Source organism: Phyllostomus discolor, chromosome 11 (assembly GCF_004126475.2).
Source record: "Phyllostomus discolor isolate MPI-MPIP mPhyDis1 chromosome 11, mPhyDis1.pri.v3, whole genome shotgun sequence".
NCBI lineage: Eukaryota > Metazoa > Chordata > Mammalia > Chiroptera > Phyllostomidae > Phyllostomus > Phyllostomus discolor.
This window is the reverse complement of record NC_040913.2, coordinates 47112605-47184693: the sequence shown is the minus strand read 5'-3', so window position 1 is coordinate 47184693 and position 72089 is coordinate 47112605. Positions and strand designations below refer to the sequence as shown.

Sequence of the window (72089 nt, the reverse complement as noted above, 5' to 3'; positions counted from 1 at the left end):
AGAAGGAAAGAAAGGAAAAAGGAATTGAAAAATAAAAAATAACCCTGGCTGGTGTAGCTCAGTGGATTGAGCTCGGGATGCAAACCAAAGTATCACAGGTTCGATTCCCAGTCAGGGCACATGCCTGGGTTGCAGGCCACAGCCCCCAGGAACTACACATTGATGTTTCTCTCTCTCTCTCTCTCCCCCTCCCTTCCCTCTCTAAAAATAAATAAATAAAATGTTAAAAAAAAGAAAAGAAAAGAAAAATAAAAAATAATAAAAATTAAAAAATAAAAATCACTTAAAAAAAACCTTCTTGTTGTTTTCAAACTGGCCAAACTGGTTTTTCTGTTCTTGCTGGCTGCAGCAGGCTTAGGGGCAGTTGGTATGGCTTTTCTCCCTTCCCGATCTGCACTCAGTTAGACTGGCCACTCAGTCAGCCTTGTGCAAGCACTCTCCCCAGAGCTAGCCTGGCGCCTCTCCCCAGTGCCTTGGGTGTGGGATCCAGGCCTTCCTCAGAGGGCATTTTCCCCAGGGTTACCACTGTGGGCTGGGGTGTGGGTATGTGAGCGATCAGCCAGTTTGCCTCAGTCCCACAGGTTCAGGCACGCACCCTTCCCAGTGCTATGGAGGCACGCAGGGCCTTCTGCACTACCCTGGGTCGCTGCCTGGACCCGTGGGGAGGAGGCCAGAGTGACTTCTGCAGGAGAATTTCACAATTAGTGTCTCCCTTTTCACTTTTTCTTCCTGAGAAATTCCTCCCACTCACTCTGTACAGCGGGCTGGCCTCTTGCACAGCCCAATTCTCCTGCCAGACCAGGGACTATCAGGGTCAGGGCCCTCCACGGAGTGACTCTCAACTGTCCTGAGCCAGCATCCACAGACTCTGTGGGTGCTCACATTCCATGTGTCCTTATGTGTGCCACTTAGTCCTTATTCCCCTCTCTGCAACTTCAAGCAACCAGGTCTCTCCAGGTGCTGCTCAAACCTTGTTTGGCTGGGGAGGGAGCAGTTGACCCAGCTCTCTTCCAAGGACCCTGTGACAGACCTGACAGGCACCGGGCCTGGGGCTGCAGCCACCCTTGTTCCCAAGCTGGTCCCTGGGACCTTATTGTCCTGAAGCACTTTCCTTACCATCTGGTTTTTCAATGTCTGCTACAATTTTTGGTCTCCTATTTTCATATCTGCTGGGGTACTGTTGGCTGTTTTCTCTGTTCCTCTGTAGATTGGCTAGGTTTTTCTCCCATGTGTAGAGAGAAGTGGAATGTGCTTCCTCCTACCTCACCGCCATCTTCCTCCTCCTGTGTATTCATTTTTATTGTGGATACAAGTTGTTACCTCCAACAATCACTCAGGAGAGAGGGTTCCTCTTTGCTAACTCTGCCCCCAGTCTGGGGAACCAAAAGCATGTCTAATGCCCTCTGGCCACAGGGATGGTGGGCCATTTTCCTTCAACCCTGCAGCCACATCAATGCTGGGCCTGTTTTCTGGATGGACAGTGGTGGGCTGGAACTTGCCTCTGCTTTAAAATAAGACCAGAATGCCCTGAGATCCTAGAGTCTCAGGGGCACTTGGGCAGAAGACATCATGGCAATTTAGAAATAATCCCAAGTTTCTGTGAGCCACTGGGAAGAATGCTTCAGGAAAGAATGTTTGGGTGTCTTTATCTTGAGTAACAGAATATTGTTGAATGCCTACTCTATGTTGGGGTTGCTGAAAAATAGAAAGGGGAGAGAAGATCTGATTCCTCCCCCTAAGGAACTTCTCAGTGTACTCAAGGAGACAAAAGAAATGTACTTACATGTGCACTGAGCAACTGTCAAAACACCAGCAGTTCCTAAGCAGCAGCCCAGTAGCTGAGGTTGGACTTGGCCAGTAAGGAGACAATGAGCCCAAATGTACTTGGCTTATCAGTTACAGCAGAAAGAAAATTTTGGTGCAGGTTCCCTGACCTCTAATTCCAATAGGATGATGGAGTGAAGGCCAGGCATTGCTTGAGCACAGAGCGGGGGCTGCATTGCAGGAGAGGAATCCCGAGATTAGGAGACTCTGATCTTATATGGATTCCTAGGAAAACTGCTTATCCTCCCCTCTGGGGAAAGTTTCTTTTTTTTTTTTTTTTATCCTGGAATGTAAGCCAATCTTTTCTGAAAAGGGAGTACTTCTACCTTAACTATCCAGGAATGTAAATAAATTTTTTCTAAAAAGAGTCACTGTTCCCATGCTTATATTAACATTCCTGAAAAGATAGTTCTAAAGCAAATCGGTTGTTCATGCCTATATGTATAGAAACATGAGAAATTCATGAACAATTGTTGACCAACAGCAATCCTGATGTCCATGACATCAGGATTAAGGCTTATATAATACAGAGTTAAAGAAATGATTAACTGACATGCTTTGACGAGGAGCTTGATGGCAGCTGATATAGTTAAAGAATTCTTCATAGAAAAAGAACTTTAGATTGTCCCTGAAGAATTTGTAAATAATATCCAAGATTACCAGCCCATTTTATCTTCTAGAATATGGGTTGACAAACTCTTTCTATAAATAAATATTAATAAATAAACAGTAAATATTTTAGGTTTTGCAGACCACATGTCCTCTATTCAGTTCTGCCTGAATAGTGTGAAAATTTTCATGTAATGTGAAAACAGCCATAGATAATACCTAAATGAAAGTGACTGTTTCAGTAAAACTTTATTTACAAAAACAGGCAGCAGACAGGATTTGTGCCACAGGCTATGGTTTGTTGACTCATGCACTAGAACATACAACTATTAACATTCACACGGATGCAATGGAATGATCAAATGTTGGAAATGGTAGAAGGGATTCATTCAAGGGGAAGAGAGTTGGATGGAGAAGCAGCAAACAATGAAGAGTAAAAAATATCTAAACTATATAATTCCTAGGGTTTGTCATAACTGAAATGCCATAATCGTTTAGGGACTTGGCAGAATAAGAATAAAATATACAGGTATTTTGAGCTTTTCCTAAGTATAAGAATAAAGTTAGAGTCCTATTAGACTCTTAATCTATGTACTGTATTTAGCTGTGCATACTGCGCCTCTGTGTATAATGCATATCCATGTTTTTGTGCACATTACCCACAGGTTTTTATATTCAGGGTATGTAGTCAGTATAACCACGTATAATGTGCATCTTTATTTTTCCCTCAGAAGTTTGGGCAAAAAAGTGTGCATTATAGACAGAAAAAAAATGGTATTCACCTCCAAGATCCTAGAATAACTAGAGATTCTACAAGGCCACAGAGAGCCTTATTTGTGATAGTTCCTGTGTTGTCTGAACTAAATGACAAAAGGAACTTTTGGACTGAGAGGCAGTGATCTGTCCGTAACATCAAGATGAAGGCTTCGGTACAGCATTTAGGAGGAATCCGTTGATAGAGAATTCTGTAACTAACTTCCCTGAAGCAGGAGACAATCAAAATACAAGGGTTCTGTCTTAGGAAATCCAGTCCATCACAAGAGAAAAAGACTTCAGAATATGATACTATGTGATGCTGCTCAAATATCTGCTTTCCCAGTGTTTTAACATGTATCCAGAATTTTATTTAATCAGGAGCAGTAAGAAGAGACACAAAGACAACTGCTTTAAAAAAAAAAGTTTATTACTTACAATTCCCAAGAGGAGGGAGGGTAAGCCATGCCACAGGGTCACACAGGATGCAGGAGGAGTGAAGGGAAAGCATCAAGGGCAAAAGATTTTATTGTGGTGGTTTTCATGGGAAAGAATGGGGGTACCAAAGTAAGGAGCTGAGCAGGTTTCATATTGGGTATTTGAATCATTTCAGTGGGCTCTAGGCCACAAGGATGGTTTCCAGTTTGTCTCATACTTGACCCTGGGGTGATTTAGGGCAGGGGATAGTATCCTAGACTTCAGGACCCTGATAAAAGGATGAGAGTTGGAATGTAAATTCAGAATTTGTTGGTTTGCATATCAAAGGCATGCTCACAGCAAATTTGCTGTCTCTAGGAATTAGTTAGCTAACCTTGAAAGAGACAGTTCCTCCGGAACCCAAGATGTCAAAACATCATAAAATATAGAAAATAGTACACATGATTAAAACACATAGCTCCTGGAGATTTTTTTCTAAGTGTCTAGATAGAATAAAATATAGCCTAAGAGTGTTTTAATCTCTTGGAGAAAGTCATGTGGGCTAAAGATTTGTTATCTTTATAGAAAATTATCTCTTCATACTTGGGTGGCTACTGCATACATAAGCTGTAGAATGAGGCCCAGACTAAGTCAGTGGAAGCAGCAGATCTTAGGGACAGAAAGCAGCTTTCAAAAGGACAGCAATTCATAAACAATTGTCCAATCTGTGTGAATGGTCCCCTCTTGCAGTTGTGTGGGTCACAGTCTGCATAGCTGTACACTGCAGCCCTGAGTGTGAACCACCTAGGACGCACAAGAAGGGGGAGAATATTAGTCAAGACTTCTAGTTGTGGACAATAAAATCTGCTTGTTACTTTAAACAGAAAATAAATTAGGAAGTTCACAGGAGGGGCAGAGAGTCACAGCCAAGACACAGCATCCAGAGAGAATATCCAGCTACAACACAGAACTCTTCTAGCAGAAATAGCATAGCTGTTGCTTTCTGCTGCTCAATACCTTAATGCTAGGGACCAGATACTATAGTCAGAAACTCTGCCCCAGCTGCCTGAGAAGAAATAAAGGTAGGAGGGCATATCACCCCAAAATGTGTCACACTGGTATACTATACTGTTTATGTTGAGCTATAGGCACTTAAAAATCAACAAATGCTGGCAGAGGTTTTCTCTGAACTCCCCTTATCTACCTAAAGACAGATCTTCCAAAAGAAACTCAACTGTTATGGATCCCCTCCCTGGCAATTTCATCAACCAGGGAAGATTGACCTGTCACGGGAGGATACTACAAGTCACCACCACGCTCAGACAAACTTTGTCACAAAGTACCCTATTTCTCATCTTTTCTCCTGAAGACCCATCAGTTTTTCCTCAAAATCATTTATTCTCCCCTCAGAGGCCTATATCCCCTGTCCTCTTTTATTTAACCCTGGATTCTAAGCCACCTTGGAGAATTACTCATTTTTCCTGGACATTTACCATGTATGCATAAAGTATACAAGTTAATAAGCTTCTGTTTGCTTTTCTCTTGTTAATGTGTCTTTCACTACAGGAGTTTTAGCTAAGAACTCACAAGGGTAGAAGGAACAGTATGTTTGCTCCCTTCACTGTGCTTTCTAGAAGATCAAATCCCTAAATCATATGAAGAGAATGCCAGGGAAAATTGAAATACAGGTCTTAGATTTCAGGCTCTTTGATCAGGAAGGCAAACTCAAAGGAGATCAGAGTAAGAGCTAAGCAAGCCAAGTTATGCTATTGTCCCAGTAAATAATAAGAGGTCTAGAGTTCCAGGAACAACACTGGGGATTAGAAGCAGGTACCACTGAGGTTATTGTTACAGAACAAACAAGGGGGGCCTGGGACAATATACTATTATTGAAAGAAACCCCCAGGTCCGTTATGTCCATCATCTGTAGGAAAGATGTCTCTCAATGCCAGAGATTCATGAAAAGGAAAGGAAATGTTTATTTAATGCTGTACAGACTTAAAGCAGTGACCTAATGTCTTCATCAAAATCCTAAAGTTCCTTAAAATACCCACAAACAGACACAGTCCTTCCTTCCCCCTTTGCCCAGTCCAGAGTACCGTATCTCAGGAAAGGAAATAGAAGTCCATGGCTCAGGCAGTCCCTGGTTATTCCCAGTACTCCGTCTTGACTGGTAGACCTCCCTGGGTTCCTGGGACCCTCAGCTGTGTTGCTGGGATCTCTGCTAAAGCCAGTGGTGGTTCCCCCTTCTAAAGCTGCGGTCCCCACTCTGGCAAAGGCACGTGGTCCTCTCTCCACTGCTCCAGCTGCGTGGTCCTCTCTCCCAGGGCCATGAGAGTCCTCACTCAGCCAAAACTGTGTGCTTCTCTCCACAGATCTGCAAGGAGCGGGGAGTCGCCACTCTGGCAAAGCCACATGGTTCTCCCCAATGGCTGCCAGGTCTGGGTTTAAATCTCCATGCCAATCTTCCTCTTCAGCCCCATTTCTGATTCCTCCCAACATCGGCCTCACATGCCAGAACTCATGTCCTTCCAGCTTTACTGGACTGCCATCATGATGAGTCGGGGCAGGCATGGTCCCATGTCATGGAGCCAATCATCTTCAAGCTCCTATGCGGATGCCGTAACTCGTGGGACCTGCCCCCCAGTTACGTCTTAGTGGGGAAGTTACTTCCATTCCCCTGGCTCAGAGCATGGCCACAGCTATTTAACATATCTATGAAATCAGTCAAAGGTTATAAATATTTGAAATGACCACACCAGAGGTTAGCTGCAAGGCTGTTGCTATGCTAAACAGCTCTCAAGGGCCCTGCTCCATTTGTCCCTTCTCCCAACCCACACCTGGGGTGGAGGGTGGACATCCTAAAATCTTCTGGACACCTTGAGTTCTGCACCCCATTCCAAATCCTTATTTGGGTCCCCCCTCTTGGCTGCACCCTGTAACATTATCATCTGAATTCTGGATTATACCCATGCTGGTATGTTCTGGGAAATAAGGGGTGAATGTTCTGAAGAAGCATCAATACCCTTTAAGTAGACTGCATTTGCCCATAGACCTATTCCTGAAAAAATGAACTAAATCACATGCCAAATCTCACACTTATTACTTTAAGAACCCTTTTGTAAATCTTTTTGTAAGGTGAATAATTTTCCTTCTATATTTCTTTCACATGTAGCTGGATTTAATAGATTGAGCTTTCTTTTTTACCCTCAATTCAAGGTATGCCACCCCCTTGGAGCCTTTAAAAGAACAGAACATCACAAATCTCATAAAAGGAGACCATAAAATGTCACAGTTTTGACATAACAGGCATGACATAACTGCAAATGGAAAGTGGCAACTGTCAGTGTCAAACTCTGCCAAATTGAGAGCTGGAACTCATCAGCTTGGACATGGAGGGAAAGACCTGTGTGATCCTAATACTGGGATGTGCCCACTTATTAGCTGAAATTCTCAGAGTATGAGCTCAAATGTACATTGTGAGCTCCGCGTCCAATGTGTGCTATAAATACTCACCAAGGTGCTGGATGGCAAGCATAGGTACTTAATGCTGTCATAAAAATCAGCAAGCAGATGGCAATTAATGCTTCACACTGTCCCCAAGGTACAAAGCAGACTTGCTATGATGGCAGCAACACTGATGTTTTGTTTCTTTTAAAAATTTTTTCCCTAAGAGTTGGAAGCCAAAAGCTTCACATTATGAAAGACTTCTCTGCCAACTCACTCAAATCTCAGCTTATAATAAAGATTAGCTTTCGTTAATAGATTTGAGGCAGGAGATAGTCAGGAAGGAAGCTCCAGAGGCCCCCCAGAGGGCTGAGGTAGAAAACCTCTATACATGACAAAGACCCCCTAAGACAGGTTGTTCCTGTTTACTGGGATAACTCTGAATCATAGAATGCGCCTGCGCACTACCCCTGATTCATTATAATATCATTATAATGAAATAACATCGTGGGACTCCCTTCTCCAGTAGCCAATCAAGAAAATCATAGGAAACCACACATGCGCAGTAGCTTTGAAATCCAACTCCTTGTACCTGCGCAGGAAAACCCGCCAAAGATGAGCAAGGGGGCTTCTGCCCTATAAGAATAGAATCCCCCAGCCCACGTGCCCTTTTTTTCTCTGCTCAGAGCTGGCCCACTCCCGTGTCCTGTGGAGTGTACTATCACTTAATAAATCTTCCCTCTTTCTTTATGCTATAAACTTTGTGTGTTCGGTTCAATTCTTTGTCCTCGATCACTAAGAACCTGGTTACCTGTGCACACCTGTGACAGTTTTTGGCGAGCCAGCCAGGAGAAGACACCGGAGTGGTAAGCCTTCTTTGCTGCTCTGACACCTGGGATGCCCTTTTCCATTATCACCTATTCTGTTTCGGTGACTCTGATGTTCCGTGATGGAAGGTCGGCTGCTAATTTGCGGGCACAGGTCGGGCAGTTAAAAGCCACAAGGGCGCCCGCCGCTTGAAGACTCCTGTGATAGGATAACTTGGATGCGGAACGGGGTTAGCCTTAGTCCCCGCCAGGTACAAGAAAATGTCCGCACAACGGTTAGGCACACTGTGGAAAGCACAAAACACTGCCCCACCCCGCGGCCACTCCCCCAATAGGCATAGTCGGACCTTCCATGTGGGATATCAGTCACCACCTCACCTGCGCTATGGCTTCCTTTTGCAGTCTCCTCATCAGGCCCACAGATAGTCTTTTATGCTTTTCCTCCCCAACTGACTTCTGGTCTTTATGCCTTCACTCATACCCCACTTGCCTTTTATGTATGAAGGGCTCCTGCTGTCTTTGTACTAGGATATCTACCTTGGGGTCATTGACAGGCTAGCGCTAAGTACAGTTGCAGGAATGAGCCACTCCCATCTTTGCCACGTGTATACTCTCATTGTAAGCAGCAACATCGCTCAGAACCACACAACAGGTGCCTGCTGGTCGCTGGTTACTAAATGGCTGCGTAGAGCCACTCTTACCTAATTAATTGAATTTGGGAATCTAAGGTGGTTTACTTGTTCCTATAAGGGTATTTTAATTTCCCCTCTCAGTCCATTGTCCCTCTATGAGATCCGCCTCCAGTATAAAGGGTGGTATTTTAGACATCTCTTGAGGTCCCTTCTGCGAGACTTCAGACGCAGGTACAATTTCTTAAAGCTCTGGAAAATTACATAGGATATTTAAGGGTCTTCTTTGTGATCTAGAAAAGAGTCATTTTATAATAAGATCATCTTGGTGCTTCTTGAATGGTTTACAAGGCCAGAAATTATTTTTCTAGTAACACACTTCCTTTGCCCCAGATCTTAAAGCTTACAGGAAAATGAGGGTCCCCATAGATAAAGAATACAGAAATGCAAATGTACTAGGGACACAAGGGTAGAGTCTGGGATTGTTGGGATTATAGGCAATTGCTCAAGAATGCAGGACTGGTTCCTTCCCAATAGTTAGAGACAAAAGTAGACTGTGGTGATTCTCTCGAGTCTTTTAGATTTCTGTCGGCCGACACTCACTAGAATCTCTTTTGCCAGAGACGTCTGGTAGTTCGGTGGGATCCCAGGGGACGCCCATGGCCCACTAGGAATCTCCTAAGGGCAGCAAAGAGAGGGACGCCTCTAGTCTGCAAAGGAGTATCTTTGTGTTTCTTTTCCTTCTCTCTTAGGATCACCGCAGTCGAGATGGGAACTACATCTTCCATCCCTTCCAAATCACCATTGGGTTGCATTCTTAGCAACTGGGATAAATTTGACCCCGAAAATTTAAAAAAGAAGAGATTAGTTTTCTTTTGTAACACAGTTTGGCCCCAGTATAAATTAGGGGATGGAGAAATATGGCCTGAGAATGGGAGCAAAAATTATAATACTATCCTACAGCTAGATCTATTCTGCCGGAGGGAAGGCAAATGGTCTGAAGTTCCTTACGTGCAGGCATTTATGGCTCTGTACCGAGATCCCTCGTTTGGCTCCAGCCCCACCCTGACAAAACCTATAGGCCCAAGTGTTGATCAATTAGAAGATACTCTCCTTAGCTCCCCACCTGTCTCTCAAGGGAGATTAAGGGAACCCCAGAGTTCTGGAGTCTCTGCCCCTACCTTAGAGGAAGCGACCTCTCCACCACCCTATGCTATAAACAACCTAAAGCCACCAGCTGAGGAAAAACCCAGCCCTGCAGGACATACTAGAAGTGGCGCTTCTTATCTCCCTACCACTCCTGCACTCCTACCCTTGAGGGAGGTAGCAGGCCCTGAAGGTGCTATAAGGGTACAAGTGCCATTCTCTATAACTGATTTACAACAATGTAAAGACAGGCTTGGGAGTTTTTCAGAGGATCCTTCATGTTTCACTAGTAATTTCCAGACTCTTACTCTAGCAGTTAGTATGTCGTGGAGGGATTTGTACATAATTCTGACCACCTGCTGTTCCCCAGATGAGAAACAGCGGATCTGGGAGGAGGCCCGTAAGTATGCAGATCAGCTGCATACCCAGAACCCTGGCACTAACCAGCCAGCTGCCCAAGCTGTCCCGGACCAGGAACCTGACTGGGGATACAATACTCAGGCAGGGATCCGGAGTAGGGATGCAATGATAGATTGCTTACTGGCAGGAATGAGAAACTGCATCAAGAAACCTGTGAATTACGAAAAGGTTAGGGAAATCTTTCAGGGCAAGGAAGAGAACCCAGCTCTCTTCAGAAACAGACTAGTGGAAGCCTTCCAAAAATATACAAACTTGGACCCTTCATCCCCAGAGGGTCGAATCTTGATAGGACAGCATTTTATAAGTCAATCTGCCCCTGATATTCGCAGGAAGCTTCAGAAATTACAAATGGGCCCGCAGACCCCCTTAGATCAGCTCATGGATACAGCCTTTTCAGTCTTTAACAATAGGGATTTGGAGGAAAGAAAACAGGGAAAGAAAGAAAGAGAGAAGCAAGCAGAGCTCCTTGCACTAGCCTTTAGTAGTGCCACTGGCAGAAACCAGCCCCATCAGGGGAGCTCGGGGAGGCCTCAAAAGAATCGGGCAAAAGGATCAGACCTGTTATAAGTGCAAGCGCCCTGGACACTGGTCAAAGAACTGCACTCAGCCACCTCCGAGGCCCTGTCCTCTATGCAAGAACTTCAGTTCTGATCCCTGGCACTGGAAGGTAGACTGCCCCCGTTCCCATAGTGGAAAGGGGTCATCTCCCAAGGCCATGGCTACTCTTGAGGACTGAAGGTGCCCGGGGAACAGGTCGGCCCCAGGGAATACTCATATTCCCATCTCTACCGAGGAGCCCCGGGTAACTCTAGATGTGGCAGGTAAGAAAATCAACTTTCTTGTTGATACAGGGGCCACTTACTCTGTCCTTAACTCTTACTCTGGACCTCTTTCCTCCAAATCAACTAAAGTAATGGGGGTCGAAGGAAATCCTAAGGCATATTTCTATACATTCCCTATCACTTGCCAATTTGAGAGTCGAATATTCAAACACTCCTTTTTAATTGTTCCTCAGTGCCCTATTCCTCTGTTAGGCCGGGACCTTTTAGCTCGGATGGGAACTATCTTGTTGTTCCCTGAAGTGCCATTTGAGTTAAGTAAGGTGATGATAATCAGTAGTATTCAAAATCAGGAAGAAATCCCAAGTTCAGTTCTGGATGCAGTAAACCCACTAGTTTGGGAGTCAGGAATTCCTGGAAGAGCAAAGACTGCATTACCGGTTAAAATCCAGTTAAAACCCAGGTCAGATTACCCTCACAGGAAGCAGTATCCTATTAAACAAGAAGCTTTGGAGGGCTTACAGCCCATCATAACTAAATTTATACAACATGGGCTCATAGTCCCTTGTCAGTCTCCTTGCAACACTCCCATCTTACCAGTGATGAAACCTACAGGAGAATACAGGCTAGTCCAGGATCTAAGGTTAGTCAATGAAGCAGTAGTCCCTTTACATCCAATAGTAGCTAACCCTTACACCTTGCTCTCGCAGATACCAGATGATGCTCGGTGGTATTCAGTATTAGATTTGAAAGATGCCTTCTTCTGCATCCCTTTGCATCCTGACTCTCAGTATTTATTTGCTTTTGAGTGGACTGATCCAAAGACGATGATACATCAGCAATATACTTGGACTGTATTGCCACAAGTGTTTAGGGACAGTCCCCATCTCTTTGCTAGGGTATTAGAAAAGGATCTTAGAGATTTACAGCTAGAAGGAGGGGCCATTTTACAATATGTAGACGACATACTAATCTGCAGCCCCTCAGAGGAGGCTTCTGATCAAAATACCATCCAGACTCTGAATTTCCTAGCTGAAAGAGGATATCGGGTATCAAAGAAAAAGGCTCAGATTACCAAACAAAAAGTAAATTACTTAGGGTATATTTTGACTCCTGGATGTAGGCAATTATCACAGGAGAGAATTAAAGCGATTACTGAATTAACTCCACCTGCTACTAAACGGCAGCTTCACTCCTTCTTAGGAATGGCAGGATTCTGTAGGATTTGGATCCCCAACTTTGGGCTAATCGCCAAACCTCTGTATGAAGCCATTAAGGGGCCAGACACTGAACCCATTATATGGGAAAAAGAATGTGATCAGGCTTTTAATAAAATCAAGCAGGCTCTAATCGAAGCCCCAGCCTTAGGCATCCCCAACTTAAGTAAGCCTTTCTCTCTATACATAGCAGAGAAGCAAGGGATAGCTTTAGGGGTCTTAGTCCAACGACTAGGGAATGAACCTCAACCAGTTGCATATTTCTCAAAAAAACTGGACACTGTAGCAGCTGGGTGGCCTCCGTGCCTAAGAGCAGTTGCAGCCACAGCCATGCTAACCGAGGAAGCTAGTAAACTAACTCTCGGGCAGAAGTTAGAAGTCTTAACTCCACATCAGGTACAAGGGGTGTTAGAAATGAAAGGGCACCTCTGGCTAACAGGAAATAGACTGACCAAATATCAGGCCCTTCTTCTAGACAATCCTGAAGTAACTATAAAGACCTGTAACACCCTAAACCCAGCCTCCTTAATGCCTACAGAATCGTCCCCAGATTTGATCCATTCCTGCTCAGACATTATTAGTCTTACTCAATCGAGCAGGACTGACTTATTAGACCAGCCCTTAGAAAACCCTGATGATGAGTGGTTCACTGATGGGAGCAGCTTTGTACAGAATGGGCAGAGAAAAGCAGGATATGCAGTAGTTAGTTTATATAACACCATTGAGGCACAGCCCCTTCCATCCTCAACCTCGGCCCAAAAGGCTGAAATTATAGCCCTTACCCGAGCTCTCATCCTAGGACAAGGAAGAAGGGTCAATATCTATACAGACTCCAAATATGCCTTCCTTGTTCTGCATGCTCATGCCGCCATATGGAAAGAAAGAGGGCTCCTCACCGCTAAGAATTCCCCTATTAAACATGGACCAGAAATCTTAAATTTATTAGAAGCAGTTAGGCTCCCTAAGCGAGTGGCAGTTATGCATTGCAAAGGCCACCAAAAAGATATGTCCCATATCTCTCAGGGAAATAGGAGAGCAGACCAGGAAGCAAAGAAAGCAGCTCTAGGGACTGATAGACAAATGGCTTTATTCCCCCCTGTAAATGTCTCAGATATCAAGCCCAACTATACATCTGAGGAAATATCTTGGGCTTTGGAACAAGAAGGTGTCCATGAAGGACCCTGGATAATATATCGGCCAGAGGCTCTTCCTTCCTCAAGCCTCCCAGTGGAAGTTCTTAAAGGCTTTGCATGACTCCTTCCACCTTGGAAGGGATGCTACAATGACAATGGTTAACAAATTATTCATAGGTAGGGGAATAGCTACTACCATAAAGAATATTTGCCAGGCTTGTACTCTTTGTGCCTATAACAATCCTGGGCAAAAGCCATCCCTGCCCCCACTGATAGAACCTATTCAGCGAAGAGGGACCTATCCTGGAGAGGACTGGCAGATTGATTTTACCAAAATACCTCCTTGTAAAGGATACAAATACTTACTAGTCCTGGTAGATACCTTTACTGGATGGATTGAGGCCTTTCCGACAAGTACAGAGAAGGCCACAGAAGTAGTAAAGGCTCTCCTAAAGGAAATAATACCCAGGTTTGGTCTTCCACGATCCCTACAAAGTGATAATGGGCCATCCTTCACTTCTAAGATCACTCAAGCAGTTTCTGAAGCTCTAGGCATAAAATATTATCTTCACTCTGCTTGGAGACCACAGTCCTCTGGAAAGGTAGAACGAGCAAATCAAACTTTAAAAAGGACATTAGCAAAACTTTGCCAAGAAACTTCTGAAAACTGGGCTAAGTTACTACCTATAGCCCTCATGAGAATTAGGGGCTCCCCTAAGGCCAATACTAAACTCAGTCCATTTGAAATGTTGTATGCCTGGCCCTTTTTAACTCTAGATCTGATATTCGATACAGAAACCCATCAAGCAATTAAGTATATAATAAACTTAGGACAAGTGCAGAAAGCTTTACAGGAATATGGAAATAAAGTTTTACCAGCTCCGAAAGGGAATTTTCAAACTGCCATATCTCCGGGAGACTGGGTACTCCTTAAAACCTGGAAGGAGGGATCACCAGCAGACCAACTCAACCCTAAATGGAAAGGGCCTTACCAGGTAGCCCTGAGTACCCCTATGGCTGTGAAACTCTTAGGGGTCGATAGTTGGGTTCATATTTCCAGGGTAAAACTAGCCCCCACGGATCCCAATCTGACTCAGGACCAGCTGGAGACCCAAAGCCCAGACTATACCTGCGAGCCACTGGAGGACCTCAGGTTCCTGTTCAAAAAGAAGAAGCCCTAAAAAGATAAGTAATAACCAATAACAGTGCACTGAAATCACCATTATTCTGGATAGTTGCACTTCTTGAAAATTTCCTATTCGTACCGGTCCTCTGCTTCATATAAAGGCTTGCTCACTTCCTTCTGGGTGGAATCATATCTGGGTGGATTGTCTAAAATGAAAATGTCTTTGTTATTTCTATTAACCATTCTCTACTTGCCTGCACCCTGTATAACGGAATGGGATGAAAATTTTCTAGTGAATGCTTCTCGGACCTTAGCAGCAGGAGAAAACCTGGCCCAATGTTGGATATGTCATCCTAACCTGGAAACTCCTTCCAGATACAATACTCATATAAAAGCCTACCCAATAGCTAATGAATCCTTAATCAGTGCTTTGAATTCCTCTGCCAATTACACACGTTCCTCTTTTTCTTTAAGAATCAGATGGGAGCGAAATCCTCCTTTGTGTTTCCGTATGACCCCACTAGAATTGAAGCCATTTAATTACTCCAGCACCTCTCTTAAGTGCAACAGTACAATGGGATGTACCCCATGTTATAATAATACTCATACAAGAGCCATCGACCCATTTCAAGCCCTGGCTTCTCTTTCAAGTTCCAGCTTTCTAGAGAATCTTTCTGAGGAAGAAATTTTCAAACCATTAAATTGGTCACATATAGTATGCTACCCAAATTATGGTTCTAACTGTATTCCTAATAGTACCCATTGTTGCTTTGACAAAACTCACAATGCAGATACAAACGATACTTCTAAATGTATTACTTGGAAATTAAACCAATCTCTTCAAGGAATATTAGCAAAATTTCTACCACCTCCTGCAGGTGGGAAAGATCAGAGAAATAACTTAGGCCCTTTTAAGGACTGCCTTTCCCCCTTGCCATATGCCCTCCTTAACAAATATAACTCCACTAATGCCACAGTTATTGCAGCACCCCCGGGGCTCGTCTGGCTATGTGGGACTCCCAATAACTGGCTAACGGATCATTCAGAATTTCAAGAAGCTATTGCTTATACTCATCTCAGCAACTCTAAACATGGGGGTGACTGCACCTTAGGGACCTTGGCACCCCAAGACCTAACCATTATAAATATAACCATGGGTCCTGGGAGTCCATCTCTCAGCAGAAAAAAACGAGCTTTTGGTCTAGTAGTGACTGGAGCTGCTGCCACTATAGCCGCTGCAGCCCCCTGGGGAGGCTTCGCCTATCATGAGGCCACTCTAAGGGAACTCACTAAGATTATAGAAGAAGTCTCCAAAGATACTGCTGGTACTCTAGCTGGACTCTCAAGATCAGTAGACTCATTGGCAAATGTAGTCATGGATAACCGCCTTGCCCTTGACTATCTTCTAGCAGAACAAGGAGGGGTATGTGCTGTTATCAATAAAACCTGCTGCACCTATGTAAATAACTCTGGAATGATCGAAACTAACATAAAGAAAATTTATGAACAGGCAGAATGGCTACATAAGTATAATCAACAGGGCCAAGGGATTAAAAAAGCCCTGACCTCATGGTTCCCTGGCTTAACATGGTTATTACCCTTCTTAGGGCCCTTAATAACACTGCTGGTTTTACTACTTTTAGGGCCTTGCTTATTTAATTTACTTGTTAAATTTATTTCTTCTAGACTTAAGCAGTTCCACGTCAAACTGATGACGCTCCAAGGTTTCCAACCAATCCCTGAGAACGATGTCGAAGCTGACCAACATACAGCATCCGCGGTGGCCTCAGGAATTCCTCTTCAACCTCTAGATAGAATAGGGCGAGAGTTCCGTGGTTCTCAATAGGCAGGGTCTACTGTCCAATCTAAGCCTGAAGCAGCTATGGAAGACGGATCTTCATCCTTCAACAACCCCAAAAAGATTTTTGAGAACCATGTCTCTCAGGGGGAAGTTGAGGCAGGAGATAGTCAGGAAGGAAGCTCCAGAGGCCCCCCGCAGGGCTGAGGTAGAAAACCTCTATACATGACAAAGACCCCCTAAGACAGGTTGTTCCTGTTTACTGGGATAACTCTGAATCATAGAATGCGCCTGCGCACTACCCCTGATTCATTATAATATCATTATAATGAAATAACATCGTGGGACTCCCTTCTCCAGTAGCCAATCAAGAAAATCATAGGAAACCACACATGCGCAGTAGCTTTGAAATCCAACTCCTTGTACCTGCGCAGGAAAACCCGCCAAAGATGAGCAAGGGGGCTTCTGCCCTATAAGAATAGAATCCCCCAGCCCACGTGCCCTTTTTTTCTCTGCTCAGAGCTGGCCCACTCCCGTGTCCTGTGGAGTGTACTATCACTTAATAAATCTTCCCTCTTTCTTTATGCTATAAACTTTGTGTGTTCGGTTCAATTCTTTGTCCTCGATCACTAAGAACCTGGTTACCTGTGCACACCTGTGACAGATTCATGCATTCCTTCCCCAGTGTCTTGTCAAACAATAGCACTCTCAAAGCAATACGAAAGGTATCCACACTAACACACACCTCACAAGTCCAACTGTGGAGAGGGGACTTGTTTATTACCATCTCTGGAGCAGAATCCAATTATTTATGTACCATTTAAATGCAAATGAATCCTTCATTTAGCATACATGCTGCATATTCAGACATTTTAACTAAACAATGGATCTGATCTGTAAGGACATCCTTACACTAATCTTCAAATATGCCTTCTGTGCCTTCTCAAAGGGGATTTGGATTTTCTCTGAATTGATCAATCTTGACAAGTAATTTCTACCTAATATTCAGCCTAGCCTCTTCTCTCTTCACCATCTGTAGGTGAGAAATCCTATTTTCTGCTAGTGATTAGCTAATGGAAAAGGCTACAGACACAGGTTAAGGAAGAGGAGGAGATTGTGTGCCCATGACTGGATCACCACAGAAAATAAAACCATTCTGAAGGATCTATTTTGTTTGGATGCCTTGAAACAAAACAGTTTCATTCAACACACATCCCATCCCCCAACCCATTTACACTTCCTGAGCTATTACAAGAGAGGAAGCTGTGAACAATCTAAGCTGCCTCTGTATGAAAAGAGTGTTCTCAGTCCCTGCCTGGGAACTGTAAAAAGAACCTCCGCTGTTCCACCAACTCTAGGAATCAATGAAAACCAGATTAGGGAAAACCATACCAAATTTAAAAACTGACCCCATCCTGGAGTCTATTATCAAAATGTCAGCTTGATTCAGTTGTACTAAACAATTGGGTAAATGGGAGAAAATCAAGGTAATAAGCCCAGCAGGTCAGAGATGTAAAATAGAATTAGATGAATTTCTCCATAGCAGGCTCAGAGGAAGGGGCTCAGGGACTGTGGTGCCTTTGAATGTGTTTTGACATCAACCTCTAAGTATTTTAATCTCACAACTCAACTCTACATGGGTTTCCATCCTGGTGCCATGCAGATGATCTTTAAAAAAAATCACATTTTTCTTTGTCTATGTCTAAATGAAGGTGTAACCGGAAAAGACACCAGCATTCGGGCTGTCTGTCACTACCAAATCCAATAAGCAATGACAGCGATTGAATCTTTTATGGGCATTTTATTTAGATGGCCGGCGATCCAAGAAGATGGTGGGTTTATACCCTAACAAACCATCTTCCCTTCTCTTTCCTGGCCAGATCTTTTATAAGGGGGTGTGGAGGAGGACAAGCAAGGTGCAGTGACGGCTTTGAAATTCAAGGAGGATTAGGTGAGTGAAGCTGCAGCATTCCTGTTTTCCACAGTTAGCTGTTCCCAAGTGCGGGGGGGGGGGGGGGGGGGGGCGGCAGTGGATGCTCCAACATGTCCCCAGGTGGTAATCTCTAGCCAGTGCCCCAGGAGGTCAGCTGCTTTTTCTTGGAGCCAGGATGGGCCTTATCTGTAGTTTATGAAACAAATGCTTAACATACACATTACTTGCTAGACTTACAGCTTTTTACCTTAAGCTAAAATTTTCCAAGTTTTGAGTCCCCTATCAAAGGGATGATATCTGCAATCTGTCTACTGCTTCCTCAAGGAGGTTTAGCCCAACAGCCACCTCCTCTGACTCAGATCCTTTGGTCTCATCATTGGAACACAATAATTAAATTGCCAGTGCATCCTATAACTAGGTTACATTTGTTTTACTGGAAGGCCAACCAATGCCTAGATTCAACTGATTGTGATAAAGTGCCAAATATGTGTACATAATACACTGGGCTAGATGTCTTTTAAATTTCTTAAGGAGAAAAATCTTAATATTGTTTTTATTAATTCAACAAATTTTATAATGTGTTAACTAGGGTATAACTCTCTAAGTTCTAAAACAGAACTCATACCAAATAAATTGTAATTCACTATCTCTACCTCTATTTCCCCATCTACCTCTACACACACACACACACACACACACACACACACCCCTTCTGTATTCACACTCATTTTCTACTCCTTGCAACAATCCAGCTGCTTAAAATATGCTATTCCTACTTCATTAACTTCTAATGTCTTCCTTTTCTGTGTTCTATTTCATCCCTCACAACTCTACTACCTTGACCCTCTCAAGTCACATATTGCCAAATTCAGTGGCCTCTTCTTATTCTTTGTTTTACTCAAACTCTCTGCCACATTTGATGCTGTGTATGGTCAAGGATTTCCAGGAAATTCCTGAACACTATATGGAGAGGTCCACTAGGCACCTCAAACTCAGTTTACCCAAAGTCAACATTAAACTGCATCCTCTACCTACATGGAGTTATCTCCACCAAACTTCCATTCTTCTCAAGTTCCCTGCATTTGATGAAGTAGTACTCTCCTCTCTGCCACCTGGACTATAAATTCCAGAGGTGTCTTAAGCTGTTCCCTTTTCCTCACTAGCTTTTCCAGTCAATTTTTGCATCCTCTATTCTTACCCTATATCACTGGTTCTCTAAGACTAGTGCAGGTTTCAGAAAATCACATCACAACTGGCGGAATCACTCAAGGTATTCAAATTGCCACATGAAATTCTCTCCACTATACAGTGTTGAATGTGCAGTTGTCATCCTTCACAATCATCTCAGTACAGGTAAAAGTAGTTTTACTCCTCCTTTCAAGTCTTCAATGTCTCCCCACTGTCTTGAAAGGCAATTTTGACTTTAGAGTGTGACATGTAAAGCCATGACAATGAGATCACTCCTGCTCCCTTTCAAATGTGTCCTCCACATATCTCACTACACACCCTATACTGCAGTACCTAGGGTGTGTTTATTTCTGTAGACTTTTGCTTATGCTGTTCCCTCCTATTGAATTGCCTTTCCCTTCCATCAGGCCTCCAAGTTTCAGTACATGGGTCATCCTTCAGCAAAGCCTTTCCTTTCCCCCGATCCCCCACTTTTCAGAAGCCCCATTATAGCAGCCAGTTCACTCCTTCTTATATCATTATTTAGTTGTTTACATATCTCTTTCCTTATGCATGTCTCCCCTGAGCCAAGACTTCCCCCATTGGTCTTTATAGCCCCCTGAGTACCTAGCACTTTGACATAGTATGTGCTCAAGAAGTATTTATTGATGGTGTCAGATGGGTTCTAAAGTTATTGGGATGATCACTTTGTAAGTTATGTAAATGTCTAACCACAATAATGTACACCTGAAACTAACATAATATTGTCAATTGTAATTTTTAAAATGCTATTGAGCTCTGGTCAGTGTGGCTCAGTTGGTTGGAGCAGCACCCTGTAGACCAAAAAGCCATGGGTTCGATTCCTGGTCAGGGCACATACCCAGGTTGTGGGTTCTATTTCTGGTTGGGGCACTTACGAGAAGGCAGCCAGTTGATGTTTCTGTCTCATGTTGATGTTTCTCTCATGTTATATTTCTCTCAGTGACTCTCTCTCTCCCTCCTTCTCTCCCTGAAAAACAATGAAAAAAAGTCCCCAGGTGAGTATTTAAAAAATAATAACAGCAAAAATGCTATTGAGTTGAGTTGAAATAGCAAATCCTGCTAGAACTTAAAATATTTCTGGAGAAAGACCAGTTGGCTGAGACTGAAGGAAGGAAAGTCTTGATAGCCTTGTTAATGGAGCTAAATGAAGGCTTACATTTCCCCCAGGCACTTTCCTTCTGCTATTTTAATTGAAATTAAAAGCATATATCAGACCTCTGGTCAAGATGGTGGCATAGAAAAACATGGCTCACCTCCTTGCTTACTGCATCAAAATTACAACTAAAATATAGAGCAACCATCACTCAGAACTGTCAGAAACAGAGTTGAATGGAAGTCTGACAACTACAAATTAAAGAAACTACATCCATCCAGACTGATAGGAGTGGCTGAGATGCGAAATGGACTGGTCCCACATCCATGTGTTGTAGATAAAGATTCAGGAATGATATCATGAGAGTGAAAAGTCCCACTCCCTCACCAGGTCCCTTAGCCCAGGGTTCTAGTGCCAGGAAGATAAGTCTCCAAACTTCTGGCTGCAAAAACTAGTGGGAATTAAATCAGAGTAAGAAACTTCTGGAGTCCCAGGCATTTCCTCTTAAAAAATCCGTACATGAATTTACTCAGATCCACTCCCTCTGAGCTCTAGCACCAGGGTAGCAGCTTGAAAGACACCAGTGGCATACAAGGAGGAACTGAATTGTCTGACATCAAGGCAGGAGCTGGGGGACAGCCTCTCCCTGAAAGGTAGACAGGAGCCATTGAGCTTTTTCTGAACCCTCCTCCCACAGAGTCACAGAATCGACAGCAGGTGCCATATCTGAGACTCCATCAACCTGCCTAACACTGTTTGGCTCATCCAGAGATTTCTAAGACTCCAAATCACCCAACTTATGGGCCCACCAAAGATATGAATGGCTGCTCTTGGCTCATGTTTCACAACTTCCTCAAACCTATCAAACATGCAACAGAAAGCCTCAATAAGTCCTCAACCTCTGTATCTCTTGCTAAGTGTCCTCAGGCCCGGCACTAGCAGCAGTCAGCCCAGATTCACAATTTGGCTTTTTCTGGGAATCTCCAAGCCCAGCACAAGTAGCAGCCATCTCAGGTTGCTTTATAACTCATGCAGGGTGGCCCCAAGCAGAATACAGGAGGGAGCTGACCTTAGTCTGTACCACCAAAAAACCCCAGAGCTTGTGCACTCAGTGGACAGCTATAGACCACATTGGAGCACCACCACCGTGCTCCTATACAACTGATCCTCCACAGAAGGCAGAGGTTGGTGGCCAGTGGTCACAGCCAGTCCTTGCAGCTGACTACCTAGGTAAATCCCTCCCATTGACTTGCCAAGAGCAATCAAGACTCAACTACAAGAGAAGGGTGTACAGAGTCCACATGAAGGGTACTCCTTGAGTACCCAGCTTGGGTAATAGGGGAATAGGGGAGGTTGTGCCACTAGACCCTACAGGACACCTAATGTGTTAAGCCACATTATCAAGACAGGGAGTCAAAACATCTTAACCTAATACATAGAAACAAACACAGGGAGACTGCCAAAATAAGGAGACAAACATGGCCCAAATGAAAGAACAGAACCATACTCCAGAAAAAGAACTAAGTAAAATGGAGATAAGCAATCTACCAGATGCAGAGCTAAAAAACACTGGTTATAAGGATGCTCAAAGAATTTAGTGAGGACCTCAAAAGCATAAAAAAGATCCAGTTAGAAATGAAGGATACACTAATTGAAATAAAGAACAATTTATAAGGAAACAACAGTAGAATAAATGAAGCTGAGAATGAAATCAATAATTTGGAACATAGCAAAGCAAAAAACAACCAATCAGAACTGCAAAAAGAAGAAAAAAATCCAAAAAAAACCCCACAAGGTTATTGAGGAGCATGTGGGACAATTTCAAGCATACCAACATTTCCATCATAAAGATGCCAAAAGGAGAAGAGAAAGAGCAAGAAATTGGAAATCTATTTTTTAAAATAATGAAAGGAAACTTCCTTAATTTGCTGAAGGAGATAGACATGCAAGTCTCAGAAACACAAAGAGTCCCAAATGAGATAGATGCAAAGAGGCTCACTTCAAGATACACATCATAATTAAAATGCCAAGGGTTAAAGATAAAGAGAATCTTAAAAGCAGCAAGAGAAAAGCAGAGAATTACCTACATGCAAGTTCCCATAAGACTATTAGCTGATTCCTCAAAAGAAACTTTGCATGCTAGAAAGGATTGGCAAGAAATATTCCAAGTCATGAAAAGCAAGGACCTACGGCCAAGATTGCTCTACCCAGCAAAGCTATCATTTAAAATTGAAGGGCAGATGCACAGCTTCCCAGACAAGAAAAAAACTAAAGTAGTTCATCATAACCAAATCATTATTGTATAAAATGGTAAAGGGACCTATTTAAGAAAAAGAAGATCAAAACTAAGAACAATAAAATGGCAAAAGTACATATCCATCAACATTTGAATCTAAACAACAAACTAAGCAAACAAGCAGAACAGAGACAGTTTCATAAATACAGAGAGCATTTTGATGGTTGCCAAATGGGAGGGGAGTTTGGGAAATGGGTAAAGAGGTAAGGGGATTAAGGCATACAAATATATAGTTATGGAATAGCTATTGGGATATAAAGTACAGATAGGAAGTGGAGTAGCCAGAAAACCTATATGCATGACCCATGGCCATGAACAAAGGTGTGGGAATTGCCTGAGGGAGTGGAGGTTGCTGAGTGAAGGGGGGCAAAGGGGTAAAACTGGAACAATTGTAGTAGCATAATCAATAAAATATAATTAAAAATAAAATAAAATGAAAGCATAGATCAATGAAACAATGAGGAATAAGTGGGGCTATTTCTTAAAAGGCCATACTGCAATACCAATTTGACTTCCAAAGCTCTGCTCTATAACGATCCCCACTGTCACCATTCCTGCCCCCAAAGTCCCTCCCAGTGGAACTGTTATAGTCAGGATGACTCTACTGCCAATCTTCTTCTTGCTAAGAGTGAGATCCACATTCAGCAGTGGGTTTTGGGCCAGGGCACCCATGCAGTAAACACTCCCCCAAGTTAGGTCTAATCAGTGTTGATGCACAAGCATATCAGGGCCCAGCATGCAGCACTGCCATTTGCCCTTTTGTGGGCCTCGAGAGTCACCTGACCTTGGTCTGAATCCTTCCCAGTGCAAGAACTCAGCCTACTTTCCCTTCTGGCTCTGTCAGCTCTGTCCACCTGGCCCACTTTGATCCTGCTTTCTGCATCTTGCTTATTTCACCCTCTCCCTCAACACTCTGTACTCCTGCAACTTTCACAGCCCTGGGATTTGTGCTGCACCCTCTCTTTTCACAGTCTTCATGCTGTTGCTTCTGCCTGGAATGCTCTCCCTCCTGTTCACCCACCTCCATTTATCTGGATAACTCCTACTCCACCTTGTGCCTCAAGGAGGACTTTCCTGACATCTCCAATTTAACATAGGCTCTTTGCTATGAGCTCCTTATATCCTGTTGCCCCATAACAACACCTGTAGTATGTTGTTTTGTTTTTGTATTTCCTGGACCTGCGTCTGTTCACCATACTGTCCTCAGGTCCCAACACAATAGAAAATCAATAACTTTTTGTTGAATTGAAATAAGTTATCCAAATGGGTGGGTCTACATATTTCATGTGAGTGTCTACATGCTAGACATACATTCTCAAAGTGTTAGGAAGCAGCCCTGAACAAAGCAGGCAAAATCTCTCTGGTCAAGGGTCTTATAGTACATTGGAAAGATAGAGATTTTTATAAACAGGTAAAAAAGGAATGTGATTGCTTCCAATAGTGATGTTTATGAAAAAGTTAAAACCCTCCTTTTTCCTTATTATCCTATTTAGATAGCCAAAAATTACATGAATTCCAATTCCCTTAAACCCTATGATCACCCAACTGAACATAATTAGAGTGATTTTGTCCTCGAAGAAGCAAGGCCCATGGCCTCTGGGTCAATGGCCAGGGTGTCTGCCACCTTCCCAGAAGCTGGACTTATCTTTCCTCTTATTTCTGTGCCTATATCAGTTCCATCTCGGGTCCTCTTTTGTTCCAGTTATTCACAAATGTCTCTATCTCTATTTGTGAACAGAAAGGCAAAAACCATCACTTCTTCAACTTTGCATATAGTAGAAGCTCAATTAACATTTGCTACTTTTGATTCAGCTGAATTTGAAGACTAGTTTGCAAAAGGTTAAGTACAAAGAAAGAGATCAAAGAGCAACTTGACTTTTGCAAACTCCGGAAAGGTCATTCCACGATTCACCTCTTAGCCTTTCTGATAGTATCCAGGCTTTCTGTTAGCATCACTGAGGATTGGCTGGTGTGACCATGATGCAGTTCTGTTATCACTCAACTATCCTAGCTCTTTCATTTACTTTTGTTCCCTCTCCATGCCTAAACTAACCTCAGACTCACTTATGTTGATAACAATCTCCTCTGGGGCCCACCAGGGACATGTTCCCTACTCATGGAAGTTTGGGAACACTACAGTCACTGCAGAAATTGGTAACCATGGCTTCACATAAGCTATCACCATTCCTATAAGTCAGCCAAGCCTGGACAACTGGAGATGTCTAGAATGTAAGGCAAGGCAAGAGCACCTTGAGAACCTAGATTAGGGGATATAAAAGAGAAAGGAGAGGGAGAAAGAGTGCTAGCTGTGAACATTCAAAGAGGGTAGGGATTCAAAAGAAGATGTAAGAGAGAAGGTAAACTGGGGAGGGGGGGACAGAGGTAAGAATTCGATTAGATAAGTGCTTCCCAAACTTTAGAGTATTCAAAAATTATCTAAGGATCTTGTAAAAGCGTAGGTTCTGATTTCACAGGACTGGATAGAGTCTCAGATTCTACATATATAACTATCCCCTGGCTTGCTCCTGGGCCTCAAACCATATATTGTGTAATAAATAGTGAGATGATTTCTAAGGCCTTTTCTGTAATTAAGCCTGTGGTTCAAGGGTTGAAATTAGGATGATCATACTGGCTTGTGGGTGCTGGAAAGAAGAGTGATTATTCAGTATAGCCATAAACCCAGAAAGAAACCCTGGAGATTCTAGTTATATGTAAGGAGAGAACAGATTTTGGAGGCTCACTGCTGCCTCTGACATACTGACATTGGAACATCACCTGTTGTGTGGAAAGCACTGGGTTTGGTACTTTATTTGCAAAGCACTACCTATAAAATGAGCACTCTTATTATTCTCATTTTATAGCTGAGGAAACTGACACTCACTTAGGGAGACTTAAGTAATTTGCCCAAAGTCACCCATCCTAAAAATAGCCAAATTAGATTTAAATGCTGTGAAGCTAAACCCAGAGCCATTATTTGCAAACACTTCCTGGCCAAGTGACTTGAGTTAATATAAGGACCCATCTCCTCCTTGCTGTGAGCTCTTGAGGATACAGTAAGTGCTTAATAACAGTGTCTATTATTACATCATAATTATTACCAAGTAATTATGGAGACCATGAGGCAGGATGCCCATGGAATTTAGCCAGGAAGATTAAGGGAGGATCACTTGGGTGCTACTAAACCTCCTGTCCAAAATCAAACTTCTGCTCATTGAAATTCCAGAACCCAGCTACCTGCCCCCCATTCTCTTGTCCTGCATCAGTCATTCCCTCTCCAGGAACGTCAGACATGCCATAGAAAAACAATACATGGGGCCAAAGCTGATGCTACCCTCAGAGCTGTCATTTTTATCACATGCATCTACAAAGGGGGAGACACACTCACTCCTGCAGAAAGAGCACCAGAACATACTGACTGATCATCATCTGGTTAGGTCATTCAGGACAGTAGAGCAGTGACAGGTTAAAGGAACATTAAGAATCCTCCCTGTTTATGACAAAACTGTGACTTTTACTGTAAGAACAAGAATGTTGATGTGCTGTCCCTCCAGGGAGAAAGGGCCCTTCTCCTTGGGAGACTAGTACTGTTAATGTTTGACCACTCCTTCGGAGGGAACAGGCCTCTCTCCCAGAAGGACCTGTTAACCAAGTCATGTAAGACTCTTGGCACGTAGCCACCTTTGTTTAAAAACTATTTAAACATAGGCCCCAAAGTAAGACTTTGGAATCTCACCCAAGGGAAAAATGCTTTCCTCAGAACTTTTCTGAGTCTTACCTTGAATGCTGACTCTGGGATTCCCCAGCATCTATGCTGGGGTGTTGGTGATTTTTGGTCTGGTGATGTATGCTCTTGCTTCTTGCTTTCTCTTTGCATTCTCTTAATAAAGTGCCTAGCTCTTCACCTTCAACTTGGGGTTTTTATTGTCTGTAAATCCAAACTTCCAAAATGAGTGGCCGTGATCTCACATGTGCGCCTTACCAGCACAAGCAGGTCCTGCATTGCAGGTGGCATTGGGTTAGAGAAGAGTTCACAGACTGGCACAGGATCAGGAAGAAAGTAAGAAGAGTGAGGCATTTACTTCAGTTGAAACATTTAAGGGCTGCCAAAAAATCAATTACCAAGATAAGTAATATTTTAATGCAATATTTAAAAAATCAAGACTAATGCCAAAAATATGTGAAATATTAGAATTGTAAATAAATGTTAGAATTGTAAAGGCCAGAACTGACCTTGCACTTTGAACAACCTTGAGAGGGAGTTCCTAACCTGGTCCAGACTTGATTGTCTGGGTATGGACAAGAGACCTATTCCCTATTATTTGGTGTGGGAACATGAAGAGTAGGTGTGGTTTCCATCCTGCAGCAATTTGCAGGTTTACCTAATGAAACTAGGGAGCAGTCATAAAAATACGATTGCTCACTGGGCCAAAGACAGTTGGAACAATATTTACACAGGATAAAATGTCAGTCAGCACTGATCAGAATCCTTCAAACTAGGCATGCACTTTAACTCAGCAAATCCTCTTTTAGGAATTTGTCTTAAGGCAATTGCAATAGATATACACAAACACATTCATCTCTGGGCAGTTTACATGAAAGAAAACTTAAAAACTACTTAAATGGCCAAAAATAAGGAATTGGTTTTTAAACAATAGCAAGAAACCCATATAATAAAATACTACTCTGCCATATAAAATAATGATGTAGGAATTCCAGCCAAGATGGAGGCATAGGTAGACACACTGTGCCTCTTCACACAACCAAAAGAAAAACAGTAATTAAAAAAAAAAAACAAAACAGAACTGATGGAAAGTCGAACTGTATGGAAGGCCAACAACCAAGGAGTTAAAGAAGACACATTCATCCAGACCAGTAAGAGGGGCAGAGTACGGCAGCCATAGCAGAGAGGACTTGAGGCAAAGTGGCGGCTGACAGACCCAACAAGGCAGGATTGTGAAATAGGGCACAGCCTATAAGGCTGCAGCTGGCCAGTGAGGCAGCGGTTGGCGGACCCCGAGGTCCCACATTCACACTTGGATAAACCAGGCAAAACTGGGAAGCAGGATGGACCACATAACGCAGGGTCCCAGTGTGGGGAAATAAAGCCTCAAACCACTGATGGAAAACACCTCTGGGGGCTGAGGCTGCAGCAGGAGAAACTCCCAGACTCATAGGAGAGCTTGCTGGAGAGACCCATGGGTTCCTAGAATGTACACAAGCCAACCCAAATGGAAATCAGCACCAGAAGGGCCCAATTTGCTTGTGGGAAGCAGGGGAAAGTGACTGAAATCTGGCAGAGAGTGGAGCAAGTGCCATTGTTCCCTCTGGAACTCCTTTCCCACATACAGTGTCACAATGAAGCCATGTGGGTTACCCTGCCTGGGTGAATACCTAAGGCTCTGCCCCTCACTACATAACAGGCACATCAAGACAAAAAAATGACCCAAATAAAAAAACAGATCAAAGCTCCAGAAAAAAATAGAACTGAGCTATGAAGAGATAGCCAACCTATCACTTGCACAGTTCAAAACACTGGTAATCAGGATGCTCACAGAATTAGTAGAGTATGATCGCAAATTAGATGAAAAAATGAAGGCTATGCTAAGTGAAATGAAGGAAAATGTGCAGGGAAACAATAATGATGGGAAGAAAACTGGGACTCAAATCAACAGTGTGGACCAGAAGGAAGAAAGAAACATCCAACCAGAAAAGAATGAAGAAACAAGAATTCAGAAAAATGAGGAGAGGCTTAGGAACCTCCAGGATATCTTTAAACATTCTAACATCCAAATCATAGAGATACCAGAAAGAGAAGAGGAAGAGCAACAAGTGGAAAAGTTATTTGAACAAATAATTAAGGAGGACTTCCCCATTCTGGCAAAGGAAATAGACTTTCAGAAAGTCCAGGAAGCTCAGAGAATGCCAAAGAAGTTGGACCCAAGGAGGAACACACCAAGGCCCATTATAATTACATTAGCCAAGATTAAAATTAAAGAGAGAATCCTAGAAGCAGAGAGAGAAAAGGAGGCAGTTACCCACAAAGGAATTCCCGTAAGACTGTCAGCTGATTTCTCAAAAGAGACCTTGCAGGCAAGAAGGGGCTGGAAAGAAGTATTCCAAGTCATGAAAGGCAAGGACCTACATCCAAGATTGCTGTGTCCAGCAAAGCTTTCATTTAAAATGGAAGGGCAGATAAAGTGCTTCTCAAATAAAGTCAAGTTAAAGGAGTTCATCATCACCAAACCCTTATTATATGAAATGTTAAAGGGATTTTATCTAAGAAAAAGAAGATTAAAAAAAGTACGGTAAAATGACAGCAAACTCACCATTATTAACAACCATGACTAAAACAAAAACAAAGCAAACAGCTAGAACAGGAACAGAACCACAGAAATGGAGATCACATGGAGAGTTAGCAACAGGGGAATGGAAGGGGGAGAGAGGGGGAAAAGCTGCAGAGAATAAGTAGCATAGATGGTAGGTAGAAAATAGACAGGGGGATGGTAAGAATAGCATGGGAAATGTAGAAGCCAATGAACTTATATGTACAACCCATGGACATGAACTAAAGGTGGGGGATGTGGGTGGGAGGGGGTGTGCAGGGTGGAGGGGAGTGAAGGGGGAAAATGGGACAACTATAATAGCATAATCAATAAAATATATTTAAAAATAAATAAAATGATGATGTAAAAAATTGTTAATGGCATGACAAAAATCTCACGGTACTGTCAGGTGATGAAAGTAACTGAATATGCATATATGAAAACCATTGCTAAAGAGCTGAAAATGAGTACCTTTTGGGATAGTGAGGCTAAATGTTAGTTTATTTCATATTCTGTATCAACATTTTCTAAAATAAATTGCTGTTATAATTATAATTTAGCATACCTTTTTAAGCATATTTTTTAGAAGAAAGGGGCTATTTACAACTACAAGAGCCCCGAGAGGAAGGAGACATGTGTAGAATGCTGTATCCAGAGGTGGAAGAGACAGCTGAGTGTGGTGGCCTAAAAAAGCAGTAAGAAGAACATTTCTTGGAAGGTGAGGGGCACAAGTGGAGGACAGGAGCAGAGAGGCTGGCTAGAGCACAAGAGATGTCCAGCTAAGTATGGTGTCCTCAGTTATACTCATGGCCAAGGAACAGGGTGTCATAGAGGCAGGAATGGAGGAAAGGTTCACTGGACTCAGAGCAGGAAATAGCCAAAGAGCACTTAGCTGCTAATTCCAGAAAGCCCAGATAAGCCTAGATCTAAGCACAAAGGATCTAGTGACCTGCTCTATTGGAAATGGGAGGTGCATGGGCTTCATTCAGGGACTGTGATGAAAGTTCCAGTAGCTCCTCTGATTAAATCTTCAAATCCACAGCTCTCTACCTAATCCCTTAATGAAAGGGGAAAATTAGAACAAGTCATAGACCTGATAACTTCTTATATCCCTTTAAGCTGCACATAAAATTTCAGACATGTCCCTGGAGACCCCAAGCTGGGCTACTGCTATTGCCCTCCCACTAATTGGAAAACTATAATAATAAAGTAAACATTGCCCATTCTGATTCTCTAATAACCTGAATAATGTAGCAGCCTGCCCTCTGCTCCCAGATTACTCTATTTGTTTACTAAATATACTTGCAATGCTTGAAAGGATGAATGATGGAGGCTATTGTAAGCCCTTTATGTCTCTGTATTTTTTTCATTATATTAAAATAATATATGTACTGAGGGAGGGAGATCATTTGGTCCAGTGTAGGAGACCATTCTGCATGGTGTGGGCCCAGCTCCCAGTGGAAAGCAAGGTCCGATTCACAGTTCCCACGCCCATGGATAGGTTCTCCTGTGGGGAATCAGGCCTGCATTGTACCTAGGCTGCTTTGAGACTTGCTTTTGCTAAAACTCCCTCACCCTAAATTGAGACAGCAAGTGCTTACTGTAACTTCCTAAAGTCTGTGCGAAAACTCCCCAGTATGGAGTGTAACAGGTTCAACCACTTTTCCCTTTGCATTTGCAAATATCCTTCTTCTGTGATGTGATTAGCAGCATCATCTCCTTTGTTTCTGTAAAAGGTGACCACCTAAAGTGAACCTGTGCATAGTAAATGAGGACCATCTTGTAACAGGCTCAGAAAAGAAATAAAGGCTGGTCACGGCAAGGGCCAAAGCTTTTTCTCCTCTTGAGAGAAAAGCCATGCTGTCCCTTTTCCTCCACAGGACTCAGTAGTCTGTGTGAATTTGTCTCATATCTCATCCACAATGTGGTGGACCCCATGAGCCGGGGTCTGCATCAGTCCAGAAAACCTTCAAACTCCTGCAGGCTGGAGTGGAGACTTTGCAAATTTGAATGGCTTCCTTTGGGGACATAACGACATCCAGCTTTCTTTGTCACAACTGAATCATTAAACCACAACAGGAGAAGGAGGTAGCATGAACACAAATGCCTTGCTGAGGGGGTTACTCCTTCCTACCTTTTTATTCCAAACCGTTTCATATCTGGCGTTCGCAGTGCCTTAAGAACCTATGGCTGTGTGAGGCAGAGGAGGCATGGTGGGGTCTGTGGGGCAGGGAGAGGTTAGAATGCCTCCATTGAAGATAGACAACACCTCCCTGGCTTTCAACCTGGTCACAAGTTCCAAAGAACTGTGCAGTAGCCATAGCATGACTATACCATCACCATGCCATGGAATAAACTGCATTTCCAGTTTGGGGGTGCCTTTCTCAGTTAAATGACAACACAGGGGGCCCACAACTCCTGATACAGAATCTGATGATTTCCTAACTGATGTTTTCCCAAAATCATTCCCAAGACTGTCCTGCTTTGATTGCTGAGTTCTATATAGTTAGTTAGGTATGGGAATAGGACAGGTGTGTAAAAGATTGCATCAGAGTGTTTACTCTAGTTCAGTCACTAGATCGCTTTTTATTTTTATTTTTTTATTGTTATTCTACTACAGTAGTCCCAATTTTCCCCTCATTGCTCTCCCCTGCACCACCCATGCCCACTCCCACAGTCGATACCCATCCTGTTGTCCACGTCCATGGGTCATTTATATTTGTTCTTTAATTAGACCCTTCCCTATCTTTCCTCCTTTATCTCCCTCCTCTTCCCCTCTGGTCCCTGTCAGTTTATTCTTTGTTTCCATACCTCTGGTTCTATTATGCTCATTTCTTTGTTTTGTTCACTAGGTTCCTATTACAGATGAGATTATATGGTATTTGTGTTTTGTCCCCTGGTGTATTTCACTTAGCATTACACTCTTCAGTTCCACCTATGCTGTCACAAAAGGTAGGAGTTCCTTCTTTCTTTCTGCTGTGTAGTATTCCAGTGTGTAAGTGTACCACAGTTTTTGATCCATATATTTATTGATAGGCACTTAAGCTGTTTTCAGTACTATTGTAAATAACACTGCTATGGACATAGGAGTGCATAGATTCTTTTGAATTGGTGTTTCAGGATTCTTAGGGGATAATTCCACCAGTGGAATTGCCAGGTCAAAAGACAGTTCCATTATTAGCATTTTGAGAAAATTCCATACTGCTTTCCACAGTGGCTGCACAAGTCTGCATTCCTACCAACAGTGCACTAGGGTTCCCTTTTCTCTGCATCTTCTCCAGCACTTGTTGTTTGTTGATTTGTTAATGATGGCCATTCTGACCGGTATGAAGTGATATCTCATTGTGGTTTTAATATGCATCTCTCTGATGGCTAGTGATGTTGTGCATCCTTTCATATGTCTCTGGGCCCTCTCTATGCCCTCCTTGGAGAAGTGTCTGTTCAGGTCTCTTGCCCATTTTTCAATTGGATTTTTTGCCTTTCTGGCATTTGAGTTCATTATATATTTTGGAGATCAAACCCTTTTCTAAGGTATTGTTGGCAAATGTTTTTCCATATAGTTGGTTCCCTTTTCATTTTGATGATGTTTTCTTTAGCCATGCAGAAGCTTTTTAATTTGATGTAGTCCCATTTGTTTATTCTTTACTTTATTTCTCTTGCACTAGAGAATGTATCAGCAAAAATATTGTTGCGTGTGGTATCTGAAATTTTCCTGCCTATGTTCTCCTATGGGACTTGCATGGGGTCACAGTTTATGTTTAAATCTCTTATACATTTTGAATTTATTCATTTAACTGGTGATCTAGTTTCACCTTTTTTGTATTTACCATTCCTAATCTCCCAGGACCATTTGTTGAAGAGGTTATTTATACTCCACTTTATGCTGCTGGCCCCTTTGTCAAATATTAATTCATCATAGAGACATAGGTTTATTCCTGGGCTCTCTATTCTTTTCCTTGATATATATGTCTGCTCTTATGCCAGTACCAGGCTCTTTTGGCTACAGTGGCCTTGTGGTATAGTTTGATATCAGGTATTGTGATCCCTCCTACTTTGTTCTTCTTTCTCAACATTGCTGAGTCTATTTAGGGTCAGTTTTAGTTCCATATAAATTTTTGAAATATTTGTTCTAAATCTGTGAAATATGTCATTGGTATTTTAATAGGGATTGCATTGAATCTATAAATTGTTTTGCGTAGTATGGACATTTGAATGATGGTCATTCTTCCAACCCATCAACACAGTACATGCTTTCATTTGTTTGTGTCTTCCTTAATTTCTTTCTTCACTGTTCTGTAGTTTTCCAAGTATAGGTCTTTTACTTCCTTGGTTAAGTTTATTCCTAGGTACTTTATTTTTCCCATTGCTATATTAAATGGGATTTTCCCCAGTTTCTGTTTCTGATATTTCATTGTTGGTACACAAAAATGCCTTCAGTTTCTGAATATTGACTTTGTATCCTGCTGTTTTGCCAAATTCATTTATTAGGTCAAATAGTTTTTTGATAGAACCTATAGGGTTTTCTATGTACACTATCATGTCATCTGCACATAATGATAGTTTTACTTCCTCCTTTTCAATTTGGATGCCTTTAATTTTTTTTATTCTCTGATCACTGTGGCTAGAACATCCAATACAATGTTGAGTTAACTGGTGAAAGAGGACATCTTTGCCTTGTTGCTGATCTTAGTGGGAAGGATTTTAGTTTCTGCCCATTGAGTATCATGTTGGCTGTAGGTTTCTTATATATGGCTTTTATTATGTTTAGGTATGCTACCTGTACTCCTATTTTGCTGAGTGTTTTCCTCAGAAATGGGTGCTGTACTTTATCAAATGCTTTTTCACCATCTATTGATCATGTTTTTGTCTTTCCTTTTGTTTACATGACATATTATGTTTATTGATTTGTCAATATTGTACCATCCTGAACCCCTGGGGTGAATCACACTTGATCATTTGTGTATAATCTCTTTAATGTATTGCTGGATATAGTTTTCCAATGTTTAGTTGAGGATTTTAATGTCTATGTTCATCAGTGATATTGGTCTGTAGTTTTCTTTCTTTGTTGTGTCTTTATCTGGTTTTGGAATTAGGACAATGCTAGCCTTATAGAAAGAATTTGGGAGTGTTTTCTCTTCTTGAATTTTTTGGAATAGTTTGAGAAGCATAGGGGTTTAGCTCTTCCTGAAGCGTTTTGTAAAATTCTCCTGTAAAACCATCTCATCCAGGGCTTTTGTGTGCTAGGAGTTTTTGATTACTGCTTCAATTTCATCAGCTGTTATTGGCCTGTTCAGGCTTTCTGCTTCTTTTTTATTTTTTATTTTTTGTAAGATTGTGTTTCTGAGAATTTGTCCATTTCACTCAGGTTGTCAAATTTCTTGGCATATATTTGTTCATAGTAATTTCTTACAATCTTTTGCATTTCTGTGGTATCAGTTATAAGTTCCCCTCTTTTGTTTCTGATTGTGTTTATTTGGGTCCTCTCTCTTTTTTTCTTGGTGATCCTGCTTACAGGCTTGTGGATTTTGTTTATCTTTTCAAAGAACCAGATCCTGGATTTATTGATCCCTTGAATTGTTCTTTTAGTCTCTATGTCATTTAATTCTGCTCTGATCTTGATTATTTCCTTGCTTCTACTCACTCTGGGCTTTGTTGTTGTTCTTCTGGTTCTTGTAGATGTATGACATTGCTTTTTCTTGAACAATGTATTTAAATTAAAAAATGCAAAAGTGTTAAATACAAAGGTATTAAACAATTCAGGATATTAAAATAGTGGACAATATTAATGGAAATATAATAGAGTAATATGCTTTTAAAAATATCTGATTTAGCCTTGATTGGTGTGGCTTAATGGATTGGGCATTGTTTTGAAAACTGAAAGATTTCAGGTTAATTTCCTGGTCAGGGCACATGCCAGGTTGTGAGCCAGGTCCCCAGTTCAGGCATGTGTGAGAGGCAACTGATTGATGCTTCTCTTGCACATCGACATTTCTCTTCCTTTCTTTCTCCCTTCCCTTCTCTCTAAAAATAAATAAAATCTCTTTTTAAAAAGTATCCAGTTTAACAGTCATGAAGACATTAATGAAGTTTTAATGAATCATCTTGCAGTAATTTCACAAGTAAAGATTATTTTCATTCCAAAAACCATTTGAATAACTATCTTCCCAGTGATATTCATGTAGTTAGAGAGGTGTGTATAACTGAAAGAACCAATTCACAGATAGGTCACAATGGTTATTTCTGCATAAGTGTGGCAGAGGTATTGATTATGAAGCTGTCTGAGGCTTTGTATAAAGGCTTTTTAGTGGGTATGTACTTTGAGATAAAGTACAGATATGACAAAGGAGGATGTGTCTGACAATTGTAAAACAAGTGTCCATGGATAAATGGAAACCATTGCCCTTTACCTGGAATGAACACTGGACAATAAATCAGGACTACAGAGAGTGATCAGGCCCAGGAATAAACCAGGAGCCATCTGGCAAGGTGTGCATTAGCCTACAAGTGAGAAAAGAGGAAATACTGAAGGATGAAGTATAATGGGAGGGGATGAAGAGGATGCTGTGGATGAGTGTATAGCAGCTCTTGGCAATGTCCTTCATTTGGGCTAATCCTCAAAGCCATGGCATTTTGTAAACCCCTGCAGGTTGTAGCTATAGAAAAATTTAGGAAGATTTGTTTTCCAAATGTGTGCAATTACACACCATGATAATAAATAGCTAATGCTTATTATAGCAGCATTTCTCAAATTTCAATAAGCATATGAATCATATGTGAATATTGTTAAAATGCAGATTCTGATTTGATCAATCTAAGACTCCTGTATTTCTGACCATTTCATAAATGATGTGGATGTTCCTAATCCCAAGGACCATACTTTGAGGAGCAATGACACAGGGTTACCATGAGCCAGGCACTGTTACAGGTGCTTTATGCATAGTGTTTACTCATCACAACAAACCTCTTGGGTAAGTACATTATTTTTCCTACCCTTTGACAGATGGAGAAATGTAGGCACAGCGAGGTTATGTAACTTGCCTAAGGTCACACAACCAAAAAAGAGTAGAGCCAGTATTTGACCTCTGGCAATTGAATGTCAAAGTCTGGGTCTTGCTGATAGTTGACATTTAATAATCAAGCTTAATTCTTAGAGATATAATTTCTTTATACAGTTAACCCACCATGAAGCCATCAACATGTTCAGGTTGTATGGCTCAGCAGAAGCTTGTAGGCATTTCTTCAACACGTTTGTTTGACGATTTATTGAGCAACTATTTTAAGCCAGACCCTAGACTAAGCTCTAAGTTTGTATAGAGCAGGCCCTGCCTAAAGGAGCCAGGCCAGGCAGGCAGGACACTAGGACAAGTGACGAGAGAGCTCTGATGTAGATTGACCTACTCTAGGATAACAATTTGCAAATATACTCACATTTCCAACTCAGATATAACCACATTTTATTTTCTTCCTAAAGTGGAAGGGAAAGAAAGAAAAGGGAAACAAATATTTTCCTTTTGCTAAGGCCTAATACAAGACAGGCCTTGTTATACATTAGGTAATACATGATATTACCACATTTAATCCTCACATCAACCTAAAATATATGTGATACTTTCCCAGTCTTGGTCAGAGCTTATCCAAGGTCACAGTGCTAGCCAAGGAGTTGACATTTGAACTGACCTATAACTAATTCCAAACCTGGTACATTTCCCATGTGCCACTGTTCCAGTTATGTGTTGCTGCCAATCTACTGCAAAACCTAGTGGCATAAAGTAACATTCATTTGATTATGTTCCAGGATTCTGTATGTCCAGAATTTAGAAAAGTCACAGCTATCCCACAATGCTTGGTGGACACACTCCCAAGTGAGCTTCTTCACTCACAGGTCTGGTGCCTGGTTAGAAAGCCTTAATAGTGAGTTTGTTCAGCTGGGACTGTTATTTGAAGGGCCTCCACATGACCTCTTTAGCATGGCAGCCTCAGGATACCCAGACTCTTTACATGGTGGCTTAAGCTCCAAGAACAAGTGTTTCCACAAACAAAGCAGAAGTTGCATGACATTTAATGACATAACTTTAGAAATCATATAGCATACCTCACCTTTATTTATTAGTACACCATGGACGCAGAACCTGCACAGAAATAAAAGACGGAATATAGACCCCACACTTCAATGGGAGATGCATCCAAAAACTAGTGACCATGTTTTAAAACCATCACAATCACTTTCACCCAGAGAAACCACTCTCACATGTAGTCTTTGCCTTTTGGAACCACATACAAGCCTTTCAATAATTCAACCCATAAGGACCTCAATCAGTACAACATGGACCCCACTCAAAGAGGTGAGATACATAGTGGCTGGAAGATGTCAATAGGGTAAGCTCACCTCCATCCCACCCTTTGGGTGTGCTCAAAGGACCATCTTCATAAGCAGTCAAAGAACTGGCACTGACCCCAGATTTTCCCCCTTTAACACTCAGATTTGCTGTGAGTGCTAATGCAGAGGATATTGATGTTGAGCAGAAATAGCTTCCAACCTATCTACATCTTTCTTGTATCTGCCTCTTTGCCACAGGCAACAGTGGCTCCTAGATCAGGTGTGATGGGATAAAAGCTTTCACAGTGGGCTCACATAAGTCAGTACACCCTCAAAGGGCATGACTTCTAGGGGATATTTCCAATAGGGACCCTTGACCACCATAAGATTTTCTCAACTTCCGTTTAGGTTATGGCTTTCTTACACCCTCTTCAGAACTTTATGTCACCTCTGAAAGCCTGGGAAGGAGTCAGAGGAAGCCATCATTATTCACTGTGGCTAACAAGTGAAGGCATAGATAATAACGGATGAAGAGTTGATTAGGCAGAAAGCCATTTAATCAATACAAGCAGGGACTGTAGACCACTCACATAGAATTCAATCAAAAACTATCAATATGTAAGAAATCCTTTTAGTAGTTCTCAAAAATTTGGAGTTCTTCCCTCTTCCACTCAATGTGGATTTACCTTGATTTTGGCTTAACAATTTTTGTTTTAATATTTATAGCTTCCAACAAATGAAAGTATCTTTCTTTCTTTTCCTCTGTCCCTCCCTTTCTCCCTTCCTTCCTTTTCTTCCTTCTTTTTTAACAATTACTAGATAGTCTAGGTACTAGGAAAACATTAGTAAAAAAAACAGATAAAAATCTAGGCCCAGTTTTCATTCTCATTGGGAAAAGATAAGGCCAATAAGCCTAGGACTTTCGGCCAAGATGGAGGTGTAGGTAGATATACTTTGCCTCTTTGCACAACCAAATGAATGAAAACAACAAATTAAAAAAAAAAAAAAACACAACAGAATTGTCAGAAAATTGAACTGTATGGAAGTCCAACAACCAAGAAGTTAAAGAAGAAACATTCATCCAGACCAGTAGGAGGGGTGGATATGGGCAGCCAGGGTGGAGAGGACCCTCATGATGAGGCAGCAGCTGCAGGACCAGGGTGGGTGAGGCAGCAGCTGACAGAGCAGGTAGTTCCACATTTGTGTGTGGATAAACTGGGAGGAACAACTGGAGAGTGAGACAGACAGTACAACCCAGGGTTCCAGTGAAGGGAAATAAAACCTCAAAATCTCTGACTGAAAAACAAACTGTGGCAGTTGAAGCAGCAGGAGAAACTCCCAGCCTCACAGGACAATTTCTTGGAGAGGCCCACAGGGTCCTAGAATGTACACAAACCCACCCACCCAGGAACCAGAAAGGCCCAGTTTGCTTGTGGGTAGTGGGGGGAAGCAACTGAAAGTTGACTGAGAACCAAGCAAACAGCACTGTTCTCTTTCTGACCACCCACGTATAGCTCCACAACACAGCAATATGAGTTGCCCTGCCCTGGAAAATACCTAAGGCTCTATCCCTTACTATGTAACAGGCATGCCAAGACAAAAATATATGGCCCAAATGAAAGAACAGATCAAAGCTCCAGAAAAAGTACTACAACTAAGGGATAAAGAGATAGCCAACTTATCAGATGCAGACTTCAAAACACTGGTAATCTGGATGCTCACAGAAATGGTTGAGGATGGTCACAAAATAGAGGAAAAAGTGAAGGCTATGAAAAGTGAAATAAAGGAAAATGTACAGGGAATCAACAGTGAAGGGAAGGAAACCAGGACTCAAATCAACAGTTTGGACCAGAAGGAAGAAATAAACATTCAATCAGAACAGAAGGAAGAAACAAGAATTCAGAAAAATGAGGAGAAGTTTAGGAACCTCCAGGACAACTTTAAATGTTCCAATATCTGAATCATAGGGGTGACAGAATGAGAAGAGGAAGAGCAAGAAATTGAAAACTTATTTGAAAACATAATGAAGGAGAACTTCCACAATCTGGCAAAGGAAATATACTTCCAGAGAGTCCAGGAAGCTCAGAGAGCCCCAAAGAAGTTGGACCTAAGAAGCACACACTAAGGCAAATCATAATTACATTACCCAAGATTAAAGATAAGGAGAGAATCTTAAAAGCCACAAGAGAAAGGGTTAGGGTTAGGTTTAGGCAAGAAGGGGCTGGAAAGAAATATTCAAAGTCATGAAAGGCAAGGGCCTACATACAAGATTATTCTATCCAGCAAAGCTATCATTTAGAATGGAAGGGCAGATAAAGTGCTTCTCAGATAAGTTCAAGTTAAAGGAGTTCATCATCACCAAACCCTTATTATATGAAATGTTAAAGGGACTTATCTAAGAAAAAGAAGATCAAAAATATGAATAGTGAAATGAGAGCAACTCACAGCTATCAACAAACAACCAAACCTAAGAAAACAAAAACAAAAATGAACTAAGCAAACAACTAGAACAGGAACAGATTCACAGAAATAGAGATCAATAGAGGGTTATCAGTAGGGAGGGGGAAGGGAGAGAATGGGGAAAAGGTACTAGGAATAAGAAGCATAAATGGGAGGTAAAAAAAAATAGACAGGAGGAGATTAGGAATAGTATAGGAAATAGAGAAGCCAAAGAACTTACATGTACGACCCATGGACATCAACTAAGGCGGGGGGAATGCTGGTAGGAGGGAGGTACAGGGAAGAGGGGGATAAAGGTGAGCAAAAATGAGACAACTGTAGTAGCATAATCAATAAAATATATTTTAAAAGACCAATAAGCATAATAAATAAATAATTTATACATACGTGAAAATGAGGTAAATGCTATGTGAAAATTAGGACTGGGTAAGAGGTTACGTGTGCTCATGGGATGGTGAAATTTAAAATAATTGAGTGTTGAGGGAGAGAATCTGTGAAGATGGTATTTGAGCAAAGATGCGAAGGAAGCAAGGTGTTATTCATGGGGCACATGAAGAAAAAAGCATTTGAGGCAGAGAGAACAGCCACCACATGGGAAGAAATGGGGTTGCCTAGCATGAATGTGGAATAGCAAGGGAGCCAATGTCACAGGGGTAGATTGAGCAAGAAGTAGTTGCAAATGAGGCCACAGAGGTATAGAAGGGTCCAACTGTGGATTTTAACTTTTATTCTGGAACAAATGGGAGGGAAAGGAATTATAAGGGTTTTAGCAATAGAGTCACATAATCTGACTTAAGTGTTCAGAGGATGCTCCTGGCTGCTATAATGAGAATAGACTAGAGGAGGGTGAGTGTGAAACCAAGGAAACCACTACTGAGGCCACCACAGAAGTACAGGACAGAGATGATGGTGACCAAGCCAAGAGTGTTATCAGTGCAAGTGCTGAAATGTGGTCAGATTCTAGACATATTCAGATAATGTAAAAAAAAATGTAATGCAGATGAGATAGGGGATGCAAAAGAAGAGTGGAATAAGAGGTGACTCTAGGCTTTTGGACCTCAGTATTATCATTATGCAAGATAGGAAAACTGTGAATGGAGTGGAATAGAGAGAAGATAAGGAGTTCCATTTTAGGTGTGTTGAATTACAGAAGTCTACTAGAAGAGGAGATGTCAAGTGGGCAGATGTTAGATGGCGTTAGCATTAACTTTTGGAGAAACCACCTGAGAAGCAGCCATTTGCGGAATAATGAATGTTCACAGGTGACTACCAGCAGGAGGCATTTCTCTAGCTGTAGGAAGGCATTGGTCAAAATAAGATAGTAAGTCTGAGGTCAATCAGTTAATCAGCATACATTTTCTGGGCACTTACCTTGTGGCAGCACTGTTCCAGGCACATGAGAAATGGAGGAGACTCAGACATGGATGTTTCTTTCAAAGTGTCTTTAAACCCCCAGCTGAACTGACACTTGAGCTGCATTCAAATTAATGCATTCATAGATACCCATAGAACACAAAGATGTGCTGGGCACTGGAGGAAACACAGAAGTGCCCAGACACAGCCCAGAGAGCTCATCATAGATAGAGGGGAAAGACATAAGCCTGTAAGAAGAAATCTATTAAAAATAATGAACTAATGTAAAATGAAAGTAGGAAAATTCCCAGCAAATGACCTCCTATTCAGGATGCTTATTGAGAGATTCAGTATTAAAATGGTCAAAGTAGGTAACTGCTTGGGTTCAGGAAGCTATCTTCCCAAGGTCAGGCTTTGGAACACTCCCCCTCTGGTTTATATAAGTCTTCAAAGATGTGAGGCTTCTCTTTGTTGATAATGGAGTTTAAGAATTATTTCATTCATGGACAATAAGTCAATGGTTTTCAAACATCAATGTTTTGGGGAATGTATAAAAATTCAGCTCTGTATCACGTCTCCAGGGATTCCAATTCATTAATTTAATTTCAGTCATGTTCCAGGCTCTAATAACCCATCATTGGAGTCACAGTGGGAATGCACAGGTTAGTTGCCAAGTCCCCCAGGATTACATTTGGAGAAGGGGCAATCAACAGAATTTAAGGGCCTTTGCTTTGGTGTAAGTCTGTGATTCTTGGTGATTTAATTATTTACTCAGAACTCATGAGTCTATTTTGACCACACATCATTGTCATACTTTTTACTCTAACAAAGCAAGAGCTGGAAGCAACTTAAGTGCCCATCAGTAAATGTGTGGATCAAAAAACTATGGTACATTTACACGATGGAATACGACACAGCAGAAAGGTAGAAGGAGATCCTACCCTTTGCAACAGCATGGATGGAACTGGAGAACATTATGCCAAGTGAAATAAACCAGGTGGTGAAAATTTATACCGTATGATCTCACATTTAAGTGGAACCTAATCAACAAAACAAACAAGCAAACAAAATATAACCAGGGACATTGAAATTAAGAACAACCTAACAGCAACCCAAGGGAAGGTGAGAGGGGATAATGGGAGTGGGAGGGTTTTCAGAAATATCTACAAAGGATACATGGACAAAATCAAGGTGGGGGATGGAATGAGGGGAGGGAGGTGCAGATGGCTGGGGTGAGGGGAGTGGTGAGAGGTAAATGGAAACAATTGTACTTGAACAACAATAAAATAATTTAAAAACAGAAAAATATAAATATGGGTTAATTTTATTCAAATAAAATTTAATTTTCTAGAAAATACAGTGGAATGTGTTCATCCAGCACTGTTGCATGCTTCTGTTCAATAACTAAGGAAAAAAAGTAATCACTTTGATTGGACTCTCTTCCCTTCCTGCTTTTGATGCATTTGGGTGTCTTAGTTTTTTAAATCAGGCTCTTATACTCAAAACATGACAATATCAGCCTCCACCCCCGCCTTGGACTATTTTGATATATCTCTCCTTGAAAGGCCTTTTGGCTAGTGATTTCTATTTATATATTGGCCCCCTAAATAAGAACCACACATCAAAATATTTTAACTATGGCTCTTTGAAGAGGAGGGGATGACAAGTTCATACACACATGTGTCTCCTGGGATTTGTATATTGAACATAAGCAGAGATTTTATGGGTTCATTGCTTTAATAACACTACTACAGTTTCTAACAGGTCAGAAGCAAAGGCAAGGTCATGACAGCCTAGTACTTATTTTATGTCTGCTTATATAGACAAACTTTTTGAGCCATTGTTGACACTGAGTGTTATAGTTTACAAAGGATGAAGAAACAGATCTGCCTAAAAAACAGGCCAATAAGTGTGCCACTAAAATTTGAACCCAAGTCTCCAAATTCAATTCCCTTTCCTCTTTTTTTCTCGTGGAGAACACATCAAGATCAGTCACATTTGCAGTTCAGCCTTTTCTCCACAATCAGTCAAACTGAGAAGTAGTGACAGGTTCTTACTCTCTACTAGGTTTCTTTCCTCTGGTCTAGGTCAATGTGTTGGTGAAGAGTGGCATCTTACACCCACCAAAAATAGTACAGGCAAAATTAAATGATTCTATTGAATGAGGAGTAGGGAAGGAGTTCCATGGAGCACTCTCTTGTGAGCACAATCAATGGATGGTACATAAATGTTTACAAATATATTCTTATCCTTCACCCTTTGTAATCATGGTTTCATTCAACCCTTTAAACCACTATGAATAAAAGCTGCCCTGAAGTCTTGCCTTGTGGCGACTTAACAGCATCATTATTATAATCTTAGGACCTGGCAGGTAAATGGGGGATGAGAGAAGGTGAGAAGCAGAGAAAAATGGATGGCACAGTCACTGAAATCAGGAAAATCACCAGCTAAATTGAGTGATTTCTAATCTAATACATTAAAGCAGATTTAGGAAGCATGGCACTGATTCCTGTTCTGTACCACCAAGGTCTTAGCAGATTCTTATTAGTATTGACATACTGGACACTTTCTAAAATTCTCTTTCTTATAGTTTTTCATACTGAGCCCTATGGAGGTCACTGATGTGTTTGCCAACTATTGTCTGTTCTCCCCCACTTTGGGCACATAGGATTGTATTTCTTGGGCTATTGTGGCTGGGTGGGGCCATGGACCAGTTTTGTCCTATGTATTATATGTTATTTCCAAGCAGAACCTATAATTGTAGGTGCAAGAATTTCTAGGGCATTCTTTTCCTCTGGATGGAAACTGTCAACTTCAAGATGGTGACTGTTCTTTCTCCTTGTTTTTTTAATGATTACTATGAACAGAGACCCCTTGATAACCTGAGATAGGCATGTAACATGTGAGGTAACAATTCATGTAACATTCAGTTGCACTTGATATCTGTGTATATGCCCATGACCTATGGCCATGTATCATGCATGACAAATAAACCTTTATCATTTTAAGCCACTGAGACTTGGAAATTTTGATTATTGTAACATACTCTAGCCTATCCTGATTGATTCAACCAAGACTTTGAACTGGGCAACCAAGATTTTGAATCAGGCACAAGTAAGAAAAGGGAGCTTTGAGGTTACAGGAAGCCTTTGACAGAATTATGAGGAGTTATGGATCTCTAAGATTTTTGATGTTCTAAGAGTACTTCTATTTCTGGAGAGGGGCAATATGAATATTCCAAAGCCCTACTGAAGCCTATTTGAGAATCATGACCCCTGTCATGATTCTAGAGGAATGACTATCAGTACTTGATATATGCCATGATTCCCTTTAGGATATTCAATAGACAGCAATACACCTGAAAAGAAAGTAACTAGCTGAAACAAAGATAGTGCTGCCCTTCCACCTGTCTTCCCCACTTAATACAGTGTCAGTATTACAAGCATGCACTAGGGCTGTAAGGCTTGGTTTCAAATCCCATCTTCATCATTTATAGCTGCATGACTACTGGGCAAGTTGTTTGCATCTGTGAAGAGAAAATATACTACTTACCTAGCACAGTTATTGTAAGAAATTAACACATCAGAACAAGTAAAGGGTTTGGAACAATGCCTGGCACAGAGTAAGCACTACATAAATACTAGTTACTAGTATTATCAATGTATTGTTAACATTATCATTAGTTCATTTTTTGAGCTATCAGTGAATACCTTTTTTAATTAGACAGATAAACCTGAATAAACATCTAACAGATTTTTTCAGACTACAAAAAATATTTTAAGTGAAAATACAGATTTTAATAGATATATATTTTTAGTCCCAAAGAATCTGCTAGCCATTCTTCTGTGATCATTCATCTGAATGCCTTAGCAGACATCACTGTAAAGCACCATGCTGTCACCAACACTATGCATGCATCAGCCCAGGTGCTGTATGATTCGCAAAGCCAATGTTCACTATTGGCTATTGGTGATGATGAGTGGTTATTATTCTTGTCTCTAGATACTATCATTTTAAAAGTTCTCCTTACAACATATTCTTCACAGATCCTCCATTCTGTAGGACATATTGAAACATTCAGACATTTTGAGATGGAGAATGCCTAATTTTTAGCTTCTGATTAAACTTAGTGTTCCATTTTGTTAAATGATGATGAGTTTGAGAAGTAGGAAGTTCAAGGAACAACCAAATGGTGCATTCATATTTTTCAGGTAACACTCAGTTGCAATTGACTTTCTGAGTATCTGTGACCAAAAACATCTAATACCCTTTGGAGAAACTCCAGGACCTCAGCACACTCACAAACAGCACATGCTTCAAGAACATCAAGTGTCCCTTCCCTATCCCTTCAGCTGCTCTCCAAGGTTCTAGGGACCCATCATATGGCACTCAGGATGGGGAACACTGGCAACCTGATCCATGTCAGGAAGTTTGGCCAGCAGTCATCTCTGCACGACTCAACTCCTCCAGTATCGGTCTCTCACCCACATGTGAGTCTGCTCTACAAGTTACAGCAGGACAGGAAGAATATTAATTAATCCTCATTTAATCCATGGAAAGTTTAGGACAACCCTGTTTACTCATTTATTTCTTTAAAGTCAAATTGCTTGAGGTAAAATTTATACTCATTAACATTTACCCTTCTTAGCTGTACACAGCCTTGTTATTTTTAATTCAAAGGTTCAGAAACTTCTTTTACATGGGTCCTCCTGGGAATGCCATTTCAATAGCTCAGTACAGCTCAGGTCTCTGACTTCTGAACTTGCATTCTCACCCTTCAGTCCCCCAAACAAGTGATAAGCATTGCTTTTTAACACAAAAGTAAAGGGCATATAAGCTCCAGTTTCTATTAGACCCTGAGAGACTAAAATGGCACCTTTCAACTCAGTAAAATCATTTATATCTGTATTAATAATGACTTTGTTTTCTGTACTTCTGATTCTTTGACATCTGGGGCCTTGTTGATTTTGGAGGGACAGCCCCTCTGATGGTTAGCCAGTTTCTAGAGATAGCAAATGACTTGCCAGAAACTATGCCTTTTACATGCAAACTCTCTCCAGCAAAAATGGGTTTATTCAGGAACAACATAGAATTATAATTCAGAATATGCAGTTTAATGGTGAACCACTCACAAGTCTGAAAAACAAAGGAAGGGAATGTCTTTTTATGGACTTAGAAAAAGCTGTTGTAACGGAAGAATCCACTGGATGAAACTTAATGTTCCAAGTACAGTGACTTTTCATTGGCTGCTTTATGGCAGTTGCCCATTGGCTGAGCTGTTACTAGACAAGGAGGACTTTGTCTTCTGCTGGCTGACATAGTAATATAGTATCACTTACTGTTTGAGATCCAAGGTATGTTTATTGCTCTTGGGGTCAGTAGTGTGCATTGAGTGGCATGTGTATGAAAGTTCTCTCTTTTAGCCTCCCAACTCCATTGTAAATGAGATCTGTTTATTAATTTTCACAAAACTAACTAATCCAAAGACCACACCCCACCTCTTCCCTTAATCCTCCAGGGTCAGGTATCAGACAACTAGGAACAGCTCCTGCACCCCAGAGCCCTCTGAAATTATTCAAACTATCCAATTCTAAACTGCTTACCCTGCCATGTCTTGCATTTCCTGCAGAAACCACAATAAAGGTTCTTGCTCACATTTTCCTCTCACTCTTTCTGCTCCTGACCAACCCTAGTGCTTTCCTGTGTGGCGCTTTGAGGCATGGCATGTTCTCCTTCTCTTGGAAACTGTTAGTGACAAGTTCTATTGGCTTCATCATACAAGAATAATAATAAAATCTACATTTTATAACAATATATATCTACATATATCAGAAAGTATTGAGCTGGCCACAAAGTTCATTTGTTTTTTTTCTGTAAGCTGGCTCTGGTAGTGCTTAGTTGTTTAACTTCATTTGAAACAATTTAGTATTGTGACAGCTGCCATATCAGCATGCATTTAAAAACTTATCAAAATTGGTGAATTTTTGTGTATGTAGTAGCCATTTTAATATTGAAGATGGAAGAAAATACGCATTTTCAGCATATTATGCTTTACTATTTCAAGGAAAGTAAAAACGCAACTGACATACAAAAAAAAATTTATGCAGTATGTGGAGAAGGTGCTATGACTGATCAAACATGTCAAAGGTGGTTTTCAAAGTTTTGTGCTAGAGCTTTCTCACTAGACAATGCTCCATGGTAGGGTAGACCAGTTGAAGTTGATAGCAATCAAATTGAAACATTAATTGAGAACAATGAATGTGATACCACATAAGAGATGGCTGACTGGGAGATAGCTGATGTACTCAAAATATCTAAATCAATAAAGTTATTGATGAAAATGAAAAATGTGTCTTTTATTTTACAGAAAAGTCTAAATGAACTTTTTGGCCAACCCCAATACATGCCCAACTGAGTACTTGAAGAGCTCTCACCAAGAAGCATGTCAATAACTGCCTTGATGCTCTTCAATAACAGCTGCATGGCTGACACATGGGCCAATTTTAACTCTCCGTCACAGTGCCATTAAAAATATATACAGCTTAGGAAATTGTTTGTGAAAGTTAACAAAAAATTCGTTCATTAGATGCTTACTGAATATCCTTATGTACCAGGTTGTAGCAAAGATTCAAGAAAGAATATGTTGTAGTCCACACTTCCATACATCACCTTATATTCTATAGAGTATAGTGGACAGTCATTGTGCTCCTGGCCTCCTAGTTATGGTGTTATGAGTGCAGGGGAGCTTGGGAATGCCAGCAACAAGGCAGTCAGAAAGGAAAATAAAGGCATTGGTAAATGGAAAAGTATAAATAAAATCTTTCTGCACCATGGATACCTTCTCGTGCTTGCTGAAACTCCAGCCTTTGGCTTGCTCAGTTATCTCAGTTTGTATTTACCTTACACTTCCAGGAAAAAAATTATTTTTTAAATAAAAGAATGTGACACTAGTGTTTTCTAGGTCATAGCCTGCAAGATTTGTAATAGCTGCTTCCCATCCTTGTCCAAACAAGGAATGACATCAAGCCAAAACAGATTGCTGGCCAGAGATTTTTATACCAAATGAGTCACTGCCTAGTAAGATATTCCCATGAAGGGCAGTGTTGGCTGAGGAGGGCTTGCTGGCCATAACAAACATTTATCATATTTTTCCATGTATAATGTGCAGATTTTTACCCAAACAATTGAGGCAAAAATAAGGATGCACATTATACATGGGTAGTATCTGAAATACCTTATCTGTTCCTGTGTTTTATAATTGTTACATAAAATTTCTTATATCATAATATATTCAAAAATCAAAGCTAAAATCCCTTTATAACATAGAAAACAAGTATCTAAATATAAATAAATAAGTAATGGAATTAAAAAATTAAAACAAGAGACTTTTTTCCTGAAGGTTTAGTCCAAAAATGTGGGTGTGCATTAAACATGGCAAAAATACAGTTAATATCCACTTCTCCATATTAAGGCACAAGGAAAGATTGCCCTTAGTGGCTCCCTGTAGTTGATGGAGCCACATGATAAGTTTATCCAATGGGCACAAATAGAAGAGATATGTGTTTGTCACTTTTAGACCAAGAATATAATTGTTGAAACTCTAAAGCTGCTCTGACCTATATGGCAGCCACTAGCTACATATAGTTATTGAACCCTTGAAATGTAGCTAGTTCAAATGAGATGCATTATAAATATAAAATTCTTATGCTGGATTACAAAGAGTTAGTATCAACAAAAGTATATATAAAAATATATTAATGTATTTTATATTGACTATATGTGAAAACCATAATATTGGGTTAAATAAAATACATTGTTAAAATTAACTGTACCTAGCCCTGGCTGGCGTAGCTCAGTGGATTGAATGCGGGCTGCAAACCAAAGTGTCACAGGTTCGATTCCCAGTCAGGGCACATGCCTGGGCTGCAGGCCATGACCCCTAGCAACCACACATTGATGTTTCTCTCTCTCTCTCTCTATCTCCCTCCCTTCCCTCTCTAAAAATAAATAAATAAAATCTTTTTTAAAAGTGAAATAAAAAAACACTTTTACGTAAAGAATTATGTCATCCACTATTAAAAAATTAACTGTACCTTACTCACCTTCATTTTGCCTTTTTAATGTGGCTACTAGAAAATTTGAATTTACATGTATAGTTCATATAATGTATTTCTATCAGACAGTCCTGCCCTAGAGCTATTTTCCCTCTGCTATAAAGATTGGGAATGTGCCAGATAAGGTTACTTCTGATGGCCACAGTTCAGGGGTGGGACTGACAATACTGTGGAGGGAGCCCTTTATCTATCCTCAGAAAACAGCAGCATAAACAAGAAATACACCTTTTATTACACTTAGCAACTGAGATTAGGTTTGTCTATTACCATGGCCTGAACCAGTCCATTCAAAATGATACAAAAAGAATGAATGTAGAGGAGGAGCCAGTCTGGGTGGAAGCTGGCCAAGACATTGAGTAAGAAAGATACACAAAGGAGTAGACATTTCTTACCTCACGACCTTTCCTGTGATCATTCCTGCATCACACACACACATACACACACACATACATGTGTGTGTTTGTTTTTATATCACTTGAGGACATTTTTTCACTGCTTCTAGAGAGAGAGGAGTGGGGATAGAGAGAGGGAGAAACATCAATGTGAGAGAGAAACATCGATTGGTTGCCTCCAGTACATGTCCTGACTAGGCATTGAACCCACAATGTAGTTATGTGCCTGACTGGGGATTGAACCAGCAACCTTCCAGTGTACAGAAAAGTGCTCCAACCAATTGAGCCATACTAGCAAGGGAACATCTGTTTCTTTCTTATGGAAGAGAAGCCAAGACATCTTTTGAGAAGCTCTTTTTGCCCAGTTAAACTTCAGACCACCAGATTCCAATGAGGCTGAACAGGTCTTATAAAGAACTTGGCTTGCAGGGATAATTGATGCTGGAGTTTTAGTTTATCTATACAGCACATGTTTTTTACCTCACTTCTGCCCATGGAACCACTTCTGATATTTTACTTCTGAATGCCTCATTCAGCCTGCATCCTTAATTTGTTCAAGATTCATCCTGATTGTGCAGGAAAAAATAATCATGGGATGAACAGCTGAAGAGAACTCGGAAAATGGGTACAATACAAAGATGGACTTAACCATTTGGTTTTCAATGAACATTAGGGAAGGGGAATTATAAAGTCCTGTTGTAAAGAAGGTGTGGGTGGTGTTTCTGGAGATGAACTTCCAAGAATCAGAAATCCAGACTCCTCTGCCATTCATTTACTTGCTACCTCTCTCATTCTCTACTTCCATTATGGATGTTTTGGCTATAATGTCATATTTAATTAACAGTGGTCTAAAATAGGGATTTATCTTTTTATAAAACAAGTTCAGGGTTAGTCAGTCCAAGACTAGTGTAGCAATTCAATAATGTCATTAAAGACCCAGACTCCACCCATCTTTTCTTCTGCCTTCCTAAGCAAGTTGGCTCCTTGCTTCATGGTTGCTTTAGTTCCAGCATCATGTTCACCTTGAAGACAGGAAGAAAAACAGGGGAAGAAGTAGCTTCAGTCCCATCCCCTTGGTACAAAGGGTAGGGCAGATGACCAGGCTTCACATTTTGGGAAGGGGCATAATTTAGAGAGAAGGGTATGGAGGAGATGTACCTGCATCTCCTACATCCATTGCCTTGATTCAAGGCTTTATCAGCTGGGAAAAGGGGCATCTTTTAATTTTTTTCTGTTTAGAGGGATTTTCCTTTTGCAATATGCACAACTAGTGACCTTGGGCCCAGCAGTCTTGGTTAAAGACCTTTTGCTTCACACCCTCCAGCGATGCTCGTAGCCAGGGATAATAGTCACTTTTACAGGAAAAATGACCAACAGTTTGGAAAACAGAGCCTTAGATGTTAGAGTGTATAGCCCACCATGGGTCTTAACCTGGACTCTCCCCAGCCCTGTGCTAATCCCTGACCTCACCTCTTTCCCATAATATCCCCACCACTAGCAGATCCATTCAGAAACAAAACAGGTTCATACCTGTCCTTAGGGCAGCTGATTGGCAATTCATTTCTGCCAAAACATTAGCAGATAATGACCAAACATTATACCCTTAGGAACATCTGATATTAATAGGCTATCATGGAAGTATCAGAAGATGATAGTTTACCTAGAGCATGAAGGTTATGGGTAGTTATGAGGCTGAAACTGAGAGAAGTGGGCAGCTCCCTGTAATCATGCTGTCTGTTCTGGCTCTGTTTCCAGAGGCAGAGGGAATCTGCACCCACACAGAAAAGACAATTCTTACGAGTGTTATTCCTGGCTGGGAAAATTGCCCTACAGCAGAAAGATTTGGTGCTAATTTAGTGTTCACTTCTCATCAGCTGAAATGTGTGGGGGTTTTTTTGGAGGGAATTGGCAAGCTATAATTATTATTGATCTCTGCAACAGCAATCAGAGAAAGCTTTCGTGTGCCCTCAGAAGAGCAAGACCAGAAATAGATGTAGAGTCATTCTTGGCCAATAAGAGTTTCTTCTTGCTCTAAATTGATTTTATAGCTGGCTTGCCATTTAAAGAAGAAATAAAGTTCTACATAGTGAATTTGGATGCCCTAATTCCTCCCCTGCCAGCATTTATAGAATATTCATTGGGGCCCTAGCCATATAGTTTTAGAGAATGTCTTACCTGACTTTCCACGGATGGATGTTAAATAGGATATTTATTTACAAAGTAAAATTAAATTGGAGCTGCATCTTAATGCACAATTTACATAATCAGCTTTATTCTGAACTGATGAGCTGTTTTCAATAGCACTTGGGACCTTTCAGTCACAGCTGCTTCAATGCTGCTGCCACTGAGAATGGAGATTAAACAATTTCTTAAAGCTAGAAGTCCTGATGAGTATCTATTATCCCAGCTATTATCCCTGGGACCCCACAATTTCTCTGGACACTAGCAAAGGATCAAAGATCCATGTTAGCTTGTTGCCATAGTTTGGGATCAAAAGAAAGCTGTTCAATTTGTATTTGAAAATTTTTACAGTCATGAATAATTTCCGTGCTTACCCTCTCTTCTATAAATTCATGGATTTTTATTTGTATAATGCCTCACACTCCACACAACACACATAATTACCAATGTGCCACCCCATGTACTTAGAGCACCTGGAGGGAATCATTCTAATGATAGATTTAATTATAATACCTTTGCACATAAAACTGGTCTCCAGGAAGAACAGATCATAGACAGGTTCAGAGCCCAGGGGAAGACAGGGAGCATGCTAAGGGAGAGCCAGGTTGGCAAAACTGGATCCTTAATAAAGAATTCTTATCTCCTTATCCCAACTCTATCCCAGAGAGCATGTATTGACCTGATACTTCCTGTCTTTCCAACCCATCACTCCTGAGGAAAGTCATAACAATGAACACTGCCTAAAAAACTCAAGCCCTTTAAATTCGCTGTTTAATCCTACAGATAGCTTTAAGAGATAGCAACTATTATTGCAACATACCACCTTTTGCATATAAAAAAAATTGAGTCCTAGAGTAGTTAAGTAATTAGCCCCAAATGCCCCAGTGAATAAATGGAATAACCAGAATTTGAACTCATTCTACCTGGCTCCAGAACACAAAGTGATTATCTGATGGTCTATACAGTCTCATAATGCAAACTGCACAAACAGTTCTGTTAATAGACCCAAGGTTTCCATTTACTAAGAGAATTAAAAAGCAGCTTAAAATGAGACTTCCATTCCTCTGGACTATATTTGCTACCCTTGGTCCTTTCATTAGGCAAACAAATAAAATCATTGAAAGAAAGGTTATTTAAATATTTTATTTTTTCATTTACTTATTTATTCATTACAATATGGCTTATAAGCTATAGTGAAGTCATAATAGTGAGGTCAAAGCCAGAATCCCTGGGGAGCAAGCAATATACACCACTTAGATCTGCAAATTTGAGATTTTGTGATGTCAACTGGTTTTCTAAATGAACTCCAGTTCTAACAGAAAGGTTTGTATGCATGAAACATATTCTTAAAATCCACTGAAATCATTAGAGACAACCAAATGTAGTAGGGGAAACATTCACCTGGGGGTTAGGGGCCTATAGACTTTTCCACTCATTAGGCATGTGACCCTCAACTCATAGACCTGTTTTATGATGAGTTAAATGGCTTTTTATATCCTTAAAAATCCAACTCAATTCTGTTGTGGACTCTATACTTGTTATGGGGTGATCTGGGATTAAATATATTAGAGCAAGGAAATGGTTAGTTTCCCTATGGAGTCCAGGAAGGTGAGCCCAGCATAAATATGATGCAAAATAGGAATTTCAGACCCTGTATTTGACTGTTGGTGGCCCAAGGTCCTCAACTAAACACAATCCCGTTCTTAATGCCACACTGTCCCCATGTACCAGACCATTCCTGTCTCTTACTGCTCTACTAAAATTGACTTCATCTGTCTCCTTGCCCCAGGATCCTGGCACTAAATATTCAGGTATCCATTTTTATACACCAACAATGAACTATCAGAAAGGGAAATTAAGAAAACAATCCCATTCACAATTGCTTCAAAAAGGATAAAACACCTAGGAATAAATCTAATCAAGGATATGAAAGACCTGTACTCAGAAAATTATAAGACACTGAAGAAAGAAATTGAAGAAAATACAAGTAAGTGGAAGCACATACTGTGTTCATGGATAGAAAGAATTAACATCATTAAAATGTCCATACCAAGAAATCAACCTATAGATTCAATGCAATTCCTATCAAGATACCAACAATGTATTTCAGAACTAGACCAAATATTTCAAAAATTTATATAGAACCACAAAAGGCCTCTAATAACAATAGCAATCTTGAAAAAGAGCATGCTACCTAATATTGAACTATACTATTAGGTCATAGTAATCAAAACAGCCTGGTACTGGCATAAAAACAGACACATAGACCTACCAATGGATCATAGATAGACAACCCAGAAATAAACCCACACTTTTATAGTCAATTAATATTCAACAAAGGAAGCAAGCACATAGAATGGGCTAAAGATAGTTGATTCAATAAATGGTGTTAGGAAAATTGAACAGATAACGTGCAGAAAAATGAAACTAGACCACCTTCATATGCCACACAAAGAATAAATTCAAAGTGTATTAAAGACTTAAACCATAAAAATTATAGAAGATAACACATGCAGTAAAATCTCGGACATTGCTTATAGCAGTATTTTCTTCTGTTATATCTCCTCAGGCAAGGGAGACCAAAGGAAAAGTAAACAAATGGGACTATATCAAACTAAAAAGTTTTTGCACAGCAAAGGAAATCATCAAAAAAATAAAGACAACCCACAGAGTGGGAGAATATATTGCTGATACATCTGATAGGTGTTAATATCCACATTTTATGAAGAACTTATAAAACTCAACACAAAAAATACATAAAATCCAATTAAAAATGGGCTAAAGGATTCGAAGAGACACTTCTCCAGACATACGAAAAGATGGTCAATGTCACTAATCATCAGGGAAATGCAAATTAAAACCACAAGGAAATATCACTTCACACTAGTCAGAATGGCTATTATCAATAAATCAACAAAAAACAAGTGCTGGTGAAGATGTGAAGAAAGGGGAACTCTTTTGCACTCTGTTGGGAATGTAGATTGGTGCAGGCATTGTGGAAAGCAGTGTGGAGGTACCTCAAAAATTAAAAATGGAATTGCTTTATGATCCAGCAATTCCACTTCTGAAAATTTATCTGAAGAAACCTGAAATACTAATTTGAAAGAACATAAGCACCCCTATGTTCAATGCACCATTACTTATGATCACCAAGATATGAAAGCAGCCCAAGTCTCCAACAGTAGGTGAGTGGATAAAATAACTATGGGACATTTATACCATGGAATGCTACTCAGCCATAAAAAAGAAGAAAATTTCACCCTTTGTAACAGCATGAATGGATAACATTATGCTAAGTGAAATAAGGCAGTCAGAGAAAGACAAATAACCATATGATTCTCCTCATATGTGGAATCTAATATACACACTGAACTAAGAAGCAACATAGAGACAGACTCATAGATAGAGAGCAGGCTGTCAGCTCTTGTAGTGCGTTAAGGGGTGGAGAGATCGAACAAAAGAGAAAGGACTCATGGACATGGACAACAGTGTGGTGATTGTCAAGGGGAGGGTGTATAAGGGGGATAAGTGGTAATGGAAAAAATACAACAAAAATGCTAAAGAATAAAAAAATATTCAGGTAACCACTCTCAGGAACATTTTATTTTTTAACAGGAGCCATCTAGAGATATAGTCCTTAACTTTCAGTTGTGTTCCTAAATGGTGGCAATTTCAAGCCAAGAAAGCAAGTTGAGAACAAGATAGTGGTGACCACTGCAATAGGTTGCATAGTGGCTCCCAAAAAGATGTGTTCATGTTCTAATCCCCAGAATCTGTAAAGGTGACTTTATTTGGAAAAAGGATCTTTATAACTATAATTGAGATAGAATCTCAGGAAGAGATCATTCTGGATTACCCAGATGGACCCTAAATCTAATACCAAGTCTTTATAAGAAACAGAAGAGAAAACACAGACACAAGAACACAAGTCTTCTCCTCCTCCAGATGGAGGTGGAGATTGGAGTGATGTGCCCAGAAGCCCAGAAACACCTGGAGCCACCAGAAGCTGCAAGAGTCTCCTCTTCAGCTGTCAGAGTTTATTTGTACTCTTGGAGAGCTGACTGTCTCCCACCCAGGTTGCGGTGGCACACTTCCCTATTAGTCACACATTTCTACATTGGAAGAAGGTGGGAAGCTAATACTAACATTCAAAGGAATAAAATCTATAATGCCATGACATGCTTAAGAGAGAATGTCCTAATTTCCTAAAATATTGGGTAAAGGATTAACATAAAAAGGAGAGTAATGGAATACAGAAATAGTGAAATTAAAATTAGAAAAGAAATATCTAGATACATATGCAACTGCAAGAACTAAAATTAGTCTGTAAAATAATTGCCATAGGTAGGTGATGGAAGATTGGTTACTCAGAACACTTAAAGCTAAATCAGTCTGCAAGGTACAAATAGGAGAAGAGAGCTAGAATACCTCCCACACCATCCCCATAATGGGCCATTATTCAAATGATTCAGAAAGGGAAAAAAAACTACTCTTCTGGAGTAAAACAGTTCTCTCCTCTGAAAATCTGCATTTCATTTTTGTATAGATCAAATTTACCTGGCAATTGCTTGTGTACATCTTTGTATAAAACCAGATTGTTAAATGCATTCAACTTTTTTAGGAGTATCTAGCCAATATTAGGAGAACATCCTCTGCCAGTAGGACAACAAAATTACCATAAATATTATTTCAGCAGACTGCAAGATCTGACTTGTCTCTCTCTAGGTGCTCCAATAGGTTGAATGCAGCTACAGTCTGTGGGCAGGCCCCAAGGCTCCCATGCTTCCTCATTTTGAACCCAAAGCTTCAATCTCACCCACACAAACTGTGCAGACTAATCTGAGGACTTGGATTAGTCTGGTTACCTGAATGAGCAAGCTCTCCTTTGGAGCCACCTGACCAACTTCCTGAGGCCACAGCATAGCAGGAGGAGGAGGAGGCAGGAGGTGCTCTCTGACTTACCAGCACTCAGTTCTAGTCACCCTCAAAGACCTAGCCAGAGAACACTCTTTGCCTCCCTCACAAATCACTGTACGCAGGCTTTGCACAAGCTCCTTTACTGTGATGAGGAATCCCTGTTAGCAAACAAGTGTCCTTTTCCATTCTGCTTGTTTGGATCACACATTAGTGTGCTAGGAGACACATACAAAAAGGAAATGACACATGGGGAATTTCTACTGTAAATTCTCTATACCTATAGTATGTGCAGAAGTAATCAGGAGAATACCATTTAATCTTTTTTGTTTATATCTCCAAGATAAATGTTTCCACTTATAATGTAAGACCTTCCAGTTTTCTGACTTTGGCTTCACAGGTTCTCCATGATCTAGGCCATGCCTTCACCTTGAACACATCTCCTCTCACCTTCTCTCTTACCACTCAGTTCAAAATGCACCTGCCTCAGGGCCTTTGAATGTGCCATTCCCCTGTCAGGAAAAGTCCCCCTGATTCCTCACATGGCAGATACTTTGCTTTGTTTAGATCTTACCTCAGATATAAAGAGGTTCTTTGACTTCTGATTTCCAGTTCAGGGTGTAAGGACCTTGGAAGTTTCATTCCCACCTATTCTTGCAAGAAAAAAATCTTTATAAACTGAAAATCAACCAGCTCTTCTTAGATCCATCAGAGAATGGAGGTCACAGGGAAAACCACTGCCCCCGAAACTATAGGAACAGAAAGGAGGATACAGAGAATAACAACTTATTACAGCAGAAATTTCCATGAGAAGTAGTGCCAGGGCAGGAAAATCCAAAGTTGATGAATTGCTGGGGGCTCAGTGTGGACAGTTCTTAGGGGCTCACAGTCATGGGGGACCCTTACACTTTTGTGAGTTTTACCTTTAGACGCTCCACCAGATTCTCACAATGGAGATCAGAAAAAAATCCCCTCACGCTTCTAGCATGGAGAGGGGGAAAGCAGCCACTCTGAAAGATAACAGAGCATCTGTTTCCTTAAGAGCTTGCCCTCAAGAGAAACTATTTTACTACAGCCTAACCTGCTGGGGTTTTATCAGAGCTTAATCTACCTTAGGGAAGGGAAATACTCCAACCCCGTCTAGCCATCCTGTCCTACCTAAAGAGGGGAAAAACTAAGAAGTACTAGTGAAGGTCACAGCCCAGTATAACCAGAAGGCTGACACTATACGACTATAGAATAACCCCCTCCCCAACACCTTCCCATCACCTCAATAGGGATTCTGTATAATAACAGGGGAATACAACTGAAGAACTGAACATCTCAGACCTCACAAAGTTTCCAAGGGGCCCTTCCTGGCAATCCTGTCTGAAACCACCGCCCACTCCTTCCAGTCCTAGCAGCTCATTTCTTATTTCTTTCTTCATAGCATTTAGCACTAGCTAAGATCATCTTGCTTAGGTGATTACTTGTTTATTGTTTGTCTCCCCTACTAGAATGTAAACTCCATGTCTGCCCTCTTCTTCAATGAACCCCCAGTACTTACAACTAAACCTGGAACATAGGTGTTTAGAAAACATTTGGTAAATTATTTAATAACTAAATAAATGCTGGCTAATTGGTGTATGCCTCACAGGCATGTTTTTGTAACTCATGACATATACTTTGGTCAGTTCTTCTTCTTTGTTTTGGAACTTAAGATAATGTTTTTTATTTTTCTTAAAAAATATACACATACATATATATATAAAATGTGTGCATATATGTGATACATATTTTTACATATACACTGTACTCTCACTTGTTGTACTATAGCTCTTTATAATGAATGATAACTTAATTCAGCTATGCACATATACATATCATCAAAACTGTTTCCATATTGAAAAATGTCAGCCACAGCATTTGGGTAGTCTCTATAAGGTATACAAACATGGATAAAGCAGAATTTTGGTAGCTGGTGATAAGATCTAGGGTTAGAATAAGGTTTCAGGTAATTTCTCCCATCACATCCATAATAATATTTTTGCCATAGTGCCACATTTCATTTTCTCTATTTAAGACATATTTTTTAAATACATTGTAGTATATCAGTTCTTCGATACCAAAACTAGTTAATGTTGGAAAATGCCAACCTAGTTTGAATACAAATATTAACAAACTTCTGGAGCCCCCCAAATCAAATAAATGAATAGGTTGCAATGATTACATCTTCTCTTACTAACAATGCAAGGATCTCTTGTACCTAGCAGATGATGTACAGACATACTCTCTGATTATACCTTCCAATCATATATAATAATATCAATATAATACCTCCCTTAGAAAAAGGCTCCTTTATTAAAGATTACTGCTGTAACTTCTCTGTCCTTCTTCTTCCTTATATATTCAGAAGCATTACTGCCACCCTCCCTGACCATTGTTCCACCAGGGTTGATCAGTGAAGTAAAGAGGCCATTGTGACCAAACCATGGTGTCTATTGAGGATGCCTATAGCATATCTCCATCTTGAAGACCTCTGAACCTAGAGCTCTGGATGAATGTTTCGGCAGCAGTTGGGCTCCAAAAAATCAGATTTATAAAGGGAAATGTCTTACAAACTCATGTGTTGTGTGTGTGTGTGTGTGTGTGTGTGTGTGTGTGTGTTTTCAAGATCAAGATGTGAGATTTTTACAATCTTTTGGTCTTTACAACTGGCAGTATCACTCTTAATCTTGACTCTGTACTACTCTACTTATGCATATATAATCTTGGAAATGCTTATTTTCTAGTAATCAATAGTCTACAAACCCTAACAACTAAAATAGTACTAAATCTTCAGGGTTGCAGAGGTGGTGGAATAAACCACAGTGCATCTCAGTGTCAGGCAATATTCTTTCTAATGCAGCAGTTCTCACTTCTCCATCTCATGTCTTGGGATGACATGTTTCATCTTATCTGCTGTTGTGAAAAACAATGAAGACTGCTGACACAGAAAGTGTTCAACTATATCTGTTTTTGATAATATTGAATTAAGTATTCTGTAAGTTTGGACTGAGTTTCTCATAGTCCAATGCAGGTGGACAATTTAAATCAGACCCCCATTAGCAAAAGGAATGAAAGCATTGTGTTCTTAGCTAAGATACCAGCAAATAAGTGGGCATCAGAGTTGTCCTCCATGTTTCCCTTTGAAATTCTTATTTAATGAGCACATACTATGTGCCAGACATTGTGCTAGGTAGTAGGAATTTGTAGTGATCTGGTAAAAGAATCCTAATGATCATGGATAGAAAGACACAAAAGAGAGTGCCTCAGCCTAACTTTGAGAGTTAAAAAGGCTTCCTAAAGTAGATGATTCCTGGAGGATAAATAAGAATTGCAAGATATATAAGAGATCAAAAATGTTCCTGATATGGTCAACTGCATGGAAAAAGAATAACACCCAGAGGGCTGAAGACGATTACATATTGCCACTACACAAAGCAGAGACTAGCAGGGGTAGAAATTGTAAGAAGACAGTGGTTTGAGAACTGAAATTTGATTCCAGAGACCTTTCACATCATGGAACATGCAGTAAGTGATACCTGCATGGATTACAAGGGTAAATAAATGAGACTGCTTACAACTGGGCCATCCTTTGGGCTAAAGGGATTAATATTTCTGTAATCCAACCTATCATACTGGTGGGAAGGTCCACAAAAGGGAATATGGAGCCATTAAAAGCACTGAAGGAGGCTTATAATGTAGACTTGATTTTAAATGGCTTATCCTGGCTGCTGTGTGGAAAATGGATTTACTTAGATTTTGACCAAAATAGATGAGACAAGAGATGATGAGGACCCACACTGGTGGTGAGTTGCCATACAGATAAAGACAAAAAGACAAGTTCAAGAAAAAATGAGAAAGGAAAACTGGCCAAATTTAGTGATTTATCACAGGAAGAAAAAAAAAAAGAGAATATTGTCATGCAGTTCTCTGGTTTCTAGCCTGGGTACTAAATAAAGGTATAAGTACATAAGTCTATTTTGTCTAAAATATTACAATGATTGGAGATAGATCATTAAATAACTAGAGTGTTGGTTTGTTTTTTAAAACTTCCTACTTCAAAAAATGTCCGGTCAAGATGGTGGAGTAGATAAACCAGGACTGGCATCCTCCCATGACTGCATCAAAATTATAATTAAATTAAAAAACAAACATCACTGAGAACCACATGAAGATAAGATGAACAGATGTTCTACAACTAAGAATATAAGAAAGAAGCTACATCAATACTGATAGGAGGGGTGAAGACACAGAATGGGCAGGCCCCACGGCCATGGTGTGGTGGTTAAGGAATGGGAGGGATATATTGACTGCAAACCTCTGTAAAAAAAAGGGGGGGGGTCCAAGCTCTCCACTGGGCTCTACAGCTCAGTGTTCCAATGCTGAAAAAGATAAGTACCCATAACTCCTGGCTGTGGAAATCGGCAGGGATTGTAATTGAGGGCTACTGGAGTCCAGCTACTCCTTTAAAGGGCCCATGCATAAACTTACTCACTGATGAATCACTCTCTCTGCGCTGGAGCCCCATGGTAGCAGCTTGAAAGGCACCAGGAACATAAAGGAAGAAATTATATGGCTTCAGGAAAGGGCTAGAGGAGTAGCCCTTTCTCCTGACAGAATTGCTGGCAGATGCCATTGTTTCTTTGTTGAGTCATCCCCACACACAGCCTGCAGACTCAGACAGGTGCCTGAGTCTCCATCAATATGAAGTACATATCTGCTCAGCCCCACTGATTCCCTGAGACCCTACCGCCCCAACACATGGGCAATCCCATGTTGCTTCCAGTGGCTTTTGCACACAAATGCCTCAGGTAATGCTGCAGATTTTCTTAATATCTACAAAAGTTCATAAACCCCAAGCAAGCAGTTCCTGGCCCTAGTATACCTTGTACCTCTTGTTAAGTGTTGCCAAGTCTGGCTCTAGTGAAATATAGGCTCAGTTTGCAGCTTACCCCTCCCAAGTGCCTCTAAGCCAAGCACAACAACAACCATCTGCAGACCACTTTGTAGCTCCTACCAGGTAGCTCCATGCTGAGCATGAGCAGTGGCTGACCTTGGCCTGCCCTGGAGACCTCCCAAGAGGATCTGGAACCAATATACCAAGTACCCGGCTTCAAAACACATAACAGCACCACCAAAACACAACCAAAAATAATATAGTCAAAGCTGAGTTTACCCCACTAATGCAAATCCCACATGGTGGGATCAGCTCCTGCATAATAGCTTATCTACTACAGTCATGACCATTCTTCACAGCCAGTCAGCCTGAGGGTCAGTACCTCCCTCTGACATTGCAACAGGAATCAAGGCTCAACTACAATGGGAGGATACACAAAACCCACACAAGGATACCTGCCTAGAAGACCCAACTCAGATGACAAGGATGACTGTAACACTGGGGCTCACAGGACACCTACTATATAAGGCCTCTGCCAAGATTGGGAAATGTAGCAATTCTACCTAATATATAGAAACAAACACAGGAAGTCAGCCAACTGAGAAGACAAAGAAACATGTCCCAAATGAACAAAAAAAAAAGAAATAGGACAAAACTCCAGAAAAAGAACTAAACAAAATGGAGATGAACAATCTACCAGATGCACAGTTCAAAACACTGGTCATAAAAATGTTTGATGAACTCAGGGAGAGAGTAGATAAATTCAGTGAGAACTTTAACAAAGATTTAGGAAACATAAAAATGAAGATAGAAAACATAAAAAACAACCAGTCAGAAATGAAGAACACAGTAACTAAAATAAAGAATACATTAGATGTAATCAAGAGTGAATTACATAATGCAGAAGATCAAATCAGCAATTTGGAAGATGAGATATCAGAAAACACCCAATCAGAACAGAAAAATAAATAATTTAAATGAAGATAGTTAAGGGATCTCTGGGCAATATAAGCATAATCAAATTCACATCATAGGGGTAGTAAAAGGAGATAAGAGAGCAAGGGATTGAAATCATGTTTGAAGAATAATGACAGAACACTTACTTATCCTGGGGAAGCAAATAGATATATAAGTTCAGGAAGCAGAGTCCCAAACAAGATGAACCCAAAGAGGCTCACACCAAAACACATCATAATTAAAATGCCAAAGGTCAAACACAAAGAAAGAATCTTGAAAGCAGAAAGAGAAAAGCAGTTAGTTATCTACAAGGGAGCACTCATCAGACTGTCACCTGATTTCTCAACAGAATCTTTGCAGACCAGAGGGATTGGCATGAAATATTTAAAGTGATGTAAAGAAAAGACCTATAGCCAAGACAAACTAGCAAGACTGTCATTTAGAATCAGAGAAGAGATAAAGAGGTTTTCAGACAGAAAATATCCAGAACAGTTATTCACCACTAAACCAGTATTATAAGAAGTGTTAAAGAGGCTTCTTTAAAGGAAGAAAAAATAAATAGATCAAAAATGTAAATGATAAAATGGCAATACTACATACTTATCAATAATTACTTTAAATATAAAGGGAATAAATGCTTTAAAAAAGACATATAGTGCTTGAATGGATAAGAAAACATGACACTTACATATGTGGTGTACAATAGACTCACTTTAGCTTAAAAGACACAGAGACTAAAAATAAAATGATAGAAAAAGGTATTCCATGCAAATGAAAACAAAAGCTGGGGTAACAATATTCATATCAGACAAAAAAGACTTTAAAATAAAGACATTTATTAAGAGACAAAGAAAGGCATTTTATAATGATAAAGAAATCAATTCAACAAAGGACTATAATACTCATAAAGACTTATGTACCCAAGATATAAGCACCTAAATATATCAAGAAAATATTGATAAACAATAAGAGAGGGATAAATAGTAATACAGTCACTGTAGGGGATAGTAACACCCAATTGACATCAATGGATACATCAGCCAGAAACAAACAAGGAAACTGAGACTATAAATGACACATTAGATCAGATGGATGTATTGATATTTAAGAATATTTTAACTCAAGGCAGCAGAACATACATTCTTTTTAAGTGCACATGGGACATTTTCCAGGCTAGAAAACATATTAGGCCACAAAACAAGCCTCAATGAATTTAGGAAGACTGAAACCATATGAAACTTCTTCTCCAAACACAATGAAAATAAAAATCTTCTCCAAACACAATGAAACTAAAAGTCAATTTAAAGAAAAAAACTGAAAAACACACAAACACACATTGAGGCAAAATAACATTATGCTAAACAATGAATGGGTTAACAATGAGATCAAGGAAGAAACCCAAAGATACTTTCAGATGAATGAAAATCAAAACACAATAACCCCAAAAATTATGAGACAGAGCCAAAGCAGCTCTAAGAGAGAAATTCATGGCAATACAGTCCTACTCCAAGAAACAAGAATCATCTCAAATAAACTATTGATCTTTACATTTTAAAGGAACTATAAAAAAAACAACAAACAAAGCCAAAAGTGAGTAGAAAGGGGGAATATAAAGATCAGAGCAAAAATAGATGAAATAGAGTCTATTGGACTGACCTAAAAGTTCGTTTGTTTTTTTCCCATAAGATGGCTCTAGAAGCACTTAGTTGTTGAACTTCATTTGATAAAATTTTGTTAGGTTGTATTGTGATAGCTGTCATATCAGCGTACATTTTTAAAAATCTTCTAAAAATTGGTTAATTTTTGTGTAGTTATTTTAATATTAAAAATGGAAGAAAAGCAACATTTTTGACATATTATGCTTAATTATTTCAAGAAAGTTAGAAATGCAACTGAAATGTAAATCAAGGTTTGTGCAGTATATGGAGAAGGTGCTGTGACTGATCAAAGTAGTTTGTGAAGTTTCATGCTGAAGATGTCTCACTGAACGATGCTCCACAGTTGGGTAGAACAGTTGAAGTTGATAGTGGTCAAATAAGATGTTAACTGAGAACAACCAACATTATACCATACAGGAAAGAGCCAACATACTGAAAATATCCAAATCAAATGTTGAAAATCATTTGCACCAGCTTGGCTATATTAATCACTTTGATGTTTGGATTCCACATAAGTTAAACAAAAAACAAAACAAAACAAAACCTGCTTGACCACATTTCTGCATGTGATTCTCTATTTAAATGTTGTAAAAATGTTCCATTTTTTAAAAAAATTATGGTGGATGGTGAAAAATGGATATTTTATAATAATGCAAAATGGAAGACATCATGGGGCAAGTAAAATGAACCACCACCAACCACAGCAAAGGCCATTATTCACCCAAAGAAGTTGATGTTGTATATATGGTGGGATTAAAAGGGAGTCCTCTATTATGAGCTCCTTTTGGAAAATGAAATGATTGATTCCAATAAGCACTGCTCTAAATTAAACTAACTGAAAGCAGCACTTAATAAAAAGCATCCAGAATTAGTCAACAAAAAACTCATAATCTTCCATCAGGACAACATAAGACTGCATGTTTCTTTGATGACCAAGCAACAACTGTTACAGCTTGCCTGGGAAGTGCTGATTCATCTGCCGTATTCACAAGACATTTCACCTTTGGATTTCCATTTACTTCTGTCCTTAAAACCCTCTTTTCTTATTTATTTTTATTTTTTATTGTTTTTCAAGTACAGTTGTCTACATTTTCCTCCCTCCACACCTCTCCCCCCATCCCAGCCATCCCTACCTCCCACCCTCAATCCTACCCCCTTTGGCTTTGTTCATGTGTCCTTTATGCATGTTCCTTGATGACCTTTCCCTATTTTCCCCATTATCCTTCTCCCCCTTCCCTCTAGTTACTGTCAGTTTGTTCTTTATTTCAATGTCTCTGGTTGTATTTTGCTCACTTGTTTGTTTTGTTGATTAGGTTCCACTTATAGATGAGATCATCTGTATGTATTTGTATTTCACTGCCTGGCTTATTTTACTTAGCATGATTCTCTCCAGCTCCATCCATGCTGTTGTGAAGAGTAGGAGCTCCTTCTTTCTTTCTGCTGCACAGTATTCCATCATGTAAATGTACCACGGTTTTTTAAAAGTATTTTTATTGATTATGCTATTACAGTTTTCCCAATTCCCCTTATTCCTCCTCCCCCCCGACCCCCCAACCCTCCAGGATTCCCCACTCCTTAGTTCATGTCCATGGGTTATATATATAAGTTCTTTGAATCCTCTGGTTGCTATACCTTTTTAACCTCTCCCCATCTATTTTAGGCTTCTTAATTATACTTCTTCTTCCCTGTACCTTTCCCCTCCTACTCCTCCCTTCCCCCTCCCCAGTGAAATCCCTCCATGTGATGTCCATTTCTCTGATTCTGTTCCTGTTCTGGTTGTTTGTTTTGTTTTTGTTTTCATTTGTTTTTCTTTTCTTTTAGGTTCATTTGTTGATAGTTGTGAGTTTGTTTTAATTTTATTGTTCATATTTTTATTTTCTTTTTCTTAGATAAGGCTCTTTAACATTAGATATAATAAGGGCTTAGTGATGATGAACTCCTTTAACTTGACTTTATCTAGGAAGCACTTTATCTGCCCTTCCATTCTAAATGAAAGCTTTGCTGGGTAATCTTGCATGTAAGTCCTTGCCTTTTATGACTTGGAATACTTCTTTCCAGCCCCTTCTTACCTGTAAGATTTCTTTTCAGAAATCAGCCGATAGCCGTATGGGAACTCTTTTATAGGTAACTGTCTCCTTTTCTCTTGCTGCTTTTAGGATTTTCTCCTTGTCTTTAATATTGGGTAACTTAATGATGATGTGTCTGTTGTGTTCCTCTTTGGATCCAACTTCTTTGGGACTTTCTGAGCTTCCTGGACTTCCTGGAAGTCTATTTCCTTCACCAGATTGGGGAAGTCTTCCTTCATTATTTGTCCAAATAAGTTTTTGATTTCTTGCTGTTGTTCTTCTCCTTCTGGCACCCCTATACTTCAGATGTTGGAGTATTTCATGTTGTCTCAGAGAATGTTCAGGCTCTCTTTATTTTTTTAGATTCTTGTTTCTTCATTCCAATCCAGTTGGATGTTTATATTTTCCTTTTGTTCCAAATCATTGCTTTGAATCATGGTTTCCTTCTTGTCACCCTTGGTTCCCTGAATATTTTGCTTTACTTCATTTTGGGTATCTTTCACTTGTTCTTTTATTTTTTGACCAAGCTCAATCAGTTCTGTGAGCATTTTGATTACCAGGGCTTTAAACTCTCCATCAAATAGGTTGGCAATCTCCTCATTGCCTAGTTCTGAGGTTTTGGTGTGTTCTTTCATTTGGGCCATATTTCTTTGTCTTGGTGCAGCTAATAAGTTGAAAGGGGAAGGGCCTTAAGTTTTCACCTGGTCAGGGCAAACCTGTTTGCTGTGCTGCCTGTGGGGGAGGGGCCAGAGAGGGAACAATGCAACTTGCCTGCTTGTCTCTAGTGTATTTTCCAATAGACCCTCGTGTCAGACTGGAAGTATCTCCCACCACAGCAACTCAGCCTTAGCCCACAGTCAGCTCTGAGTCTCATTTTTTCCCTTCAGTTAGTCCCTCCCAAGCAGCTCCAGGGAGCTTGGCAGTCAGCCCTTCCCCTCAGCCGCTTGGCTGTGGTTCTTCTGAGTCGACCCGCACAGTCCGCCTTACCAGTCTGGTTGTTCTGGCTGATTTTTTTTTAATTTTTTGGTTGTGTTACAGGGTGCAGCCAAGGGGGGGGGGGGGTGCCAAATAGGGATTTGGAATGAGGTCCTGAATTCAGGGTGTCTGGGAAATATTAGGATATCCTCACCACCCCCACCAGGTGTGGGTTGGGGGAAGGGACAAATGGAGCAGGGCCACTGAGACCTGTTTTGCATAGCAACAGCCTTGCAGCTAACCTCTGGTGTGGTCATTTAACATATCTATAACCTTTAACTGGTTGCATAGATATGTTAAATAGCTGTGGCCTTGCTCTGAGCCAGGGGAATGGAAGTAACTTCCCCACCAAGAGATAACTGAGGGTTAGGTTCCGTGAGTTACAGCGCCTGTGTGGGAGCTTGGAGAAGATTGGTTCCATGACATGGGGCCACATCTGCCCAGACTCATGATGGCAGCCCAGTAAAGCTGGAAGGATATGAGAGTGTTGGCAAGTGTAGCCAATTGTGGGAGGAGTCAGAAACGGGGCTGCAGAGGAAGATTGGTGTAGGGATTTAAACCAAGACACGTGCCACTGGGGGGAGAACCACGCGGTTTTGGCTGAGTGGAAACTCCCGTGGCCATTGCACAGGGAGAGAACCATGCGGCTTTGCCAGAGTGGGGACCCCCACGGCCTTTGTGCAGAGAGGGCCACATGGCTGTGGACATGTGAGAGAACCATGCAGCTTTGACAGAGTGTGGTCCCACAGCTTTAGAAGGGGGAACCACCACCCAGCTTTAGCAGAGATCCCGGTGACACAACTGATGGTGCCAGGAACCAAGGGAGGCCTACCAGCTGAGAAGGATTACTGGGAAGAACTGGTGGCTTCCTGAGCCATGGACTTCTATTTCTTTTCCTGAGATATGGTACCCCAGACTGGGCAAACAGGGAAGGAAGGACTCTGTGTGTTTGTGGGTGTTTTAAGGGACTTTGGGATTTTGATGAAGACATTAGGTCACTACTTTAAGTCTGTACAGGGTTAAATAAACATTTCCTTTCCTTTTCATGAATCTCTAGCATTGAGAGAAGTTTTTCCTATAAGGTGGTGGACATAACAAACCTGGGAGGTTCCTTTTGGTAATAGTATATCGTCCCAGGCCCCCCTTTGTTGTTCTGTAACAGTTGTTGGAGTTCTACACAGTTTAACTTTCTGGCAATTTTGGTTGTTTATTGATTTTAGATTGGTTGTTATCCTCCTTTTGGTTGTGCAAGGAAGTGAAAGGTTTCTACCTACACCTTTATCTTTACCAGAACCCCCAAACTCTGTACCACAGTGTTTTGATCCACTCATTTAATGATGAGCACTTAGGTTGTTTCTAGAACTTGTCTATTGTAAATTGTGCCACTATGAACATTGGAGTGCATAGGTTCTTTTGGATTGGTGTTTCAGGATTCTTAGTATAATCCCAGCAGGGGAATTGCTGGCTCAAAAAGTAGTTCCTTTTTTTAATTTTCTGAGGAAATTCCATACTGTTTTCCATGGTAGGTGCACCAGTCTGCACTCCCACCAACAGTGTACTAGGGTTCCCTTTTCTCCACAACCTTGCCGGCACTTGTTGTTTGTTGATTTGGTTATGATGACCATTCTGACCAGTGTGAAGTGGTATCTCATTGTGGTTTCAGTTTGCATCTCTCTGATGGCTAGTGTTGCTGAGTATCCTTTTATATGCCTCTGGACCCTCTGTATGTCCTCCTTGAAGAATTGTTTGTTCAGATGTTTTGTGCATTTTTTAATTACGTTTTTTGTCTTTTTGTGTGGAGTCATGTGATTTCTTTATATATTTTGGAGATCAAACCCTTGTCCATGGTATCATTGGCAAATATATTTTCTCACACATTTGGTTCCCTTTTCATTTTGCTGGTGTTTTCTTTAGCCATGTAAAAGTTTTTATTTTGATGAAGTCCCATTTGTTTATTCTTTCCTTCATGTCCCTTGCTCTACAAAATTATCTTAATGGAAAAAAAATCCAATACCGTGGAAGACTGCAAAAGGCACCTAGAACAATTCTTTGCTCCAAAAGATAAAAAATTTGGGGAAGATGAATTTACTAAGTTGCCTGAAAGGTGGCAGAAGGTAGTGGAACAAAATGGTTAATATGTTGTTCAATAAAGTTACTGAAGGAAATTAAAAATGTGTCTTTTATTTTTAATTAAAAACTGGACAAACATTTGGCCAACCCAATTTTTAAAAAAAAAAATGGAAAAGGTCAATGAAACCAAGAGCTGATCTTTGGAAAAATAAACAAAATCAATAAACCTTTAACCAGACTCATCAAGGAATAAAAGAACACTCAAATAAATAAAACCCAAACTGAAAAAATAGAAGTGACAGCTGACACCTCAGAAATACAAACAACTATAAGAAAATATGATGAACAATTATATGCCAACAAATTGAACCACCTAGAATTAGATAAATTCCTAGTAGCATGAAATCTGATATGACTGAATATAGAAGAAACAGAACACACAAAGGGACCAATTACTACCAACAAAATTAAATAAGTAATCCAACAACTTCCAACAAACAAAAGTCTTGAACTAAATGGCTTCACAAGTGAATTTTACCAAACATTTAAAGAAGAATTAACAATTATATATCAAGCTATTTCGAAAAAGTCACAGAGCAGGGAAGTCTCCTCAGCTCATTTTACAAGGCCACAATTACCCTAATTCCAAAACCAGGGAAAGGCATTACAAAGAAGAAAAATACAGGCCAATACCCATGATGAACATAGGTACAAAAATTCTCAATAAACTATTAGCAAACCAAATTCAGGAATACATTGAAAAGATCATACACTGAATCAGCTTTAGTACAACCTGTCTGGTAAGAGTGCAGTGGAGACTTAAGAGGGCTGGCTGGGCACCCACAGGTGACAGCACTGGAGGGGTAATTAAGCATCAGGTTGGATCCCTGAGAAGAATGGGGTCTAAACCTTAAGCTGGGATCCCCAGCCTGGAACACCAAAGCCCAAAAAGTACACAGATAACAACCAGTGGCAAAAAGCAGCAGGGTTGCTCTCTGCCAGAGATGACAGCTACAGATGCAAAGAGACGTTTAAAGGGCCAATGCACAAATTTTCATTTTGCTGTCACTTACCCGGGGTTCTGGTAAAGGTGGGAGCAGAGTAGGCTGGAGATGTCTGAGGAGAGACTGGGGACAGAAGCTTTGGGGAGAGAACTGAGAGAGTAGCTGCTGGGATCCCAATGCTGATTCATCCACCAACAGTGGCAGCCATCATGCTCAGGCAGACCACTCCCCTCCAAAGGGCAGCAGCCTGAGGGGAAACAACAACCCCTCCCCCAAGAAACACTCTGCCCCAGCTCTGTGGTGCTTAAGCCTGACTGCTGAGTGTAGAGTGACTAAATTAATAACTGAAGAAGACAGCTACAGATATAGATCTGAGGCAAACGAGGAGGGTACAGAGTGCACTAGAGACTCTTGAGGAGAGAGTGAGGTTGGAGGCCTTGGGAAGAGAACTGAGAGACTGGCTGCTGGGATCCCACTGCTGAGTCATCCCCTTTACTGAAACAGCCATCCTGCTCAGGCAGACTACTGCCCTCCAAGCAGTAGCAGCCTGAGGGGAAACAATAGCCTCAACCTCAGGAGGAATTCTACTCTGCCCTATGAGGCTTAAACCTGACTGCTGAGTGCAACATGACTAGATTAACAACTGAAGGAGACAACCATATACACCATATCTCTGGCAATCTTAGAGCAGGCTGCCTAAGGTCAGGCAGGGTCAACATCTGACATCACCAGAGGCAGATAGAGAAAGGAAAAACAGTGGTAAATACTAGAGGCTATAGAGATGAAATCCACTGTGGTCTTCTCCCTGATTAGCAATATTTTCTTTCCTGCATAGCTTTTTAACATTCATTTCTTTTCCAGCAACTTGTGCATATTAAGTCACTAAATTTATTCTGTAGTTTATTTATCTCCTTTCTTATACTTGTCTTAATCTCTTTTCACCCCTATTAATACTTATTCATTTGCTGTTGATACTGGGATTGTGGTAGGGGAGGATTTTTATGGATGTTTGTTTGTTCCCTGGGCTTTCTGGGTTTCTTCTGGCAGAACCTGCACAACATACAAGATGTGGTCACCAGAATTGCCCTCATCAACCAGCTGGATGGAAGGGCCCACCAAAGAACAAACCAACAACAATCAAAACCCAATTATATCCAGAAAGCCAACACAAATGGTATCCCAAGACCAGCAAGTACAGGAGATCAAGGAGACTGCACCACTGAATCTCATGGGTCTCCTACTATAGGAGTTCACACCAGAAACTCAGGTAGTCAGAATAGAAAATTTAAAAAGCAGGGGCAAACAAAAAGAGTCTCAAAACAATGGGAAGACAAAGAAACAAACCCCAAATGAAAAGAATTAGGAGGAAGCCTCAGAAAAAATACTAAATGAAATAGAGGCAAATTGCCTATCAGATACTGAATTCAAAGCAATGGTTATAAGGAAGCTTAATGAGCTCACTGAGAATTACCAAAAACTACAGGAAAACAACAATGAAATTACTACAAACTATATCAACAAGAAAAAGGAAATTGAAACTATCAACAAGAGCCAAGAGGAAATGAAGAATACATTTTCAGAATTAAAGAACACAGTATAGGGAACCAAAAGCAGATTAGATGAATCAGAGAATCTAATCAGCCAGCTGCAGGACAAGGTAGAAAATAACTCCCAGAAAGAGAAAGAAAAGGAAAAGAGACTTCAAGAGAATGAAGAGGTGTTAAGGGA

At 40.6% G+C, this 72089-nt stretch overlaps 1 long non-coding RNA gene across 1 annotated transcript; it reads right to left on the bottom strand.

Moving 5' to 3' along the window:
- Window positions 1-19626: 19626 nt before the first annotated feature.
- LOC118497356 lies at window positions 19627-33734 on the bottom strand. Its single transcript, XR_004899881.1, has 3 exons — window positions 33631-33734; window positions 30020-30021; window positions 19627-19637 (listed from the first exon to the last, which is right to left on the bottom strand). It is a non-coding gene; the product is annotated as an uncharacterized LOC118497356 (long non-coding RNA).
- Between the last annotated feature and the right edge of the window lie 38355 nt (window positions 33735-72089).